This window comes from Primulina eburnea, chromosome 14 (assembly GCF_022965805.1).
Source record: "Primulina eburnea isolate SZY01 chromosome 14, ASM2296580v1, whole genome shotgun sequence".
Classification (NCBI taxonomy): Eukaryota; Viridiplantae; Streptophyta; class Magnoliopsida; order Lamiales; family Gesneriaceae; genus Primulina; species Primulina eburnea.
Genome location: NC_133114.1, coordinates 17,668,263 through 17,740,351, shown reverse-complemented (window position 1 = coordinate 17,740,351; position 72,089 = coordinate 17,668,263). Strand labels below are relative to the sequence as shown.

General features: G+C 36.8%; 4 protein-coding genes and 1 long non-coding RNA gene across 13 annotated transcripts; 2 read left to right on the top strand and 3 right to left on the bottom strand.

The window, feature by feature from the left end:
- Nucleotides 1-20,251: 20,251 nt before the first annotated feature.
- On the top strand, nucleotides 20,252-34,345 carry LOC140811426 (uncharacterized). 8 transcript variants are annotated; one of them, XM_073169287.1, is made up of 14 exons: nucleotides 20,279-20,367; nucleotides 20,451-20,507; nucleotides 21,537-21,657; nucleotides 21,749-21,875; nucleotides 23,403-23,530; nucleotides 23,613-23,682; nucleotides 23,769-23,871; nucleotides 24,915-25,032; nucleotides 25,181-25,262; nucleotides 29,462-29,523; nucleotides 33,189-33,261; nucleotides 33,340-33,420; nucleotides 33,641-33,721; nucleotides 34,034-34,345. In XM_073169287.1, exons 3-14 carry the CDS (start codon nucleotides 21,623-21,625, stop codon nucleotides 34,193-34,195), a joined length of 1,122 nt encoding a protein of 373 aa, XP_073025388.1. In that variant the 5' UTR covers nucleotides 20,279-20,367; nucleotides 20,451-20,507; nucleotides 21,537-21,622; the 3' UTR covers nucleotides 34,196-34,345. The 8 variants fall into 8 exon arrangements, with proteins under 8 accessions (XP_073025387.1, XP_073025383.1, XP_073025388.1 ...); XM_073169284.1 differs by having other exon boundaries at nucleotides 20,292-20,367; nucleotides 21,428-21,657; XM_073169286.1 differs by lacking the exon at nucleotides 20,451-20,507 and having other exon boundaries at nucleotides 20,252-20,367.
- Nucleotides 25,528-27,925, bottom strand: LOC140812292 (uncharacterized). The gene has a single exon (XM_073170523.1). It carries the CDS (start codon nucleotides 27,923-27,925, stop codon nucleotides 25,625-25,627), a length of 2,301 nt encoding a protein of 766 aa, XP_073026624.1. The 3' UTR covers nucleotides 25,528-25,624.
- A 1,444-nt stretch (nucleotides 34,346-35,789) lies between the features above and the next one.
- On the bottom strand, nucleotides 35,790-43,835 carry LOC140811645 (ATP synthase subunit O, mitochondrial-like). The gene is made up of 6 exons (XM_073169669.1): nucleotides 43,626-43,835; nucleotides 43,074-43,124; nucleotides 41,917-42,160; nucleotides 40,479-40,591; nucleotides 36,296-36,382; nucleotides 35,790-36,154 (listed from the first exon to the last, which is right to left on the bottom strand). Exons 1-6 carry the CDS (start codon nucleotides 43,722-43,724, stop codon nucleotides 36,026-36,028), a joined length of 723 nt encoding a protein of 240 aa, XP_073025770.1. The 5' UTR covers nucleotides 43,725-43,835; the 3' UTR covers nucleotides 35,790-36,025.
- Nucleotides 43,836-48,003: 4,168 nt separating this feature from the next.
- LOC140813335 (uncharacterized) lies at nucleotides 48,004-51,407 on the bottom strand. Of its 2 annotated transcripts, none has more exons than XM_073171834.1 (10): nucleotides 50,651-51,407; nucleotides 50,401-50,571; nucleotides 49,655-50,320; nucleotides 49,460-49,558; nucleotides 49,337-49,393; nucleotides 49,186-49,260; nucleotides 49,051-49,107; nucleotides 48,796-48,980; nucleotides 48,255-48,717; nucleotides 48,004-48,172 (listed from the first exon to the last, which is right to left on the bottom strand). In XM_073171834.1, the coding sequence occupies exons 3-9, from the start codon at nucleotides 49,836-49,838 to the stop codon at nucleotides 48,379-48,381; spliced, it is 996 nt and encodes a 331-aa protein (XP_073027935.1). In that variant the 5' UTR covers nucleotides 49,839-50,320; nucleotides 50,401-50,571; nucleotides 50,651-51,407; the 3' UTR covers nucleotides 48,004-48,172; nucleotides 48,255-48,378. The 2 variants fall into 2 exon arrangements, with proteins under 2 accessions (XP_073027935.1, XP_073027936.1); XM_073171835.1 differs by having other exon boundaries at nucleotides 48,796-48,971.
- A 2,228-nt stretch (nucleotides 51,408-53,635) lies between these two features.
- LOC140812682 (uncharacterized) lies at nucleotides 53,636-67,365 on the top strand. The gene is made up of 2 exons (XR_012113733.1): nucleotides 53,636-53,782; nucleotides 67,210-67,365. It is a non-coding gene; the product is annotated as an uncharacterized lncRNA (long non-coding RNA).
- Nucleotides 67,366-72,089: the final 4,724 nt, after the last annotated feature.

Here is a 72,089-nt window from a genome sequence, read left to right as displayed (position 1 = left end):
AATATCTTAAAAAATTGATGTTACCAAATTCATAAATATGTCGATTAAATTCTTAAATAAAAAAACCTTATATCTGTTGAGATTCTTTCTATATTATCACGTTTTAAAATTTATTTTATTAAACTAAGGTTTCAAGTGCTCTTACATATTGTTTAAGAGATCATATTACAGTTAATATTTAAGTAAAAGTTACCAAATCCATAAATCCACCAACATCAATAATGTTGTTAAGTGTGAAAACCTTATAGGCGCTACCATGAATTAAATATGAATACTCTATTTTCAAATCTATAATACTCTATTTATGGAGTAGATATCTTATTAGATTTTAGGATGAACATATATTTTATGTCCAATTTAAGACATGTTGTTAAACTTTTTCCACTTTAACATATACTCAATCTTTTTCCTAACTATTTTATTTTTATAAGTTCTTTCTACATTCGTGTTTTGTATTTTCTCAAGCACAATTCCAACCTGAATTAATAATCAGTATAACTACAAATAAAAAAATATTAAAAATCGATGTAATCATAAGATATGGTTTTAACCCAAAAATAATATTGTTCAAATCATTCTCTTTGGCCAGTTAAATCGGTTTTTAAATAAGAGCAGCAAACCTTTTATACATTATAATATGCACGTATAACTCTAATAAGATTAAACCGTCGAAGTTTACAAACTCGTAAATTTATAAATTTCTACATATAACATATCATTTTATACCCAAACATATAACACATAAATAAACTCATTTACCTCGTTTCTTTTAATAGAATACAATACTCACTTCACTTTTCTCATATTTAACATTGACATAAGTTATTTCTCAATTTTTGTTTCTTTAATTAATTTTGATTAATACCTTAAAAACTTGAAGTATTTATTGTTAGCTATATCAATTAATTATGAAAAAATCAATAATTGTTTTTAGTTCATATTTAATTGTTTATTACACATTATCAAAATTAAATATTAAAGAAGATATATACAAATATGTGAAAGGGATCGATATTAGGTGCACAAAAGCGCAACGGAAGTTTCAAAATTTTATTTTCATCAAGAAAATCGAGCACCCCATCTCTATAATGTGTAGCAAATACAAAAACACCAAAATGTCATACATAGGGTGTTAAGAAAAATATACCTATCAATCTCTTGAGATTGATGTTGGTTCCAACTAAGTTGTAAACAACTTAGCTCTTGAAGGTAGACAATATACAAGCTTCACCTTTCTTTTGGACTCCTTTATTCAAATTAGGTCCACCACTAACAAGGTAGATCCACTCTAATTTTGCACTAAAAAAATTAGAGCATTTTTCTTTGAGAAGTGTGTGCTTTCATCAACAATTGAAGAAGCAAAAATGATGGAAAATGACACTTGAAATTTCGGCCATGGTGAGGGGAGGAGAGAAGGAGGAGTGTTTTCTTGGTTGTGGAAAAAGTTGTGTTGTCCCAAAAGCATGCCATGTCTTGGACATTGAAAAAGTTGTCTCCCAACTCTTCACCTCCCCATGCACATTCTATTTGGGCTTGTAACAATTACAAGGTCCATTGACTTTAATTTAAATATCTCAAATACATTCGAGTCCATTTAAACTTTACTTGATTTTACTCAAGCCCACTAGTTTAATAATTATTTCTAATTGGGCTCTACAAGGCCCATGGGTGTTTAATTAATCCAACACTTTAATTAATCCAAAACTTGAATTAATTTAATTATTTGGACTCTACTAGGTCCACTAGTGTTTAATTAATTTAACATTTGAATTAATTTAATTTAGTCCATAATAATGTATATGAAAATCACAATTTTCAAATACATTACTCGTTTGGCCAACTTTTAATTTAGGAAGTGGACTTTTAATTTAGGAACACTTTCTCAAATTAAAAGTTGCATTCTCCTTATAGAAGTCATAATTCTATTTTTATTTACGCTTATAAACTCCTATATAAGCCGTTCAACACATTGAACTATTTTACTTCTCAACGAGATCTAGAAAGTTAACACTTGTGTGACCCTCAATGGTTCATTGATACAACTAGCCGTGGGTTCACATCTCCATGTGATTCGGACTAAACATGTCCTTATACGAACATACCCTAATTGCTCCATTCTTATTTATCAACTCCTTGATAACAAGAACGTCAGAACTCAAGTCTGATATTACCCAACCAATCATGTTAAACGCCTAGTAGCATCGCTTACATAATTCCCTAGGTATCAAATGATAGTGCCTGCAATAAACCATTCAATTATGGTTAGCGTACAGTACAGTCGCTTCATCTCATATATCCCGATCGATTCGACAACCATTGGTATATCGAGAGTTGTCGATGAATCGATACTATGTGTCATATTGTAGTTGCATCGATGGTGTAATCTATGAAACCCCTTTCGTAATTACCACCATACTCTGATCAGAGATTTCATACTACATACACATAGGATATCCATACCCGAAGGTAAGCGGTGAATCCCCGACTACAATGCATCGACTCCTATGTGTTTCGACAAAACACCCAACCTTGCCATCTGATGACCCCTTGAGAGTCGGTAAACAAGTCAAAGTGCAATGCTAGCACATAGAGTCTCAATGTTGTCCCGGTTATAAGGACTAATGGTGTACAACCATAAACTAGGACGTTTCCACCCGATAAGTGAGAACCACTTGGAAAGTCCTTTATGGAGGGTTGTTCAGTGCACTCTACAAGGAGGACCTATCTGCATGCTCGGACATCACAATATCCCCTACCAATGAAACATGGTACTCACATCGCAGATACTAGTCTCGAACTCGAGCGGCCTATATCCTTCTTAGCGGCGGCTGAATCGACTAGGAACTGTTTAGAATATACAGTATTCCAAATATGAGTTTCATGATACTCATCATATGAGCATCTCATATTCTTTCTACTATTTGTATATTCAAGGTCTTTATCTATGCAACTAGCATGGGTATACAGATAAAGAAGTGCCAAAACAATAATTTCAAATATTATTAAAATAAAGATTGCTTATACATAGAGTTTCATTGTGAACACTCGGCCAACACTTGGCTCGACGGACACCTACTCTAACAATCTCCCACTTGCACTAGAGCCAACTACCCATATGCTTCAATCCCATTGATTCGCGATGCTTCTCGAATAATGGTCCAGGTAAAGGCCTAGCTAGTGGATCAGCAACATTATCTGCGGAGCCGATTTTGTCAATCGACACTTCTCCTCTTTCCACAATCTCTCCGAGGATGTGGTACTTTCTCAATACGTGTTTGGATTTCTGATGAGACCTTGGCTCCTTTGCTTGAGCTATAGCTCCCGTGTTTTCACAAAACACCGGGACGGGAGTAACTCCATTAGGAATGACGCCCAACTCTTGGACGAAATTCCTTATCCAAACACCCTCCCTTGCTGCATCTGATGCAGCAATGTATTCGGCCTCTGTGCTAGAATCCGCATTATTGTCTTGCTTGGAACTCTTCCAGAGGTTGACTTCGAGTCATCGATATCGCTTTGGAAGCTAGAGTCGGTATAGCCTTCCAATTTCAATTCTCCACCCCATAGACCAAGAACAACTTATTGGTCCTTCTCAAATACTTGAGGATGTCTTTCACAGCTTTCCAGTGTGGAAGACCAGGGTTCGATTGATATCTACTCACTACACTTAGTGCGAAAGCCACGTCAGGACATGTAGATATCATCTCATACATGATGCTACCAATCGCAGATGCATAAGGAATGCTTGTCATCGCCGCTATCTCTGCATCAGTCTTGGGAGACATAGACTTGGATAGGGACACGCCATGACATATTGGTAGATGTCCTCTCTTGGACTCATCCATCGAGAACCGCTTCACGATGGTATTAATGTATGTGGACTGGGTGAGACCAAGCAATCTTCTCGATCTATCTCTATAGATCTGTATTTCTAATACAAAAGATGCGTCACCTAAGTCCTGTATCGAGAACTTACTTGCTAACCATATTTTAGTTGATTGCAACATTCCTACATCTTTCCCAGTGAGTAGAATGTCATCAACATAAAGCATCAGGAATGTCACAACACTCCCACTGACCTTCTTATACACACAGGGTTCCTCAGAATTCTTAGTAAAACCAAACTCTTTGATTGTACTGTCGAATCTGAGGTTCCAACTCCTAGATGTCTGCTTTAGACCATAAATAGATCTCTGAAGTTTGCATACCATATGCTCACTTCCGATAGATGTAAACCCTTCAGGTTGAGACATGCAAATCATTTCTTTAATATCCCCATTAAGAAAGGTTGTCTTGACATCTATCTGCCATATCTCATATTCATACCATGCAGCTATGACTAGCAATATCCTTATGGACTTGAACATTGCAACTGGAGAAAAGGTTTCCTCAAAGTCAACTCCTTGTCTTTGAGTATATCCTTTTGCCACCAATCACGCCTTGAAGGTCAATACCTTCCCATCCGCCCCAAGTCTCCTCTTGTAAATCCATTTACACCCTATGGGAACAATTCCCTCAGGTGGATCCACGAGATTCCACACTTGGTTTGAATGCATGGAATTCATCCCAAATTTCATTGCTTCAAGCCACTTGGATGAATCGGCATCAGATAACGCTTCCTTGAAGGTCCTTGGATCATATCCATGGATAGGCTCATCATGGCCCTCTTCAAGAAGCGGACCATACCTCATAGGTGGTCTCGAGACTCTCTCGGATCTTCTAGGAGCTTGTATCTCCTCTCTTGGCTCTTTGGGTGTGGGTTCTTCAATTGTGGGTGTTTCTCGAACCTCTTCGAGTTTTATCATCTCCCCTTTTCTATCCAATAGAAATTCCTTTTCCAAAAAGGTTGCATTCCTAGAAACAAACACCTTTGTTTCTTGGGGATGATAGAAGTAGTATCCAACCGAATTCTTTGGATATCCCACAAAGTAACATAAAATGGATCGACTATCCAATTTATCTCCCACTGCCTGCTTCAGATAAGCAGGGCACCTACATATTCTAAGATAAGAATATTTTGGAGGCTTACTCATCCATATCTCATATGGTGTCTGCCTTTGAATGGATATTTAGTGGAATATATTTCAATTTTAAGTTACAGAGATCGTTTTCAAGTTCACCAGTACCAATTAAACATTCATTCTTGTAAATGTTGCAAACACCTTTGCTAAATAAACAAGAACATCCATCTTTATCAGCATAGAAATGGAAATAATGTTTTTTTTTCATCAAATTAGGTACAAACAAAACATCTCTTAAAAATAACTTAAAATTATTGTTCAAAGACAAGTAAACATCTCCTACGGCCTTCGCAGCAACTCTTGCTCCATTGCCCATTCTCAAGAAGGTCACACCTTCCCTGAGCCTCCTACTTCTTCCCATCACCTGTAACTCATTACAGAGATGTGAGTCACAACCGGTATCCAATACCCAAGAAGTAGAGTTAATTGAAATGTCTACTTCAATAAAGAACATACCATTTCCAGAACCTTTCTGGGCAAGATATTCCCTGCAGTTACGCCTCTAATGTTCAGGCTTCTTGCAGTGATGACATTCACCAGCAGCCTTGTCAGCCTTAACTGGTGTGGCTGCCACAACGGGATTCAGAGATTGCCTCATCAAGGGCACGTTCTTCTTGGGACGTTGGAAATAACGCTTCTTTCCCTTCCCATGTGGATCAATCTTCGTACCAGATGAAGAACCCACATAAAGAACCAGCTTTTCTTTCTTGATGGTTGATTCAAACGTAACAAGCATATTCACCAACTCCTCAAGGGTCGGCTCTAGCTTGTTCATGTTGAAATTCACCACAAAAGGATCAAATGAGCTAGGCAGTGACAAAAGCAACACGTCGGTGGTCAACTCCAAAGGCAACATCAAATCCATGCCAATGAGCTTGTCCACGAGCCCAATCACCTTTAGGCCATGTCATGAACCGAAGCCCCATCTCGCATGCGCAAAGTGATCAGCTCCTTGATGGTAGCATGCCTAAGAGGACGTGTTTGCTCACCAAAGATCTCCTTGAGATGCAAATGAATGTCAGCAACACTCTTTGCATCCTCAAAATGCCTCTGCAGCTCATCATTCATAGAAGCCTGCATATAACACTTGGCTTTCAAGTCATGGTCACACCATTTCTTGTAAGTCTGCAATTCCTCAGGAGTGCAGTCAGTCGGAGCCTCAACAGGGGGCGACTTAGTAATTGTATATGCTATCCTTTCCGAATTCAAGACGATTTTCAGGTTTCTTAGCCAAGTGAGGTAATTAGGTCCAGTTAATATGTGTTTTTCGAGTATTGCAGATATCGGATTGCGAATCGAAGACATTGTCAATTTGTACTGAAAAGTAAGAACAGATAAATGTTGATGACTATTTTAAAATATTTAGTAAGATATGAAGTTTGGACTTTTTCTTCATAAATGTTTACTCCCACTGTTTTGACATATTTCACTACCCTCTAGTGAAAACGGGAAACTCCTTTCCTCAGTAGGTATGCAAGGTCCAATTAGCGAATTATGATCTCGAATAATATCAGCCAATCACAATTCCTAAAAGGTAGTTTCCAATTTCATCACAATGCAACCCTCTACGTAAACTTTTGTCTCATGTTTGATTAGGACCCAATAATATGACGTCGTTCATCTTTACGTGTCAAGCCTTACCCATCGATGTTGAACCTTAATAGACGGTCGCCATGAGTTCCCCCAATAATATGAGTCGAAATCATGGGAGTTCCTCGTAGTTCACGTCACCATGTCAATGGATGTCACAGCTTTCCGGCACCCAGTGCCCCCCCCCCCCCCACCCAATAATATGAGCCGAGCCCCGAGCACGGGTAGCGTTCATCATGCTCCCATTGTCGATGGAAGACATGGAAATTATAAACAAATTTATAATTCTCTTTTTCGGGCTTGATATTAATTTTGAATCTTTTTCAAAATGAGGGTTTTTAATTTTGAAAGGTCTCATCATTAATTTTATTTTAAAAGCTCGTCATATTTGATCGTATGTTTGCCGGATTCATGCAACTTTGTTATTATCATAATAATAACGCACATACTCATTATTTATAACATATCATGCATATATTATAAACGGTAAACAAACAAGGATAATCAATCGCCCAAATACTAATGGCCCGTGTGAGCTAAGCACGGGCCTAGGTCCAATCCTAGGAAAATGCATGGGATGCAAATGCAACTATTACATAAGCTTCCAATATTTACATGTCTTCGATCTTCATAATCATCGTGGCCACCATCTTCCAATCTTGATCTTCCACTATACTAATATTTACAAATAAATATCCATGGCAAATAGGGATACATCTCATGGGGTGGGAACGGGCCATAAACCAAGCCCACTTTAAATTTGATAATTATTACAATCATTCAACACAAAATATCCTAGCATACACCTAGCAAATTGGGCTTGGGCTTTTGATCATCCTTCATGCATAATATCACATATCATACACCATCAATTAATTATCACAATAATTAATTGATCCAATATTATATATCTTGATCCAATTACTAACCGCCACGATTATAAACTAAATTAACAAAGTATACAAACACCTTTGTGTACTTTCAAATTAATTTATTTATAACCGAATTTCTTGTAAATCACCATTTACTATAAATAATTAAAGTCCAACTTAAATTATTTATTTCATGAGAAAATATTTGCAACTTTTGTAAATTTAAACTTAAGGGCCAAAAAACACATTTTTCACCAAAAACATTTTGGCTCATTTAAAATTCACAAATATGTTAGCCATCTAATGACCCAACAACATCAAGGCCTATGACACTTTGATAATCCAAAACACTTTTGGAAATCCTAGTCGTCATCGCCGTCGCCGGATTCTGGCAACAAAATTTTTTTTTTAATTAAAAATAGGGGATTTATAGTGACGTTGTTAGTTCCTAGCATCTAGTTCATTTGTTATCTCTTTCTTCTGAATCTTTATTGCCTCCGATGCAAAAAAAAAAAAAAAAAAAATAATGATTCTTTCTTTGCGTGCAAATGTTTTTGCATTCTCACGTTTGCATTATGAATAAGTTGCTCTTGATGATAGTTAGAGAGGACAAGTGTGTTGGATTTAACACAATTGCTATATTTTTTTCTTTGGTGAGTTTTGAGCCTATGAGCAATCATGATATCATGCTCCATTTTCTTTGATTGTGTGTTGTCATTGCATTATTAATTTTTCTAGAACTTGCATTGTTATACATGTCTTTGTCAACACTTTGTGGTGGATTAGGTGCATAGACAAAACGATAAGGGCATTAGGTTCAAACCATTTTCTTTCGCATTATCTGAGCCGTTCTTTGAGCCTACCCTGATTCATAGACCCTAGTGAACCAAGTTTGAGCCTCATCCTTTTTCTTTGAATAAAAAATAACCACATTACAAGCCGTGATAAATCCTTTTTGTTGGTTATCCCCTTTTTTGAACCTTGAATTGGAGATTCATGTAAACTTTTCACAAATAGCATCACTCACTCCAAAATAGTGTGAATTGTTGGGATTTAGTCAATCTCAAATCCTTATAGTCACTGTGTACAAAAAAAAATCGAAAAAAAAGAAAGAGAAAGAAGAGAAGTAGACGAAGTGAGAAACAAAAGAAGTGCAAAAAATAAAAAATATAAAAAAATGTTCTTGATTGTTATAATGAGATATAAGAGTTTTTGGATACATTTTTATTTTTGTGAAAAAAGTTGCATATGGTTTCTCCAATTCCATAGCTCATTGTTTCCTTTTATCCTACCTTACCCCTAGTCACGTTACAACCTATTTATAGGCCTTTTTGTTTGTGTATTTTAATTCATTCATTTAGTGGAATGAAGTGATATATTTGCAAGCTTATGGTAAAAACTTTCAATGCATTTGACATGAGAGTTTGTTGATATATATCCTAGACACTAATGAGCGGAATGAGCAAATCTTGTGAGGAGTTGTTAAATCCCATGCATTTAATTTCTACACATTCTGATTGCAGTGATTGTTCATGATGTTATTTTGTGGGATGCTCTGAAATTAAAATGTCTTGTTGCATGAAAAATGTTTTGGATAAGTAGAGGAAGCGGAAGGAGGACGAAAAATTGAGATAATGAGTTGACCTATTTTATGCTTGAGGACAAGCATCGTTTAGGTGTGGGAGTCATGTTGTAGTTGGATCGATGGTGTAATCTATGAAACCCCTTTCGTAATTACCACCATACTCTGATAAGAGATTTCATACTACATACACATAGGATATCCATACCCGAAGGTAAGCGGTGAATCTCCGACTACAATGCATCGATTCCTATGTGTTTCGACAAAACACCCAACCTTGCCACCTGATGACCCCTTGAGAGTCGGTAAACAAGTCAAAGTACAATGCTAGCACATGAAGTCTCAATGTTGTCCCGGGTCATAAGGACTAATGGTGTACAACCATAAACAAGGACGTTTCCACTCGATAAGTGAGAACCACTTGAAAAATCCTTTATGGAGGGTTGTTGATAAGTGCATTTTGTGCACTTAAATTATTCTTATATTTCATACAGATTGTTAGTCCTTTTCGGGCAGAATTACGTGTTTTTGTTATTATTGGTGTGATTGCAGGAATCTAGGTGAGACCACTGAAAGGGCGTGAAAAGGAGCGAAGACGGTGCCTAGTAGAAGAAATGTGAGCCAAGCGAGCAATGGAATGCAGAAGCATCCGCGCACATGCGCCTCACAAAGGCGCGCATATGCGCGAGAGAGAACAGGCGAGTCCAGACAGCATCGCGCACATGCGCCACCCAGGGTCGCGCACATGCTCGACACATCCAGAGAGCAGCGCGCATATGCGCCGCTCATGGCGCGCATATGTGCGCAAGAAGGAAGCACACTCCAGGAGGCCCGCACATATGCGCGAGTCTGTGTCGCGCATATGCGCGCGGCGCGAACATTCAGAAATAAATAGGTTTCGGCGTGTTTTTTTTGAGGGATTCCGAAATATTATTGAGCAGCCGTCACACCACTCGAGAGAAAGGAGAAAAAGTGAGAGCGCACAGAGCACGGGACGCGAAGAACGGAGATAGAAGACGTTGAATCCGAACACGGAGAAGCACTTTCATCTCTCGCCAACACGTTCTTAATTCGGTTTCTTACTTTTAAGCTTTTAATGATTACAAACAGGTTTTGCAGTGACTTAAATTCGAGCATGAACTAATTTCATTATCTAGAGATATGATTTCGTCGAGTCTCCCCTATGCTAAATTAACATTGACTAACATTTAATTAAATTGCACCATGTGTATTAACCAAGAACTCACAATATTTTCTATTCCCTCTGTCGAGTGATAAATAGAAATGTACTACTTATTACTGATCTTAATATGGGATTCCGAAATATTATTGAGCAGCCGTCACACCACTCGAGAGAAAGGAGAAAAAGTGAGAGCGCACGGAGCACGGGACGCGAAGAACGGAGATAGAAGACGTTGAATCCGGACACGGAGAAGCACTTTCATCTCTCGCCAACACGTTCTTAATTCGGTTTCTTACTTTTAAGCTTTTAATGATTACAAACAGGTTTCGCAGTGACTTAAATTCGAGCATGAACTAATTTCATTTTCTAGAGATTGATGTAATCGTGGTTGAACCTATGTTAATGACGATTTGAATTTTCATCGAATTATTTCATCATGTTTATTTGTGATTTCTTGTTTTTAATGCTTTTGAATTACTGGCCATAATTCGAATGATTACGTAATTGAAATCCAACACTCGACAGAGGGGATTGAAATTAGGACAGAAGAAATCACATCGTTAGAAATTTATAACGTTCAAAAGACGTATAACTCTGACGAATCCATAAGAGAACCTTGTTTACATTTATTACGTGTTACGTGATTTTGAATAGACATATTAAGATCAGTAATAGGTAGTACATTTCTATTAATCACTCGACAGAGGGAATAGAAAATATTGTGAGTTCTTTGTTAATACACATGGTGCAATTTAATTAAATGTTAGTCAATGTTAATTTAGCATAGGGGAGACTCGACGAAATCATATCTCTAGATTTATTTTCTCAGTGAATTTTCTGCTGTGTGCTAGAATTACAGGAATTATTATTTTATTTGAATTGAATTTTAAACCAACTATTTGAATTGTTTAAATAAAGTTGAGCTATGTCAATTATGGTAATTAATATGCAGTTTTAAATATTTACTCTTCGTGGGATCGATATCTGTACTCTAACCAGTACTAAAACTTGACACCGTATACTTGCGGTAGTGAAAACACGCAACAAGTTTTTGGTGCCGTTGCCGGGGAGTAAACTATTTAATTGCATATTGAATTCATTACTAAGTAGTATTTACTTTAATTTAAACTTAATTTTATTTTATTTATCTATTTTGTTACGTTATAATCTTTTCTGTTTTGCAGTGCATGCTAAGATCGCACAACCCTGATTTGCTTATCTTTGATCCGGAGATCGAAAGAACTGCGAGGAGACTAAGAAAAGCGAGAAGGGAAGAAATCCAAACAATGGCTGAAAACAGAGAGGATGCAAGATTTAACCCGCCAGACGACATACCTATTAGAGACCACTTCAGACCAGTAATCAACGCACATTATTCTGGCATTGCTCGAGGGACCATAAACGCCAACAATTTCGAGTTGAAGCCTGTACTGATAAATATGGTTCAACAGAACCAATTTGCAGGAACTGCCACTGCTGATCCTCACGTTCATTTAAGGACCTTCCTGGAGATCACGAACACAGTAAAAATTAATAATGTTTCTGATGATATTATTAGACTGCGTTTGTTTCCATTTTCTCTCATGGACCAAGCAAGAGGATGGCTCCAATCATTGCCGCTGGGGAGTATCACTACGTGGCAAGAGCTGGCGACGAAATTTCTTTCTAAATACTTTCCCCCAGCGAAATCTGCGCAATTGAAGATTGAGATCAGTACCTTCAGGCAAAATGAATTTGAGCAGCTTTAAGAAGCATGGGAGAGGTACAAGGAGTTGTTGCGGAAGTGCCCTAATCATGGTTTTGAAGACTGGGTGCAGATTGAGTTGTTTTATAATGGGTTGAATGGTCAGACACGGACTACAGTGGATGCAGCGGCAGGTGGCACGATCTTTGCCAAATCTCCTGCTCAAGCCTACGATTTGCTTGAGCAAATGACTATTAACAGCTACCAATGGCCGTCTGAGAGGTCAGGAGTACAGAGGACTGTCGGAGTTTATGCTGTGGATCCTATCACGTCACTCACTGCACAAGTATCAGCATTGACTACACAGTTAGCAACCATGAATAAAGTGAGCACATCAAATGCTGAGGGACCACCGGTTGTTGTTGAAGAATCACATTTTCCTGAAGAAATCCAATACATCAACAACAAGAACTTTGGAGGGTTTGGCGGATATCGAGGTAACCCTCCCCCTAATACTTATCATCCTGGGTTGAGAAACCATGAAATTTTTTCTTACGCAAACAATAAGAATGTGTTGAATCCTCCACCGGGGTTCAATACATCAAATGGGGAAGGAAAGCCATCATTTGAGGATTTAGTGGGGACATTTGTTGTTGAATCTGGTAAGAGGATGTCTAGAACTGAGTCTAGACTTGACAACCTTGAGACACATATGGCGAGTATTGGTGCTACTTTGAAAATCCTTGAATCGCAAGTGGGGCAGATAACGAAGCAACTCACGTCTCAACCATCAGGCGCAGTTCAAAAGACTGCCGACCCAAATCTGAGAGAGGTGAATGCCATTTTTATACATCATAAAGAGACTTACGTGGTAGGCAGAGAAGAGAAGAGAGTTGGACTCACACCTGTTCAGGATGAAAAGCTAAGTCCAACCAAAGGAGCCCGAGCTAAGAAATCTGAGAGGTATGATTTAAATAAATGCATTGATATTTCTGTACTTCCCTACCCCCAGCGATTTTACAATTACAAGCTGAATTTCGAAAGAAAAAAGGTCTTGAAGATCTCAAGAACCTACACACTAATAATGAGTTTGTAGATCAGGTGGAAGGTGAAGTTACTAAAGGAACACGAAGAAATCTGTCTCAGAAGTTGCTAGATCCCGGTTAAGTTATTATACCATGTGAAATAGGAGGTCTTTTAGTAGAAAAAGCTATCTGTGACTCAGGAGCAAGTGTAAATATAATGCCAAGTTCTCTCTACGAGAAACTTGGATTGAGCAAGATGAGATCCACCGAGTTAAGCGTGCAGCTGGCAGATAAATCGGTGAAAGTACCATTGGGTATTGTGGAAGATGTCGAACTGAAGATTGACAAATTGAAAGTTCTAGCAGAATTCTTGGTACTCGATATGAAGAATAGTCAGGACGTTCACGTCATTCTAGGACGACCTTTATTGGCTGCTGTTGGAGCCATCATCGACGTGAAACGAGGAAAGATGACCATGGAAGTTGAAGGTCAAATGGTAGCAGTAAGGGCATCCGAGAAATCATATGACCCGCCATGAACAGGATTGGTGACAGTCGGGCTGATGACGTTAAACCAAGCGCTGTGTGGGAGGCAACCCACGTTTATTTATTTTTGCATTTATTTTAGTTATTTTATTTTATTTCGATTCCTTAGTTTATTAATTTTAATTTTCTCGATTCAAGTTTTAATTTGCATTTTGTTATTTTTTTTTGTAGGTTTAAAAAAAAGAGAGAGAATTTTTGGACAGGATGCTCCGCGCACATGCGCCACCTCAGGCGCGCAAATGCGCGACAATTACAGAAGGTTCTGCGCACATGCGCCTCCTCAGGCGCGCAAATGCGCGACAATTACAGAAGGTTCCGCGCACATGCGCCTCCTCAGGCGCGCACATGCGCGAAAATTACAGAAGGTTTGGCGCATATGCGCCAATTAGGGCGCGCATATGCGCCACATTCCAGCATGCAGGCCCGAAGCATCCGCGCATATGCGCCGATTCAAGGCACGCATATGCGCGAGGCTCAGTATAAGAAAAAAAATGGGTATCGCGATTTCAGAAATCAGATCACAACAAACCCTCGCTGCAGCTCCTTGCACACCGCCTCACGCCGTCGCTCCCCAGCAACTACGCCGCCGTCGCGCCTCCTTCGAAACGCCACGCCGCCGCCTCCTTTCCTCTGAAAGCCAATCACACTTCAATTTTTTATAACCTTCTTGTGAACTCAAGAGTTTATCCGGATTGTTTGACTCATATCTTGAAATCGGTGTTAATCTAGTGAGGAATTTGTGATATTGTGAAGTGGGTACTTCGAATTGTTCTATAATAGTTTGTACTTGGGGCTTTTATTGTGTGCTAACCGGATTAATTGGTTTGGTGAATTATAATTGCTACGTATATTGAGGTGTCATTACGGGAATTGTGGAGCTTCAATTGTTGACATTAGTTGGTGTTGATTGTGATTGTGGGTTATTGAATTGATATGGCGCCGAAAAGGAAGTCGAAAAAGGGTGCTTCTTCCTCTTCAAGCTTCGATTCTCACAGGTTTTGGAGTGAAGAAGCCCAACAGGTGTATGAGAACTCAATGACTCGGTCGATCATCCCGGAGAGGGGATTTAATTTATCAACATTGCGTGGTTTTCTTAAGCGTGAACTTGAAAGAAGGCAATGGCTTGAATTTGCTCAACCCCCTTTTGATGCTGTGATTTCTGTCGTCAGAGAGTTCTATGTCAATCTGCGGATACGGCATGATGACTCAAAGGTACTTGTGCGAGGAAAATTGGTATCGTTTGATTCTCAGACGATAAATACGATATATCAGATGCTGAGCCTCGAAGAGGACGAGTACAGTGCATTCTTAGATGATGGGGTCGATTATTCAGAGGTAATCCGGACTGTGTGTCAGGCAGGCGCCGTATGGAAGATGAGCGCGAGTGGTCCAATCTCACTGAAGAAATCCGAGATGAATCCCAATGCAAGTGCGTGGACGTCATTCGTGTTGGCTCGGGTACTCCCATCCTCACATTACCACGACGTAACCAAAGACAAAGTTGCGCTTGTCTTTGCGATTTTGATGGGCAAATCTATGAACTTGGGAAGACTAATATATGGCTCGATCATGAGAGCCGGTATTGGATTAACCCCGGTCGCCCTGCCATGCCCCCACATTGTTACCGAACTCTGCAGACAGGCCGGCGTCTCTTGGTCGCCTGATGAGCAAGTACTTAAGCCGAGGCTCCCATCGTTGCGCCCTACATGCCTCCCATTGATTCAGATGACGAGGACACGCCACAGGCACCGCTTCAACCACTACCACCACCACCAGCAGCCAGAGAGCGCAGGGGAGACAGATTGAGGCGACTCGAGATTGAGATGCAGGATCAGAGGAGATTACTAGTTGAGCAGCGCCAGGTGCTGGATTCGCTTCAGTACCGCACGGACTATGCCATGGGGTATATGATGGACTTCACGTCCGTTCTTGCTCAGCGGTTCTCACCTTTAGGTCCAGATGATCCCATGTTTCCCCAGCCACCTGCTTGGCCACCACAGTATCCACCACCACCACCACAGTATCCAGGACCTCCTCCACAGTACCCACCCCAGCACATGGATGAGGATGTTGATGATGATGACGGCGAGCACTGACGCTCGCCGTGTGAGGTATGCATGTCCCATTTCTTTCTTGTTTATACATTGAGGACAATGCATATTTTAAGTTCGGGGGGGTGATTTGATTATTTGATCTGAGAGTTGAGAGTTGATTTGTTGCTTTGATGTTATTTGCTTTGTTATTTTTTATGTTTATTTAATTTGAAAAAAAAAATTAATTCAGTCGTTATTTTTATTTTCGTAGTCGTGAATTGTTTTTTTTAGAGTTGTGGAATTTAGGTGATAACCAAACAATGATGAGAGTTGACCCGAAATTCATGTTATTCCTTGATTACGAATCCGAACGCATGCAATCTTTACTCAACTGTTTACACATTGACTCACGATTGCTATGATTGTTGTTACACCCGATGTAGAGAGAGTGTTCATGTGGTTGTGATTTGAAATAAATGAATGGACTCCAAAACCTGCATGTTGATTACTTGTTGTTGAGTTGCATGTTCACTAACACAAAAATGATTCAGGCAGTCTTTGATTTATGTTGGGCCTGTTTTTCCTTGAATAATTTGTCGATTGTTAGCCCTTTGAGCCTAGATGAGAATGAGATGTGATTTGTTCTGTTTGATTACCCGAAAACATGATCTGTCTGTGTTTGTTGATTGGTAAATTGAAAGTAGTCTAGAACTCGGCTTGGCACTCTTCGAGGCGAGATACGGGTATCGTGTGACTTAGGGATGATTTAGGCGATTTTTGGAACGTTTGAGCCTTTCAAGCCTACCCATAACATCATATACACCCTAGTGTCCCATGTTTGAGCTTAATGAAAATCGAATGGAGTGTGCCAAGGCACACAAAAGCCCCCATTCGTATCAATTCTAAACTCCTACGTCAACTACCAACTTTTGAACATATACACTAGTACCTACCGAAAACTGAGAGAAAATGAACATGTGTATCACCACAAAAGTTCTTCTCCCTTGTTTGCGTATAAGAAGATCATCGAAAAAAAAAAGAAAAAAAGAGATGAAAAGAAAGAAAACAAATAAGGAGAAAGACAAGTTGAATAAAGAGTATGACATGTGATATGGAAAAAGAGGACAAAATGGTGAAAGTGTTGTGGCAATGCAAGTAGAGGTGAAACTAAAGGAAAAAGGAGGCGAATATTGAAAAATAAATTGGTTTGTTTTCTCTCACTTTTGCTTCCCTATCTTCTTTTGTAGCCATTAGTCATAGCCTAACGTTATAAGCTTAAAAGACCTATTAACCGAGTCACACGTACCCAATATACTAGTGGAGAAGAGTTGTCAAGGTTAAGCCTATGGACACTGGAAAAATACCGTCGATAGACACATGATTTGATTGTTTACATGTGCGCATCTCATGATATTGGATTTTATTTGGTCAATTGTTGTCTTCATAATACCAATTTGTTTAGCAAAATGTTACCCTATAAGTCCTGTTGATTTGTGAAGGTAAATGTGTGCTTCAATGATTTTACTAATTACTTGTGTGTCGAGGAGTCCAGAATTTTATGAAATAAATAGCTATGAGCTTATCTTGGCATTTGGAGTGGGTAAACGAGAATAGCAAAACACACACGCACGTGAACTGTGAGTAGTGTTGGCATGTGTTCGATTCAACATCATGGAAATTGTAATCTCTGAGGCTAGAGGTTATCCTTTTATTCCACAATTATTGTTCGTTTAGGTTATTTTAGTTTAGTTAATGTTTTATTTATTTTTAGTTTTATTTTGCTCGGGACTAGCAAAAGTTTAAGTTTGAGAGGATTTGATAAGTGCATTTTGTGCACTTAAATTATTCTTATATTTCATACAGATTGTTAGTCCTTTTCGGGCAGAATTACGTGTTTTTGTTATTATTGGTGTGATTGCAGGAATCTAGGTGAGACCAATGAAAGGGCGTGAAAAGGAGCGAAGATGGTGCCTACTAGAAGAAATGTGAGCCAAGCGAGCAATGGAATGCAGAAGCATCCGCGCACATGCGCCTCCCAAAGGCACGCATTTGCGCGAGAGAGAACAGGCGAGTCCAGACAGCATCGCGCACATGCGCCACCCAAGGTCGCGCACATGCGCGACCCATCTAGAGAGCAGCGCGCATATGCGCCGCTCATGGCGCGCATATGCGCGCAAGAAGGAAGAAAAATCCAGGAGGCCCGCGCATATGCACGAGTCTGTGTCGCGCATATGCGTGCGGCGCGAACATTCAGAAATAAATAGGTTTCGGCGTGTTTTTTTTGAGGGATTCCGAAATATTATTGAGCAGCCGTCACACCACTCGAGAGAAAGGAGAAAAAGTGAGAGCGCACGGAGCACGGGACGCGAAGAACGGAGATAGAAGACGTTGAATCCGGACACGGAGAAGCACTTTCATCTCTTGCCAACACGTTCTTAATTCGGTTTCTTACTTTTAAGCTTTTAATGATTACAAACAAGTTTTGCAGTGACTTAAATTCGAGCATGAACTAATTTCATTTTCTAGAGATTGATGTAGTCGTGGTTGAACCTATGTTAATGACGATTTGAATTTTCATCGAATTATTTCATCGTGTTTATTTGTGATTTCTTGTTTTTAATGCTTTTGAATTACTGGCCATAATTCGATTGATTACGTAATTGAAATCCAACACTCGACAGAGGGGATTGAAATTAGGACAGAAGAAATCACATCGTTAGAAATTTATAACGTGCAAAAGACGTATAACTCTGACGAATCCATAAGAGAACCTTGTTTACATTTATTACGTGTTACATGATTTTGAATAGACATATTTAAGATCAGTAATATGTAGTACAATTCTATTTATCACTCGACAGAGGGAATAGAAAATATTGTGAGTTCTTGGTTAATACACATGGTGCAATTTAATTAAATGTTAGTCAATGTTAATTTAGCATAGGGGAGACTCGACGAAATCATATCTCTAGATTTATTTTCTCAGTGAATTTTCTGCTGTGTGCTAGAATTACAGGAATTATTATTTTATTTGAATTGAATTTTAAACCAACTATTTGAATTGTTTAAATAAAGTTGAGCTATGTCAATTATGGTAATTAATATACAGTTTTAAATATTTACTCTTCGTGGGATCGATATCTGTACTCTAACCAGTACTAAAACTTGACACCGTATACTTGCGGTAGTGAAAACACGCAACAGTTGTTCAGTGCACTCTACAAGGAGCACCTATCTGCATGCTCGGACATCACAATGGCCCCTACCAATGAAACATGGTACTCACATCGCAGATACTAGTCTCGAACTCGAACGGCCTATATCCTTCTTAGCGGCGGCTGAATCGACTAGGAACTGTTTAGAATATACAGTATTCCAAATATGAGTTTCATGATACTCACATCGCAGATACTAGTATCGAACTCGAGCGGCCTATATCCTTATTAGCGGCGGCTGAATCGACTAGGAACTGTTTAGAATATACAGTATTCCAAATATGAGTTTCATGATACTCATCATATGAGCATCTCATATTCTTTCTACTATTTGTATATTCAAGGTCTTTATCTATGCAACTAGCATGAGTATACAGATAAAGAAGTGTCAAAACAATAATTTCAAATATTATTAAAATAAAGATTGCTTATACATAGAGTTTCATTGTGAACACTCGGCCAACACTTGACTCGACGGACACATACTCTAACAATATGAACATATATTTAGTTCCCCTTGAAAAAAATATAAATGATCATATGTTAGAATACAAACCTGAGTAAGACATCTATCTCCGCCTAATATAAATAAAATATAGACAATATAAAATATATAATTGTCTATAGTAAAGTAATGAATCAACAAATATTTAATTAGAAGGTAAAATTACACAATAACTTTGGTATTATTTTTAGATCTTGGAAGGGCTGTTAAGTTAGTTATCCACCACTTACAAATATTTACATGATTATATATATAGATCATGTTTTTGTTTTAAAAATCAGACATAAATCAATTACAAATCGAAAACACGTTCCTTATTCTTACAAATACATGATTTTTAAATGTTTATTTTTTAATTTTACTTAAAGTTCTAAATTATCCATGTAAAATCATTAAAAACACTATTTCATGTAAGGATTTTTTAAGCGGAAATTTGTATTGAAATGAAATAGCGCAAAGTAATTTACTTTTTCAAAAATAAAGGCAAGAAACTGAATATAATATATAATTTTTAATTTTTTTTGCTCTCATTTTCGTTTTCTTTTTCATTACTTGTCTTAATTTCAGTTCCAACGAGCCCCTCAAACTGTTATAAATTCCCTCTTATGCCATAAAATTATTAATTATATTAATTTACAATTGACCCCTGAAAATTATTTACATTTTTACCCCTGAAAATTAATATTGATTACACTATTTAGTCGATTTTTTCAAAATATTGGAAAAATCAACAAGATCTTTTTAATAATATATATAAAATTATAGTTATTTATTTAATAAGAAATATTTCAATTTAAATTATCGAATAACACAATTTATAAACAATTTAAATGTGATTGCAAAATAGTTTTTTATTACAATGAAACGATTTTGTCATTAGATAGTACCATTACAAATAAGTTAAAATTTTGATTCGATATTATAATGGGATTAATTTGATATATCAATAAATATATGGGGTTAAATTGGCATTAACCTAGAGTTAAGGGTTAATTAGAAATTCACCATACGTACATATTCATCGGGGGAGGCGCAGCAAAGATTGAAACTTGGCGGTCGCTCTGTTGTCTCCGACCCAAACTGTGGCCAACAAAGCACACTAAATTTCCCACGTAAGTCTCTGTTGACGTATTCATATTCTTTGAATTTTTAACCAACCAAGAAAAAGGATCCTTCATCGAAGTTTTGTGGGCAGTTTGAATTTGGTCGAATGAGGTTCAAACAGCCTCCAATTTTTTGGCTTGCGTCCATGGTACGTAGCTGGGGTTTAAGTTCAAGATTCTTTCCTTCACTTCTTACCCTGTTTTGGGATCTTGGTGAATTGCACTTTTGTGGATGAATTTGAAGAGGTTGAAAGTGGGTGACGTTGCTTGAGATAAAGAAAACTAGGGATGTGAGGTAGAAAGACTGGCGGAGTAAATTTAGAGGTGTGAGATCCATGGTAGGGACTCAAGTTCGTGTATAACGAATTCTAACATCGCTCCAGATGATTTGAGAAGTTGTGGAGTGGGAGAACTAGAGAAGAGATTATGGAAATAATGTGGTGATTTCATTTAATGCTCTCTAATTGATACAAGAACAGAGTTTTTATAACACCTTTCTTCGTTTCTAATAACTAGCAAACTAACTATTGATGTTAATTTCTTATTTAGCAACTAACTAAAAAATGTTTTTGATGATATTCATGCATTGTTGTCTATGATAATGGTGCATTGGTCAAAGCAAATTTAAAAGAGAGTGGCATTTCTCCACCACTGCCAGACATATATTTGTTGAAGAGTTGATAAGTAGCTAAAGTAAAATGGGTTTGATGGGTTGAAGCATCTATGTGGCAGTGATAGCTAGAATGTTTCAATTTCGTGAAGTCATGTGATCATTAGTCAGTTCATACATAATGTCCGCTCTTTTCATTTTCATTGATATTGCGGAAACAAGGTATTAAATCTTTTAACACTGTATGCCACTTATCATCCTGTCTGTAAGGTAGCCTTTATTTGTTGGATTCAATCAGGCAAGACTTACGTTTTGGTTCTATACCGATTCGTCTATCTCAACAGTTTGTTGTTATCAACTAGATCAGCAGTCATATGTACCATGTTCTTTCTTAGTATATCTTACACTGTCAAGTTTGGCATCCTCTCGTGTCATTTGAGCTTTGACTAAAATATGTAGGTATATTAAACAGCAAGCAGTAGCAAGTAAAGGGTGGCTTTGTCTGCTCGACATACTTGTTTGGTTCTTTAACTCCTGTTCATTCTGCTTTCCTGAAATGCATTGCCAGATTGCCGTCAAACTTAATTTACTGAATCCGTTGAAATCAAAGAAATACATTTCTATCATAAGCACCTGAGTCATAGAGAATCTATAATGGTTGCTGCTCGGTACCCTCCCCCATGGTTCAGGTGGTCTTCTTTTGAGCTTTGAACTATGTTATGTTTAGTAGGTCTGTGATTGGTTGTGTGTAGTATATTGACTGTTTTATCTGATATCCAGTGTCGCTCCAATGATGGACTGCACAAACAACTACTACAGAACTTTGGCCCGCTTCTTAACGAAACATGCATGGCTGTACACTGAAATGATTGCGGCAGAAACCATAGTATTTCAGAAGGGAGATTTGGTAATTATTTCTGTAAATTGTTTCTCTTTCGTTTTTTTCCATTAGAAGGAAACTGCATTGTTTCTGCAAATGCAGAGGCACTTGGATCGGTTTTCTATTGATTCAAAAATTTCAAAACATTTTCGAAATTGTGTTAGGTAAGAAATTATGACAAGTTGGTATGATGCTCGTCATTTTTTTCTTTTTTGTCATGAGCGAGAGTTTTTAGATTCTTTTGGTGATGCGTAGTTTCGAGGAACATTGAGATGAGATTGTTAGAGAAAGTTGAACTAGAAAATAGTGAAAGTTGATCATAAAAGTTGACAAACACCACGAGCTGCTACTCTTTTGAGTAACTAAATATCCACTAGCAAAGCCAAGCGTACAGGTCCATTAGTTTCGCCATCAAGAAAAGTTTTGGGAACTAGGAATGTTTTGAGAAGCTGTTTTACATAATTGATAATTGTTATGATGCTCTGGGTCTCGGTTTCTATTACTGTACTGGGATTTTTGTGGATGAATATGCATAAATTGCGAAACAAGATTGATTCCGATGTTTTCAAAAAGTGTCGAATGCAAAATTGCATAGGAAGCTTATTAAACTGGTTTTATTCCTTTTCTTTTCTTCTTTTAAAAAAAATGTTTTATCCTTTTGTTTTCACACTCTACGGTTTTGAACTTCCCATAGTTCCCTAAGTATGTATGTACGGACCTTGCTTTCCAATGTGTCTCTGTAGTTGACAAAATTTAAATGAGCACTAACTTTTTTCTTGTCATTTGAAAGGTTTGAATTCGAGATGTGTATAAAAGTTTAAATACAATCCTCATTAACTATTATGACACTGCGCACGATGTTAAAATTCTTGTTTATCAAAATCTAATGGATATAAAATATCTATTTATGGTCCAGTTTATAATATTCTAGTTATTTTCTTGAGATCTATAATTGCTGGCAATTGAGGATCATTTTGGGTTCTAGGCCTTGTGTTAGGAGTTATGAATTGTCAGAAAGAGAAAAGAAATACGGTTTGTTGTTAACTTCTAAAATAATAGCAGGAAAAAGAAAGGGACACTAACAGCGTAGTTTTTACGGTAACTTCTCAAAAGAAATTAGTGATTTCTTAAATTGGTATTGTTTTTGTATGTCTTAATATCATGCTATTATGTGATGGGATGATTTATCATGTCAATGTGCTAGAAAATTGATTTAAGATTACAAATCATGTCTAAACTGTTAGTGGAAGGGAAAAATTTATTCTTGCATCTGATAAAGAAGCTAGATGAGAGACTTATATATGTTTTCAGATACTGTATATTGTCTACTTTTGCATTATTGAATGACTTATTTTTCCTTTTATACTTGTTTAATTTTTTCGCATTACATGCATGCTATTAGCTATGTGCATGCTTATGAAGAATATTTCTTATGAATGCGGCTGGATGCTTTTTAATTTGAAGTGGTGTATCTTGTGTACTCAGTATGACATGTGTCTGATATGTTCATGTTAGTGTGTCATCTGATATCCTTGATTTCTGCATAACTGCCAGGACAAGTTCTTGGCATTTGGTCCTGAGCAACATCCTATAGCGCTCCAAATTGGCGGAAATGATTTGGATAACCTTGCTAAGGCAACTCAACTTGCAAATTCTTATGGATATGATGAGATTAATCTCAAGTAAGTGCCTTAGATCTGGGCTTCCTTTCTATGTTTACTATTTTTTATATTCCTTTTATCTAGTGAGACATTTGCTTCACAGCTGCGGATGCCCTAGCTCAAGGGTTGCTGGAAAAGGGTGTTTCGGGGTGCGTCTTATGCTTGATCCAAAGGTGTGTATAGTGGTGCTCGACTTGAATAAGATAGTACAGTATCAGAATGAGTTCTGATTTTCTCATACTGTCGTTTACGAGGGAAGTTTGTTGCCAATGCTATGTCAGTCATTGCTGCTAACACAGATGTTCCCGTAAGTGTGAAATGCCGAATCGGTGTTGATGACCATGATTCATATAATGAACTGTGTAAGTTCTTACGATGCTTTCTTACAGACATTCAAATTTTGAATTGTTCTTGTCTTTTAATTTTTGCCTGGCTAATAGGGTTATGGACTTACTGGATTGCTGTTCATACATTTACAGTTACTGATGTACACATAACTCTACTCTCTTTTGTCTATCTAAGAATACTCGGAATATGTTTTCTTGGACTGATCGGTTTCGACAATTTAACCACGTTTTAAATTGTGAAAAGCACATTAATTAACATTTTAAATCAAATTATCAGAACGCAAGTACTGCAGAATCTTACCCTTTTTTTAAAATTATTCATTGATCAATTGTTGTTATATTTCACACTTCTCATATAATTACTTTACAATATCTAATTGTTATGGACCTTCAATTTCTACAATTTATATACAAACACAATTTGAAATTTTTTGTAGCAAATACTGCGAAATCTTGAATGTGGACGACAGATTGTGGCAATATTGCTTACCCGTTACTTCTGAATAGCCGTACTTGTATAGATTGTGGCAATATGTACAGATTTACGGGTTCCTGGATGTGCCTGCTAATCACTCTTTACTGCAATTCTTTTTCTTATCGTAATTTGTCGTCTTCCCATTTATTTAATCGATCATTCTAGTTTTAAGCACGCAGGCTTGTGATGCCTTCAGTAAATGCCCCCCCTTGTCATTTTTGAAGCATCCTTATTTGACATATGTATAGCCTTTTTTAAGTTTTCATTTTTATTGTTCTTTCATAATCTTGTAGTAATGATTGGACAATCTAACCATGTTCTTGTGTTGTTAAATCTATAACCCATGTCTTCACTGTTCTGATCGCGCATTCTTCACTTTCATTTTATCTGGAAAAGGCTATTTTGCTTGTGAAAGTTATTTTCTTAGGTTTCAAAGAATGCCACATTTTAATTTATTTTTATGTCCTAGACTGACTTGATTCTTGTGATACTCATTCAGTCATTCTGCATCATATCTAGGATCCCATGCTCAAAACTGGATCAGGTTTGTCCCATACAACTGACCATTTTCCTTCTTCTGCAGGTGATTTCATTTATAAGGTCTCATCTCAGTCACCAACAAAGCATTTCATAATACACTCCAGGAAGGCATTACTAAATGGAATCACCCCCAAAGAAAATAGATCTATCCCACCCTTGAAGTATGAATTTAGTGTATTGCATATTTGTTATCATCTCTTTGATCTGTCTATTTAAATGACATTTCTATCTGCGATTGTTTTAGTTTTTTTCCTTTCTAAATGAGTTTTTTTTTTTTTTGTCATTTTACACTTGGCTCAATATATGCAGATATGAATACTACTATGCTCTTCTGCGGGACTTTCCAGACTTGCAGTTTACTATCAATGGTGGCATAAATACCATTAGTGAGGTAATCACCTAACATAATAAAGGTGTTATGAAATGGAATTTTAATAACCTTGGTAGTTTTTGATAACCTAACAGAACCATGTCTTTACTTTTTCCTGAAAGAATTTGTAAAATTCTCCACTGAATGCCATTTAGTCGTGGTTTCAGTGGGCTGGGTAATGAGTTTTAGACAAGTTTCTTTTGAATTAGATATCTGGGGTTAACTACTACACCTATCAGTGTGCGCTTAAGTGCAAAGTGCAGCGAAGCACACTGCGTGTACCAGGGGCGGAGCTAGAATTTTGATTCAGTGTAGGCTATGATATGCTATAAGTAATAAAACAAAAAAATCTTTTAATCATAAAACATCACAAAATAACTACCTTACAATTGTTCTTTTCGAGTCTTCATATTTTGAAACCTTTGTACAATAGATTCATTATCAACGGTGAGAAATATATCTTTCTCTACATAGACAATGAGACTATCATTCATCCAATCATCACTCATTCGATTGCGCAACCTGTCTTTCACAATTCTCATGGCAGAAAACACCCTCTCTACTGTCGCCGTTGCAACCGGTAGAATTAATGCCAATGTCAAAAGCTTATAAACCAATGGGTACACCATATTTTTCTTTGACATAACTAACTTCTCTGAAAGATCACCAAGTCCTTTCAATCCTTGAAATGCTTTGTTAGAACGCATATCACATATATAAGTTTCAAGTTGATCATCAAGTGTGAGGAGATCAAATCTTGAAAAATCTTGTGGATAAAATTCAGCTAGTTGCATCAATTTTTTCTTGTCAAAAGCATAAAACAAGTTTTGTGGACACAAACAAGCTACACAAAGGAGTAACTTTGTACCTGCCTCTGAGAAACGATCATTTAACTCTTGAAGTTGCATGTCGATAACACCATAGAATAAATCCACACGATAATGATGCAAATTTGTCACTTCTGGTGGATTACGATGGGGACGACCACGTGGTGTCCAACGTGTGAACATATCATCCATTTTGAGAACATCAATGTAATGTTGCTCACAAAACCAGTGAACCTTTTCTAAAAATGAATCCCAACCATCATCTCTCATTTTTTGGAGTCGATGTTTGCATATTTGTACCAAATCCATTGCATTCACAATATCCTGATCTTTTTTTTGCAATGCTGTCGACAATTCACTCGAAATTCCTAAGACATGTTTCATCAAGTGTAGATTGAATGCAAAATCAAATGAAAGTACTGACTCCAATAAATTATATGCTTCAGTTTTTTGATCAGGAGAACTGGAATCATCTTCTGAAATTATTTCAAGCACATCAACGACAGCAGAGAACATGGAAATCAAGCTTATCAAAGAATTGTAATGTGACCCCCAACGTGTATCCCCAGCACGTTGAAGGGTAGTTTCTTGATTAAGTCCCCGGCCACTTGAAATCTCACCCCTCTCCAATGACTCGACAATAAAATCTGAATGTTTCTCTCGAAGAAGATCAGAACGTTTGCAAGATGCTCCAACAACATTTAACACATCACCAACAACACGAAAGAAATTAGAAATCGGAAGATTTTTCTTGGCCACAGCTATAAGAGCTAGTTGAAGCTGATGGGCAAAACAATGTATGTAAAATGCACATGGGTTCTCCTTTAAAATGAGTGCTTTTAAACCATTAAATTTAAACTGCATATTACTTGCTCCATCAAAACCTTGTCCTCTCAACTTAGACATGCTCAAATTATATCTAGAAAACATCTTATCAGTAGCAGCTTTAAGTGAGAGTGATGTAGTACTGGTAACATGTTCAATCCCGATAAAGCGTTCATTTACATGTCCACTACTATCCACATAACGGATAACAACTGACATTTGCTCTTTTGTTGAAACATCACGAGATTCATCAACTAAAATAGAGAACAATGAATCACCAACATCTCTGATAATAACATTAATCGTTTCAGTGGCACAAGCACTCACTATGTCCTTCTGAATATCAGGTGATGTCAACTTGCAATTTTTAGGAGCATTTTTCAATATCACATCATTAATCTCTTTATTATGAGCACCTAAAAATTCTAATTGGATAAGAAAGTTACCTGGATTAAGAGAACTTTCAGTTTCATCGTGACCTCGAAATGAATGTCCTTGTCGCAACAAAACTCTAATACAATCAATTGAAGCATTGAGACGGATACGATAATCATTCCTCATTTGCTTTGACTGTTTGTGCAAAACTGATTGAATGTGCTCATCTTGATTCATCAAAGTTTCACAATTCATTCGAGCTTTATGATGTTCGCTGTCATGCTGGCCAACATGAATATTTAACCTATCTTTACACTTCCAATTTGTGAATCCTTCATTAACAAAAGCCTCCCCTCCCGCTTGTTTTCCCTTAGCTGTCTTGAAGAGATAACAATACAAACAATATGCGGCATCTTTTTCTACACTATACTCCAACCAATCACCAAATTCATTAAACCATGAAGGATTGAACCGTCTACATTGGCTTACTCCAAATTTTCTTTTTGGAAATTCATAGCCTGAAGGTTGACATGGACCTTTTTGCAAATATGCCCTTCGAACTTGATCTCTAATATTAACATTATATTCACAAATTGGAGTCCTAAGTCCAGGATCTGCCAGGTAGTTGTGAGAAATCAAATTCTTCAACCCTAACATCTCCAATGCTTTGTACTTCTGGTTCTGGATCTTTTCTTTTAAAAAATCTATGCATTGTAAATATTGATTTCCTGATAAAATAAAAAAAAATGTTTACACAGCTTTATATATTTACACAGCTTTTCCACAGAATAAATGTTTACACAGCTTTTCCACATAATAAAATTTGTGCATTAGTTTTGTTATTTGGAAATTGTCAAATTGGGTTGGACTTTGCCTTCAACTATAAAAAAGGCCAACACTAGATTCTCCCAAAATTAAATGTATAAGTGAAATCCTAATTTATATCACCACAAAACAATAATCATGTAAGAAAATCAATCTGTCGATAAACAAACAATGATATTCTAAAAAAACACTTACCGAAACTCACAGATCTGCGTCGATTAGAACGTTACTCTGAAATTTAAAATCGGGTCTAGTAAAATCACACGACAAATGCAAAAACAGAGATGGGGTTTGCCGTTTGTTGTCTGCCACTTTGGAGATGGGAGAGCCGAGAATGAGAGCCTGGCCATATTTGATTCAATAATCGTGATAATTGATGGGTAACGAGCCTGGCCACATTTGATTCAGCAAGTTCTTTTTAGAAGGCTTTTAAAAAAATGGCCCACCTATATTTATAAATACTATTAATTTTTTGGCCCACATTATAAATACTAGTAAATTTTTTTGGCCCAGTGTGGGCAGCAGCCCACACTGGGCCTTAATAAGCTTCGCCCCTGGCGTGTACCCAAGACTCAAGTTCACAGCTTCCATGAAGCACGCGCTTTTGTGTTCTTTTGCACTTCGAAGAAAAGCTGCCTTATTTTAGAATAAATTTCTGATAGAGGAGAAATCACCCTGTAAAAGTATGATTTCTTATTTGTTTATTTAAAAAAAGGAGTAGAGGAAACCCTAACATCGCATCATATTTGCCCCGCGTCGCCTCGGCCCTTGCATTGAAATATTGATATTTGGAAGATAATGATTTCAATATCTGTCCGGACCGGTGCAAGGGCCCACCAGAGAAAATGCAACACATGCTCTTGAGCCCTTTCTGTACACTCCTCCCCTGGGGGGAAGAATCTGGGGACAAAACGTATTTGATATCTCATGTTTCAGATTTTAAAAGAAAAATGATTTATTTTTATTTTTTAAAATATTTTATCTTTTGCACTTTATTTCCATAAAGCGTGCGCTTCGCACTTAAAGGCCCAGGACGCTTGAGTGCTTTAATGCGCCTTGCGCTTTTAATTACATTGCACCTAACCAAGTAATAAATTGAAACATGTAGTTTTTTTTAACATACAAGGGATTAATTGTATGTAATAAAAGAAAACTAGAGTTATTACAATAATAAGAAATATTGTTGAGACAGCCTATATCATGCATTTTTTTAAAAAGGTATCAAACGGCATAAAATAATCGATGGTGTTGTTGATCAATTAAGTTGGAAAGATGAGACTCATTAAGCTTATATATATTAAACTTATTATGAGAGGATGTACACTTGTACCCCTTGTCTTCCATATTTGTTGACAGTTAAAGTTTTAGGTAATTGCAGCACGAAAGGAAGGAGCCCAAGGAGTCATGATTGGACGTGCAGCCTACAATAAGTATATCATATATGTGCTTTATACGAGTTCCTTTGTTTTTGCACTGCTTTTATAATGTACATTTTGTTGATCTGCCAGTTCAAGTTTTTCTTTACCTGTTTGGGGTGGGGTGCCGACTCATCGTTCAGCTTTTAATTCTTATGAATGATAACCACCGTAGAAAGTTTGATTAGATAGTGTCTCCAGTCAGTCGACGATGCAGCATTTGTTAGTGGAGAAGTTAAACTTTTTATAGAAGAACATTTGGTTGACTGATTAGAATCAACTGTATCTGTTAGACACAAAATTTACTTCAGTAAATAAGTTTATTGTTTAGGAATCAAAATCTGGTTACGGGCAATGCAGCGTTCTATTTCTTTTCTTTTAAGTCGATGAGACAAATGAGATATTTGGAAAACAAGAATGTTTTTGCTCCTGGTTCTTAGATTATAATGGTAATCAAACATTGGCATTGGTGTTAGCATTAAGATATCAATAAAAATTATTTAAAAGTAGGTGAGAGAAATTACATCTCAATAAAAATAAAATTTTGTTGTTAAAGATACCTTTTGGAATGCTCATTGTGCATCATCATCATCATAATCATCATAAGACATTTCTGTTTGTTGTGGGGTTGACTACATGAATATTACTTTTCCAAAGTAAACGATTTTCCCATATGTTATCTCTTAAACTAAGATCTAAGATATTCTCCTTATCCACTTTCATCCAAGTTTTCAATGGTCTACCCGTCCTATTCCTTCCATTAACCTGCCAATCTAAGATATGTCGGATTGAGGTCGTGTTTGGTCTCCTCTTCACATGAACAAACTGTGTTAGACATTTCTCACTAATTTTATCCTCAATGAGGACTACACCTAAATAGCTCATAATCATTTCGTTCTTAGTTCTACCATTGCTCGTTTTGCCACACATCCATCTTAGCATACACATCTCTGCTACCGCTATCTTATGCATATGTAATGGCCTAACACTCCGAGCCATAAAGCATAGCTAGTCAAACAATAGTCTTATAACGTTTACTTTTTGTTGTAGATTGCACCGAAGCAATCTCGATCATGGCAATAATATAGTAAAAATACAGAATAAAACAATCAATAAAAACACAGATTTACATGGTTTGCCCAATATGGATTACGTCCACGGAGGTACTGCAAATCTTTAATATTGGGATAAATATTACAAGTGTATACAGAACACCCAATCTCTCACAATCACAACCCAGAGTATAACCGATAAAATATTTTTTCTAACTCACACGAGAGAACCTCTCAACACTCAAAGAAAAAACCTTTTGCTATCTTTATTTAAGGATGCTTTGAAAAATTCCGATGGGATGATTAAATTGAGAAAGAGGGAGCTCTATTATAGAGCTTCTCCTGCATGTGAAAGCTTCTACCACAACTTTATTTTTCTTCAGTCAATTGAAACGTGCCAATCATTTCACAATTTGCAGCTTGCCATATTTAGAATTCAAGCTGCCACCACCAACCATCACAAATTCTTGTGACAAATTGTCAATATCTCCAACATTTCTCCCATTTGGAGAGTTGATTTAAATCATGCTCAACACCATCAATGCAACAACTCATATCTCCTCATTCAGTCATTTGTAGATGAAGTCCAACTGAAGTAAAACACAACTTTAGTTTGTCAATGATCACAGACAGCCTTTGTGAGTATATCGCCTGGATTCTTACTTCCAAGAATCTTTTCAAGCATCAAAACTCCATCTTCTAGTATTGATCTAATGAAATGGCACCGAACCTGCATATGTTTTGTCCTAGCATGATAAACATGATTTTTTGATAAATGAATAGCACTCTGACTGTCACAGTGTAACGTGTTATTTTCAAGCTTCTAACCCAATTCCTCCAGAAAAGATCTCAACCGTATCATCTTCTTGCTAGCTTCTGTAACTGCAATGTGCTCAGCCTCAGTAGTCGAAAATGCGACTATCTTCTGTAACTTAGACACATAGTATCAAGTGTACTTTTTCTGCCATCCACGTCACCACCCATGTCGGCATCGACAAACCTTGTAAGGCCATATTTGACCTCCTGGAGCATAAAGATAAACTTGCAATACCTTTCAAGTACCTGAGAATTCATTTAATTACTTCCCAGTGTTGTTTTCCCAGATTGCTCATAAACCTACTCACAACTCCCACTGCATGTGCTTTGTCTTGTCTCGTGCACACCATTGCATCCATGAGACTTTCGACAGTTGAAATGTAAGGAACCTTGTTTACATAAGTTTGCTCCTACTTCTTTGATGGTGATTTTGCTATGGTTACTTTAAAATGACTAGCCAAATGAGTACTCACATGTTTAACTTCATCCATATTAAATCTGCTAACCATATTTTTCACGTACTCTTTTTGAGATATAACTATTCCATTCATCCGATCCCTTAGGATCCTCCCTGCAAGGATTTGCTTTGCAGCATCCAAATCCTTCATAACAAATTTTTTTGATTACTCTTTCTTGAGTTTATCAATCTCTTCCAGACAAACTCCTACTATCAACATATCAACTACATATAGTAGTAGAACGATATAATAACAATCAAACTTGTTCACTAACAAAAGTGTTCAGCCAGACACCTCAAGAAACTATTTTACTTATAAACTATCAAACTTCTTGTACCTTGTTTGAGACCGTATAAGCTCTTCTGAAGTTTGCACAATGTTCTCTCTTTTCCTTGTACTTCAAATCCCTGTGGCTATTTCATTTAAATTTCTTCATCTAAGTCACCATGAAACAACACTATCTTTACATCTAACTGCTCCAGATGTTAATCTTCTTTTTCACTAATCTGAGTATACTAATACACCAACTTGTTATGTATTGTCTTTTGTCTTGCGGAAGTTCTGTTAATTCTCACGTCTGATTGAATGACAGTGGATCCATCTCATTTTCCATGGCTAATTCCCACTTGGTAGAATCATCATTTTGCACACCTTTCCCTGTCGGCAAACTATAGTGAAGTGCAGGGGAGTATCTCTCAGGTGGTCTAATTGTTTTCGAAGATCTCCTGAGTTCAATCACTGAAGTTTGTAAAGTCATCATTTTGTGTAGTTGCTTCTTCATCTTTCTGGTTACTGCTTTTCGATTCATTCACAGAAATATCTGTCAATGACACTTAATCAGTCTTCAGCTCCAATGCTTGACTTGTCCTTGTAAAATACTTGTTAATTGAAGATTCATATCTGCTCCGAATGATCTTCCGTTTTTGGTCATCCCAGAAACGATAACCAAACTCATTATTTTTGTAATTGGCAAAAAACACTTCTTTTATCTCGGATCAAGTTTTTTTTGCTAGCTGAATCATTATGAACATATGATTAACATTCAAACATTTTCAAGTGTAATTACACTTGAAGTGTTGAAATTGGAGGCAGTAAACATAATTTATCAAACTATCATTTTTACCTATTTGCTTATATGTTATTACTTGAGTTGTAGAGATTGAGGGTAGTCTTGGTATCGTAGTGTTGTACATTTTGTTTACCGAACTAATTTTTATCAGTACCACCCTCTAGTAGAATGTAAAAGATGAATTCAAGAAGGTGGTATCCTAAATGGTTCCCATAAAATTATTCGCTTTTGTTTACCCCTCCCACTCCCTTCGACATTTTGACTGAAAGATGAACTTTCTTACAGTCCATGGAATGTTTTGGCCCATGTTGACAGTGCAATTTATGGTGCACCTCCAAGCAATATAACTCGGCGACAGGTTGGCCTTTTATTTCTTTTGCTATAGTTCTTTGCATAAACACATATTCCTTACCCATATCTGCTCGGTTTTCTGTAGGTTCTTGAAAAATACCAGATTTATGGTGATTCGGTCTTGCGATATTATGATCCTAAACCTAATCCTCGGGAAGTTATGAAAGTACGTGAACTTTTCTTCCTGTCTTGTCCCTTCATTCTTCTTGCCTCCGTCCTTTCAGAAGACGTATTGAAAAAGGGGGAAAAATATTCATCTTGTCCGCAGTCTTTACTCGTATTGCTTTCTTGATTACATTATTAATTAATATTCTATAAAGGATGATTTATATATGTTAGTTTGGCATGCTCGTTGTTCGTTTAACAATACCTGAAAATACATGCAGCCTTTCCTTGGTTTTTTCCATTCTGCGCCTGGAAATGTTCTATGGAAGCGCAAAGCTGATGCTGCTTTTCTGAAATTCACTGTAAGTCATACAGCATCAAAAATAAGATGCTTATAATTTTCAGTACTTTTCTTATCTTAAAATTTTATAACATGGCTTTTATTTGCACTCAGGATAGGGGAAGTCGTTCTTGGTTATTTAAGTTAAAGTGCATTTTATGTACTAATTTCCTTGCACGATTTATGAATCTGTTGAACCGATAGGCTCGATTACCTGTTAATTGTTATTATCCTTTGATTCCTGCGTCTGCCTCGATATCTTTTTCGTAATTCTACTACATGGTTCGGGATGACTAATGAATCAATATTTCTCATAGTCTTCTGAATCTTGCAGACAATGAAATCATTTTTCGAGGAGACGCTAGTTGCTATTCCTGATTATGTATTAGATTCACCTCTTACAGAGACACCGCTGTGCTATTCGGATACTTTTGCTAATTCCAAGTCACGGTTACCTCCTCCATATTCAATTAGAGAAGAGATGTTGTATCCCTAGTTTTACCTGTTTCATATTTTACTTCCCTTTTTTGAGTTTCCAGTTATCTCCTTCAAAGTTTCAGATAAAAAAAGGTCCATCCCATGTAGCAGAATATTCATATATTTTGATCTTGATGATTAAATTATATACTCGACATTAAATGCTCCATTTTTGTGCAAGGCGCAGAAAAATGCATTGAGACGCATGTCCTGATTGCAAAGTCATTTTTATTTGCTTGTATATTTTTTGAATATTCATCGGTTTTCAATGTTTTTTCCATTTTCCCCAAATCTCTGGACCCATCAGAGTGTGAGAAAAAATCCAGATAAATCCTAATCTATTCTGCCGTGATTTCTTCAACTACATCCCAATTTCTCCTATTTTTATACTTTCATTTACCGCCATTGAAATGCACTCTTCCTTTTGTTTTTTGTTTTGTGGGACAGATGAGCCAAGGTTCGATCTCTTTCTTCTTTTCCTTTCCTTTTGCTGGGTCCTTGCTGTTCAATTGTTTTTACCTTTTTTGGCTTGAATGTCTTGTGGGATTTTGATGATTTCCATTTTAGGAAATGTTATATTAACCAAATCAAATAAAGGAATTAGAACATATCAATAACTAACTGCACAAAAGGGTTGGTTTTCTGCTGTTTTCTTGAAATTTGAATTGTTTTTCAATTCCTTCTTGAAGTCGTAGGAGTGTCAGGATTCCTACCGAACACTGATAAGTAACAAAATTTAACAAATCAAAATTCCACAAGAGCAGTTAACCTTCTCCCAAAATTTCCAACTAAACCCATCAAAATATTTGCACCTTCAAACGAACAAAAGTTAAAACGAAAGAACAAGGACTTAGGAAAAGAAGAAAGATCGAACCTTTGCTCTTCTGTCTCACATAAGCCAAAAAACAGAGAGAAAAGTGCACTTTGGTATCGGTATGGTTGTATAAAAATAGGAGAAATTGGGATGAAATGGAAGAAGTCACCGGAGATAGATTAGGATTTCTCTATATTTTTCCTCAAACATCCTCTTATCATATACTCTTGCACTCGGTCATCCAGTGGTCATGATTTGTTTCAACATATAAGACCTGCGTTTGATCTCATATGGAAAAAAGACGAGTCAATTACAGTGTTCGGAGGATCACTCAGGACAGCAAGGACTCGACCATAGTCATAGTATCATTAAATTACTAGCGTTTTAAGGTCAAAATTTACGAAAAGACACATGAAAATTTTAAAATAAAGATTAAATAGGGTCGAATTCATGACACTAATTACTAGGATTGAGAAAATTTATTTGAAAAAGCTCATCATTTCGAAGTGTTTGACAAACCAAAATCAAAATCTCTTTCAAAACTAACCCGATGTCATATAAACAAAACCAAATAAATACAAAATAGTTTGGGTTGAACCGATGGATTGATGACAAAATGCTCTTCAATACAAGTGCATGGCACAAATTATGTCATTACAAATTCATACCCTTTGACCTCTTTGCGGTGCCAAAGTCGTCGATATAGAAAGCAATATCAATATCGAAGTGTTGAGAATCCCCGATGATAAATATAAGATGATAAGTTGGAAAACGTAAAAAAAAAAAAAAAAAAAAAATAGAAGCTTAAAAATCCTTATTAAATCGAGGATGGAACTGAAACAAGTTGTACATGAATCAAACAGATAAAAACAGGGGTAGCTTTTATTTGCAAGCGCCGGACAACACTTTGTGAGCATCAAAAGAGTTCATGATCACCACATCTCCAAAAATAAAAGTTGCTCCCCAATCTCCGAATATTTAGGCCAAATGATTGGGAACATAACAATCAAAATGTGTTCTCCATATTCTAACCATTTATTGGGCATCCAAGTTGATAGGCTGGCGTAGGAATCGCTCCATCTGAAGTGCCCTAGTCTTTATGGACATGTCGAAAACTTTTTGCTGGAATTCAACCACGAGTCCACCAAGAATGCTGGGATCAACCTGCAGATCGACCGGTAAAATTGTGGATTCATATTATCGATGGAGACGAAACCACCAACAGTTAAAATGTGGGTGTGGGTGTTGGTGTGTGTGTGTGCGTTTTTTTTGGGGTGAAAATCAGAAATGAGTGAAAGGACACACCTTCTTTTCAAGCTTAACTGTCTTCCCTTGCCCAATTATATCCTGCAATGTCTCCTTCAATTCTTTCTCCTCCTCCGGAGGTAGATCCTGGCCATTCAAGAACAGGAATCGTGAGAAAGAAAAGATAAAGAATAAAAGACTTGACAAAAAATTCAGAAAAAATTAGTCGAAACAATATTTTTCTTATGGCATGCTCGGGATTGATAATTGCCAAGCTAACATTGCTGAACATTAATAAAAATTTGGCCTGCGTTGATGCAAAATACAAATAACTTAGAAGGCAAAGCAGAAGCACTGCAAGTACAGAATGGATTGTTATAAAATTATCAATAACTTGTTATAATATCGACTTATAAATCAACAAAATATAATTAACGTAACATATGTTTTTATAAAGAAAACTCTGCCCGTTTTGATGGCCGATCACAAGCCCGGATATAGGAGGAGTGTTGGTGCTATGTTGCTGATAGCCTAGCACCGAAAAAAATATATCACCGTTGATGTTAGGCCTGTGACAGCCCATCAGCTATTGCATCACCCCTCTTCACATGAATATTAGTTCAAACAGATTAACGCGAAATGCTAGGTCGTCGCCCACTTTAAGCGACGCGCGTCGCCTACGCTCGAGTGTAGTTCAAATGAGCTAAGCGCGTTGCAGCGCCTGGTTACAGTGATAAATAGGCAAGGGTTATCCCGCCTTACTCAATGTTCTAAATATCGTCCTAGTCTCTAGACGGCCGCCTAAGGGCTAGACATCGGCCGACCCCACCAAAAAGGTGCGGTGCGGTGCGGTGCGGGTCGGCCAGCCTAAGCAGCCTTAGGGTGGAAGATCGGGGAAGTAATCTGGGTAGGAGCAACTTTATATTCTTGTGAGGAAACAAGACCTAGGCGATTGTAAACTTGTAGTGTTATACCAGGAAAATGTTTGACGACCCAACATAGGCTATTAATCTTAGATGTTTGCCATAAGGGTAGATGCAGAGTAAACAAATGTCATATTATGCCAAAAATCAAATGGTGGACTATGAAGAGAGATGTATGCCAAACTCTTAAGAATAAGATTTTCGATAGTCAGTCCTAGAAGAATGTGAGAATGTAAGGCGTAAGTATAGACCAATACATCTGAGTTATTTGAACTCATGGCTAGCCATATAAGGAGTGGGGTGAGGGAAATACTTGGAGAGGTTAAAGGGAATGGACGACACGACCAGGAGACACGTTGGTGAGACAATGAGGTGCAACAAACATTAGGAAAAATAAAATAAGGTTCAAGAATTGGCGAGAAGTTAGAGACCAAAGATCATATGAGCTTTATAAACAAAGCCACAAGACTCAGTAGTAGAGCAGTAGGAGATGTTAAGAAAAAACGTATAATGATTTGTATGATAAGTTAGGTACAAAAGAAAGAGAGATATTTTTAAGATAGTGAAAGTCAGAGATCGAAACACTAAAGACTTGAACTATGCCAGGTGTATCAAGCATGAAGATGGTAGAGTTTAAACGCAAGATAAATTTAACCTAGATAGGTGGAGGGATTACTTTAAGCACTTCATCTATGAGACAAGTACGGAGGAATTAAGCGTGGGTAGACATGAGATGCAGGTAGTAACGCATTTGTGTTTCATCGTAGAGCTAGTGCTAAGGAAATAATAGAGGCACTGAAGAGAATGAAACTGGGGAAGGCAGTTGGACCGGATGAGATACCAATTGAGGTATGGAAGTGTCTAGGGGAAGTTGGGATCCAATGGCTAATTAGGCTCTTTAATAAGAATCAAGATATTAGGAAAATGCCAGAATCTGAGATACATAGTATTGTAGTACCAATTTTTTTTTTTATAGGAAACAAAACTTTATTAATGAAATAGTAGTAAGTGTTACAACAGTGGACTAGGAGTTCACTGTCCTAAAAAAGTAGGACAATATGTAACGCAAAAAACTAGTGATACACATAATCCCAATGTCTAAACAAATCAAAAACTGAAACGTTCTTGAATTCTTTGTGAATTCCACACCACACGGCAACATTAATCTTTATCTTCTCCCAGCATTTGTCCATACTTGACTCTTTTTCCTTAAATATTCTTTGATTTCTCTCCAACCATACCGTCCAACATATGCACTGAACCACTACTTGCCAAAGTATTCCACCTCTTCTACCCGTAGTCCTTCCCAAATCCATTCTGATTAGTTCTTTTATTGATTTAGGAATCACCCACAACAACCGCATCTCTTGCAAAGCTTTAACCCACAGTGAGAACGTGAATGAACAGTGGATGAGAAGGTGGTCCTGAGTCTCTGCTTCTTTTTTGCATAAAACGCACCAACTTGGACACAAAGCCATCCCGGGCCATCTTTTTTGAATCGTCTCCGAGGTAGGTAATTTACCCAAGACAGCTGTCCAAGAGAACAGCTGAATCTTGCTCGGTACAGGGACTTTCCATATAGCTTCGAAAAGATTGAATTTAGGATAAAGAATGTCAGAGAAGAAACACTCGTAGAAAGACCTCACTGAAAATACACCTGACGAATCCCCACTCCACTGGACAAAGTCTTCCACCCCCTCCACTAAACTCACTGGTTGTAAGACTTCTAAAAGCCCCGTTATCTCGTCACCCTCTTCTGAAATGTAAATCCCAAGAAAAGTTGCTTGATGCAATATCAAAGTAAGCAAAATATGAAATGGGCAGATTTTGAGAAGAAGACAACCGAAATAAAGATGGAAAACAGTATCAGTAATAGATTGGAGACTTAACAGTATCAGTACTGTATCAGAGAACCAATTTGGTTTTATGTCGGGTAGGTTTACAATGGAAGCTATTTTATTATTAGGCAAATGATAGAGAAATAAAGAGAACAGAAGAGAATGCATATGGTTTTTATCGACTTAGAAAAAGCCTATGATAGAGTGCCTAGAGATTAATCTGGTGGGTACTTAAAAGGAAGCATGCGCCTCAATTCTACATCGAGATTAAAGTTATGCATGAAGGTACCGTAACTAGTGTTTGGTCTGTTGGAGGGATGTCGTGAATTTCCTGTGGCAAGGCTTCATCAACGATATTTCCTCTTTGCATTGGTTAAGAATGAGCTGACGGGACATATTCCAGATGAGGGCTATCTATCTAATTTTTTATTTATTTCTTTAGTTTCGTCTATCAGGACAATATTATATGTAAACAACATACACCAAGGCACTGAAGCTCTTGAGAATAAGGTTTTGGAATTAATCGTTCAAAAACTGAATATTTATCTTGCAGCTTTGGTCCTGAATCTAGATGAAAGGGTAGACCAAGTCCCAGAGTGTGAAGTTTTTCATTATTAAGGTACTATTATCCAAACATTGTGGACATTAGAAAGGATATAGACCATAGAATTAAAGCAGGGTGGATGAAATGGAGGATGACATCAGAAGTCTTATGTGATACAAAGATGCCTGCGAGATTGAAATAAAAATGTTATAAGATTATTGTTCGACTAGCTATGCTTTATGGTTCAGAGTGTTGGGCCACTACAAGACTACACGTGCATAAGATGACGTAAACAAAGATGCGTGTGTTGAGATGAATGTGTGGCAAAACGCGCAAGGATAGAATTAGGAATGAAATGATTATGAGTTATTTAGGAGCAGTTCCCATCGAGAATAAAATTAAGGAGAGACGTCTAACATGATTTGGTCACGTGAAAGCTCCAATCCGACATTGACCGCTTAATGGAAAAAGTAGAAATAGGGGTAAGCCATTGAAAAGTTGGATAAATATGGTTGAGGATATCTTAGATCTTGGTTTAAGAAATGACATATGAGAAAATCGTTTAGTTTGAAGAACTAATATTTTCGTATCTGGCCACTAGCGGGAATGTGTTATGATGATTATATGTTTTAAAGAAAATTACACATAAATTCTATGGATTCTTAATGCTTAGTATATGATAATAATAGATAATTTGCTCGTGAAAATGTTTTTCTAATCCTATATTTTATATAGAAATAAATAGCATATAATACATAATATAAGTACGGATATTTTTTCTAACCCCTTCACACACTTAGATCATGAAGACATGTCCCATTGTATGATAGTTATACATGCTGCACAGGCACAAATCCGGTACCAAGATAGCGAGGATATGATTTGCAAAAGTCGAAAAGATTATTCTATCTAAAATAACATTCCAAAAGATAACTTACAATAACAGAGGTTACAATAGCTTTAACTTCCCCTCTATGTGCCATGGTCAGCTCTGAGAATCTCTGGGCTATCCGTTCTATATGTCCCAACCTCCCTTTTTCAGCAACAAGAGCTGGTCCGACCAAATGCCATGAGACATGTTATATATGCACATAGATGATACAATCAGACAATGTGATAAGAAAGACAATCGGCTGGATGGTCGACCAAAACATAAAATAAGAGATGGCAAGCTCCAAGGTGGCATTGACTATCAATATTTTGATCATGTCAAAGGAGTAGGGATTAGATGAATGACAAAGCAGATAGTTGCAGATTGAGTCTTAGTTTCTTCTGAAGTTCTAGAGTACAAGTTTGTAAAAGATGTGCATCTGTTTGTTTCCATTACCGGTCCTTGTGATTAAGCAAAATGTTTACACGTGAAAAAAACAACGAAAAAAGGGATGGTCAACTTGCATTCTAAGAATGTCTTGAATTCAAAAATCTTAAGCCCCTGAGATTTCCAGCTTACAATGAAATTTTAAATAAATTTTTGCCCAACTAACGCAAATCCAAGAAGGGATAAAACTGCAGATAAGCAACCCAATAAAAAATGTTGCTGCATAACTAACACGTGATGAAAAGAAACCCAATTGGTAAAAAAGAGTATAATAATTGTACATAGTTCCAGCCAGTTTCAAATGCCTCAAATCTCTGAGTAAGAGAATCACATGGAAAAATAGTGTCATATAATCGGTACAAAGGAGTATAATAATTGTATAAGGTTCCAGCAAGTTTCACACCTCAAATCTCTGAGTAAGAGAACCACATGGAAATTTAGTAACTTTTTTAAAAGACTTACTAATTCATGATACTGGTTACTGCGTAGTACAAACTACAAGACCCACCTCAAGTATTTAGTTTCCACTTAGACAAATGAAACCATAAAGAAGAAAATAGCCTTTCAAAGCAAAGTAACAAGGATGGAGCCAACAAACTGGTTAAGAGTGCATAAACATGGAAGATCTATACCGTCGAAAGAGAGGGGAAAATAATAAATAAAAACATCAAGGTACTAGAGTCAGAAGAGGCATAATGAAAAAGAACTAGCACATAGGAATGACTCTCATATCTCAAAGCTAATAAACAAAGTCATGAGAGATACTCTTACCGTGGTGAATTCAAATAGTCCTCAACATTAGCATGACCTACTAAAGTGATATAACCCCCATCTCTAGATGTAAGTGGTAAGATTTACTGTATTGCAACAACAAATCCATACTCATTTGATTGTTCACTTCCGTGCTTATATAATATATTAGAGAGCCAATAAACCACTTCCAGATCAAGGGCAAGGCAAAAGAAGTCTCCCATACTGAATAGCATTTACAGACACATACTAACATAACGACAAAAATCATTCTGAAATACCATGCAATCATTTGCAAAAGCACATACCCAAAAAGTTCTTTGTTATGTCATCAAACTTAGCCTGAGAACCAATATCATGCATGGCCTTCACTCTGATATCCGCAGACACAGATATATCTTTCATGAATTGAGAAAATTTGGGGCTTTTCTTTGAAGCCTCGATAAGAACAAGAAGCTCAGATTCAACCTTGTCCAGAACATTTGCTTTAACAGCTGCAAGGTACAATGCCGAAGCATAGTTTCCTGAGACACCATACATTGCAAAGGGTACCTAAATCCAATACAAAAAGAGGGGGAGGGGGGGTGTCAAAAGATTATCAGGGAAGCAAGAAACATCTCAGAACAATTTGTTGTGGACTTCTCCAAAATTCTTACATTAGCAAAAAAGGTGTTGAAAAGGGGTAAGGGAAAATCAATAATTCAACACCCTAGCAAATCATCAATCATGGTCACATATACGCATCCATAAATCACACATCTATGTATAAAAACAAATCAAGATAAGAATAAGTTTTTCAAGGAGTAAGCTTCTGATGTTAGACAATCAAATAACCCAAATGGTATCGTATGGATCTGATTATCTGAAGGAGTTCAGAAACGAACTTTAGGCCTCAGCAAAATTTGAGTTAAATGTCAGTTCTGTGGAAGAACTACATTATTTAAAAAAAAATGTAACACTGTTCATAAAACAAGCACCGAAGTTAGATACATACAGAGCCTACTGATAATCTATGTATTGTAGATAAAATAAATAAGAATAGTTATATCATAAGTATATTTATAATGACAACATTACTTAAAAGATGCAGTTGGACAAACATAAGCCTTACAGTCTGCTTCGAAACATATATATATAAAAAAAGGCAGAAACACAAAGGCCTGATAAACGAATATCTTTTGCAGCATTCACAAGGATAAAAGAACTGTCTGGGTGATAACAATGAATATCCATAGAACGTATACTGGTGGCAAACAACAATGATTCAGACTTGGAAAATCAATACAAATAAAATATTTATTCAGGGTAACCTTCAGCTCAGATAACTCAAATCATCTACTCAGTGAAATTTTCGTTATTGTTTCCTGTGAAAAGAAGTGTACTTTCTAGTTACAATGACATGAATGCATGCGAAATATGCATCACTGTAGTCAAATGACGTACAACCGCAAAAAAAAAACATTACCTTGACTTTCTGCTCCTTCACAGGAGAGATCGTTGCATAGTTCCTCGAAAACTGCAATAAATAACAACCAACTGAATAGAAGCCCACTTATCTATGGACTCTCCATAAGAGTATTTCAAGACAACATAACAATCACAATCGTCTTAAACATCACGTAACACTGAACGCCAATATTTATTCTACTTTCCGGTGCTTTCCTTCTAGTTGTTTACGACAGAAATGATGACTCCCCAGTTATAAATGACGATACTTTCTGGAAATAGGCGGAACTTAACGTCAACATTTAGAAGAACAATGTACTCGCTTATCGGGAAACGTACATGAAATGGCAGAAAACCCCCCAAAAAAAAGAGATTTTAAAAAAAATTGAAATTACGTTGACCAAATTCAGTTACAGCAAGGGATAAAACACGCCAGAGTCCGAAAAATATGACGTGAAACACAAAATCTAAAGGTCTAAATAATTTTTCCGAGCAGATCAAGATCGGAAAGAAAGAAAATAAAACAAATCGCACCATTTCTTCATGTAACAAGACCAATTCTCGGTAATACCTCAGCGTTAGCGAAGGTAGGGTAGACGAACGCTTTCTGGGCATCGGCGGTTAGGGTTCTTCGGAGGAGAGGAAGCGCCGATCGCAATCGCCTCGCCATTTTCAGCCTTGATTTCTTGTTTCTTGCTTTGTTAATCGCACCGTAAACTCACAGCGGCTGCTGTTTAAAGAAGGGGAATGGGAACAAGTAAATCGGGGAAAATTAGGGAAAAGGGACTCTAACGTGATTTTTTTTTTTTTTTAAAAGATCCACATATATATTTACATTTATGTCCCTAGCTTTTAAGTTTAAATTCTTTAAACAATCGATTAAACAGTCTGTTGCGTTAAAATTTCGGGACAATTAAAGATTAATATATGAAGAATTTAAAAAACAAGGAGTCTGACTTTTTTAAATTTAAAAAAAAGAGTTGACTCTTGATTAGTACATTTAACTTTAATTAACATTATAACTTCCTAAATTAATTGTTATCTTCTCTTTTTTCTCGTTCCACGCACATTTTCCCAACATTTTCCCCCATTATCGGCTTCCCAAATTTAAATAACTCATCTACCGCATCTGTTGCTTCCACGTTACATTAAATCGAAATTGACCACATTTCCCTGTTGTTGTGCTTAGGTGTTGTGCTCATTCTTCATATCCAGATCTTGCCTCATTCTTCTGTATTTGAAGACCAATTCGTCTGTAGTTTGTATTTGAAGAGAAATCACAATAAGTTTTCTCCATTTTCTTTGAACCCATCGACCAAAATTAAGATAATACTTGTTGTTTATTGTTTTCTTCATCAATCATAATAAAAATCAAGAATTTTGTTCTACCAAAATTAAGATGGTCGATCAAGAAGAATTTTTCGTGGTCGACCAAAATCTTATTGGTCGACCATGTTTAGTGAATATCTTGGTCGACCACACTCTTATTAAGTCGGTGGACCGTGATGTATTCATCTTGGTCGACCGACATAATAGCGGTTGACCTAGAAATTTTCTTGGTCGAACATGTGCTGCCTTTTTTTTGTTATTAAAAAATTTTGCCCATTATTATATTTGTTGGTGCATTTTGTAGATATGCCAACAGTTATTGTTGTTCATTTCGACGGGAAATGGGAAGTGACGGAGGGGTTGGTATATAAATGGACTCCATGGCCTAATGCAACATTCAACCAATTTATATAGAGAATGACCATGATTTGAAAGCATATTGTATCTTGGTTGTCTGTGAAGTAGGCCAGTGCTTCAAGTTGAAATTGAAAGTGTTGCTTCTTTTGATTCTTTTGATAATGTGCACAGATATGGTATTGATGAAAACAATTGCAATGTCAATGAACAGAGGCATTTTGATGAATATTTCACTTGAATATTGTTTCTGTGGATCGTAATAGTAGCAGTGACTTTTTTGACGAAGCACATAATGTGGATGCCGTGCATGTGGATCATAGTAACACAGTCGAGTTATGTGATGAAGCACGTAATGACGCAAATGAGGTCGAGGCAAATGTGGTTGCAATTAATGACGCAAATTTGGTTGCAGATGTGGATATTGATAATGACACATTTCATTCACGGATGGTTCAAACTTGTTTGTTGGTCAAGAGTTTTTAAACCGAGAAGCGGTGAAAAAAGAGCTAATTAGAATAAGTTTGGAAGCTTGCTTTGAATTTGAGACGGTTAAAAGTAGCCAAAAAGTGTACGCCGTAAAATGTGTAGTGTCTGATTGTAAGTGAAGAATTTGGACCCCAAAGATTAAGAATGATTCACATGCATTCTCTGTTCGGACATATTGCAACACACACACATGTGGTTTGACTAGGAGACGAAAGAGAATCCGTGGAGCGAGTTCTGCTGTTGTTCATGATATGTTGGTGGATAATTTCCAAGGTCAGCCAGTGCCAATTGTACCGAAAGCAGTGATGTCGATGATGCGCAATAGTATGAATGCTGATATACCATACTACAAGGCTTGAAAAGTGAAAGAACTAGCAGACAATATGTTGAAAGGTAATCCTACGCGGAGTTTTACTAAATTGACTTGTTATTTGCACATGGTTGAGCAGATGAATCGAGGAAGCATACCAGACATATTTGTCGACGAGGAAAATCGATTCAAGTATATGTTTCTTGCTTTTGGTGCATGCGTCAGAAGATATCGAAGTATGCAAAAAGTTGTATCAATTGATGGTACGTGGTTGAAGGGCAATTATAATGGTGTTTTACTAGTGGATCGGCACAAGATGGAAATTATCACCAATATTCTTTGGCGTGGGGAATCGTATATGTCGAGTGTACTTCTTCGTGGAGTTGGTTTTTAATGAAGTTGTTAGAATTAGTACCAGACGAGGATGAATTGGTGATAATTTTAGACAGGCATCAAGAAATCATTAATACGGTTTCTACTGTATATAGGAATGCGCATCATGGTTATTGTACGTGGCATTTATCTCAAAACATGAAAACTAGATGCAAAAGAAAGGGTGCAACCGAAATGTTTTTGCGCATTGCAAAAATTTATAAGGGTATCGAGTTTGATATTGCATACAATGAATTTAGGAATAGATATCCTGAGGCAGCGCAATATTTGGACGAGAGAGACTCACTTGATAGATGGACTCGAGCATATTGTCCAAAGACCCCATCTTGGTTTGCCTGATATCGCCACACATCAATTGCAAGTAACAGTAATATGACCCCTACGATCGAGGGAATTCCTCGTAGCAGGTTCACAGATGCCCAGGGAATGCAAGTTTTTGAATTAGGACGTTTAGAGTTTGATGTTAGGAGTCGTGGACATTCGGCCATAGTGGACCTGGAATCAAAAAGATGCACATGTCGAGTTTTTAATATTGATAGAATCTCATGTACTCATGCCATCGCAGCCAGTGGGTTAGCCAAGATTGATATATATGATATGTGTTCAGAGTACTATTCTACAATGTCATGGTCATGGCTTACTCAGAGACTGTGTACCCCGTTCCGGAAGAAAATGAATGGCAACGCAACATTAATTTTCCATTGGTGTTGCCTCCTTTGTTAGAGAAGAGAGTTGGCAGAAGAAAACAAAACATAATTCCTTCAATCGGTGAATTCAGCAAGAGATAGCCTGAGGGTGGACCAAAATTGTACTAATGGTCGACCAAAAAAAAACTAATGGTCGACCATCAAGCTAATGGTCGAACATTAGTTTTTTTGGTCGACCACGAAGCTAGAGTGGTCGACCAAAAGGCTAATGGTCGGCCATGAGCTTGATGGTCGACCATTACTTTTTTTTCTATATATATTAATAATTGTCGAATTAGGAAAGTTGTAAGATTATGATTCCGTGATTCATATGTAATTAAGATTCATATTCATATTTTTGTTGTGATTTTGTTATTACCATGTAATTTAAAACATATAACATAATCCTCAAATTACGGTTCATTTGGTTTTTTAAATATAACATGTTGTGAGATCGTGACACATTTCAATTATTACATATAACATAATCGTGAAATTGCGATTCATATTTTTTAAAATATAACAAAATAGTTCGATTGTGATTCCACAGTTCATATAACATAATCATATTTTTTAAAATGTAACAAAATACTGAGATTGTGATTCTGTGATTCATATGTAATTTAAAACATATAACATAATCCTGAAATTACGATTCATTTGGTTTTTTAAATGTAACATGTTTGTGAGATCGTGACACATTTCAATTATTACATATAATATAATCGTGAAATTGAAATTCATATTTTTTAAAATATAACAAAATAGTTCGATTGTGATTCCACGGTTCATATAACATAATCATATTTTTAAAATGTAACAAAATACTGAGATTGTGATTCTATGATTCATATGTAATTTAAAACATATAACATAATCCTGAAATTACGACTCATTTGGTTTTTTAAATGTAACATGTTTGTGAAATTGTGACACATTTCAATTGTTACATATAACATAATCGTGAAATTGCGATTCATATTTTTTAAAATATAACAAAATAGTTTGATTGTGATTACACGGTTCATATAACATATTCATATTTTTAAAATGTAACAAAATACTGAGATTGTAATTTAAAACACACAATTTAAATCGTGAATTAACAGGTCTAAACCCTAAACCGTAAACCCTAAACCCTTAAAACCCTAAATCCTAAAACCTAAAGCACATTGGTCGAACAAAAAAGCTAATGGTCGACCAAAAAGCTAGAGTGGTCGACCAAAAAAACTAGTGGTCGACCAAAAAGCTATTGAACGACCAAAAAGCTAGAGTGGTCGACCAAAAAGTTATTGGTCGACCAAAAAAGGAGAATGGTCGACCACAAAGGAGAGTGGTCGACCAAAAAACTACCAGTGAACTAAACAAGAATCAATGTTCCAATAATTACTGAAAATTGTCCGATACATAACATCACCAATCATTTAGGAACATATTACAAGCTAAAAAATATCTAAACTCATATACTAATCTATCATCTAAAGTTAGTACTACTTGCGCACTCTTCCTAGACAAAGAGTATCAGCAACAACTAACAAAAATGCTCTGGAATCTTCACTGTGAAAAAGAAAAGAAAATGAGAAGTAAATATTTATTCTAATGAAGTTATTATATTTTAAATAGAAAGTTGACAACGTACTGTAAAATTTTAGCATGGATTTCTTCATGTAGTTTTATATTCCATGGCCTCTCGGGGTGTGGGTTGTTCCCAACAATGGACAGGAGACGAGCAGCGTTTATAAGTATGGGCTCTATTTCCTCATTCAGATCTTTAATTTGGGATCGTGTCTTCGCTGCAAGTCATATATAATGCACTTATTCACCCCTGTAACGAGTTTTAACAAAAACCAGCGCCCATCTCTGTCGACAGGGATGAGAATTCTTCGTGTCTTTTCCCACAACAGACGCGGCCATTCTGGATCACTACCCTTCACTTTGCTCACATTTCCTGCCACAGTTATTTTGAAAGTTTTATCTTTATCTTCAGCCAAAATTGAGATCGCACTGTAGAAATGTCTGTCCATCAATGACACCTCTGGCGACATCACTTCAGGATGTCGGATCTGCATCTCAAGCAATCCACGGAGAGCTTCGTCGATTTGCTAAATTCAACATAACAAAAGGTTTTCAATGTTTTAAAATAATTTCTCTTCAAATTTAAACGCTTTGTAAATGCTTACAGAGGCTGTAACACGTGAGTTTGCGATCGCCATGGACCCGTAAAACGACTTCTCATATTCGGCATAAAAACCTCGAATCCTACTTGGAGAACGTTCGAGCATCGATGCCCTAACTTGCGCCAGCGACTTGTTTACCTTCAGTGTCACGGTCTCCACAAGTGGCCTCACACCGTCATCTATAATCGCTGCGTAAAATGATCGATTGTAACAACTTTAATTCAAATATGAACAATAAACAAGGTATAGTGTAATAACCTCTCGGCGTGGTCGCATCGCCTCCTGACATACGCGCATCTGGAGTCACTTGAATATCTAAAAACAAAAAGTATATTGTTTAATATACTATACATAAATATTAAAAATAAATATAAAAAAAGTGCATTACCTCACCTTCTGAGGACTCCTCTGTAATGCATGGAAGGATAGGCTCAAATATCAGTTCGGTAGCCAGATTTTCATCCACACCTACAGCGTACATTAAACAATTAAAATAATAACAACTTTAATGCAAATATGAATAGACAAGGTGTCGTGTAATAACCTCTCGACGTGGTCGCCTCGCCACCTGACTTACGCGCATCCGGAGTCACCTGCATATCTAAAAAAAAATTAATGTTAAATATACTATACATAAATATAAAATCAAAAAAGTACATTAACTCACCTTCTGAGGACTCCTTTGTAATGACTGGAAGGTTAGGCTCAAATAATTGTTGTGTTTGGCTACTACTGCCAATTTCCTTAGCCAGATTATCATCAATACCTAACAACGTACATTAAACAAATTAAAATAATAATGACAATTCTACTACATCATTCAATTACATAAACATAAATATAAGTGATAAAATTAACTCACCAAAATCTGCCTCCGTTGATTTCCTCTTCCGCCCTCTGCTATAGGCTACGCTAAAATCTTTGTCCAGAATCACTGGCATGTTAGACCTCATCTCAGCAAAATCAGCTCTAATCTGTTCAGTAAAACTGGATCTCAACTCATCGAGACGAAGATTAAAACTCGCTTTCATGTCATCTAAAGCCATATCCTGATACACGCCCTGGTCTCAATAAATTCCGCTGACAACTTAATATGCATAGACGTAACGGAATCCTCCAAGGCAGTCAACCGCCGCTCGAAACGATGCTCCAAGGACGATGGGTTGCGGGAAGGATTGAGTCCAAAGTGTACTCTAGGACCCGTAGGCATAGGAGAATTGGTGCTAGAGCTGGATCTATTGAGATCACCAGAACGGGTGCCGGAAACATCCGGAGATTCATGTGCAAGAGGAGTGTGCTGGACTGATATAAAGGGGCCAGAAACATCCGGAGTTGAATGTGCAGAAAGCGTGTGCTGGACTGAGGGAGACTCCAGAGGGTGCTCACTACAGATGACTGTTTGACCTTGCCTCCAGAGCTCGAGCACCTGAGTGATGAACGCATCAGGTGCAGAATCAACAAAAAGCCCAGTCGTATAATAAGGTGACACTAGCTCCTCGGGAGTAGGAGTCAAAAAACCAAGACAATCCTGCATATAATTAATAACATATCATATTAATTAAAACAAATGTCCACAATTATAATATCAAATCAATTCATATTACTTACATCTATAGGACAATCACCAAAGGCTGCAGTTATATCAACACCAGTTGGGGCACGGTTTGACGGCCACGTGTTAGTCACCCAGTGAAACATCCTGGGCAACATCAAACCTTCCACATCTCTTCTCCTTGCAAACCTTTGTGCCACGCTCGGATAACATTCGTAAGCGTGGATCTGTAACATAAATTTCAAACAATGTTATTAATAGAAATAAAGATAACAAATCCACTTTAAAATACAAAAAATAATAAACCTGCAGAGGGAGAACAAAACCACCCACAAGGAAGCTGCCTTCAACTTCTTTTCGACCCTGTGCCTCGATGAGGTAATTATATCGCCCTAAATGGTCCTTCTTCAAACATCGGACCGCATCCCGATAGGCTACTCTACACCAGGGATAATGGTTGAACCTATCCAAATTATCTACAAGCCTCAAGTATTTAGGGTCGATTTTCATCGTCTTTTTCATCGTCGCCTCACCGAACATGGCACAACAGAAGTATAGACTAGCCATCTTTATCTTCTCCACGTCTATACCCGTCTCATTCTGCTCTTGGACAATAATCTTTCCCTCCAAATCACTCAAAACAATATCAGACTTTCCGAGAAAGTGTGTGGTGCCAAATACACCTCTATCTGGTAAATCTTCAGGCTCTAGAGCGCAATCTAGACCAGTTATTAAACAATACTCTAACAAAGAAAATCTAACTGGCCTTTTGCGCACCACCATCCATAAATCATCACTACTACTATCAACTATCTGATTACTCATTAAATACCATATAATTTGACTGGAAATGTTAAAATCTCTATAATACCTAACCAAATTACCAAAAGGGGACTGCTCGAAAAAATGGGTTCTCTCTTCATTGTTCAAATAGCGATGAATTTTCTCAGCAATCTCTTTGTATCTCGATTGAATTGTTAATTTGCATCGAAAAATTGCATCTCTACCTAGTTTCCTCGGCAAATAGACTTGTGACAAAAAATAAATACGTTAGTAAAGTTACGGAAAAAAAACCTTACTATAAATATTGTGGTCGACCTATTATTTCGGTCGACCACAAATGGTCGACCGAAAAAGGTGGTCGACCATTAAATTTGGGCAACCATCTTTTTTTCATGGTCGACCACCTTCGCACAAAATCAGTACGCACACACAGCAGCAAAAAACACAAAAATTCGACATAAACACTGAAGAAACAAATCGAAATAAACGCGAACATTACCACATTTTCGTTTGCCATTTAATCGATTGAGTTTGCGTGTCGCCTTTGAGAGAAAGGTTTTTCTTCTGGGAACGGAGGGTTTACGGTTAGGGAGAGGGAAATTTTAGGGAAAATTAGGGAAAAGGGACTCTAATTTTTTAAAAAAGGATCCATAGGTATATTTACATTTCTGTCCCTAGGTTTTAAGTTTAAATTCTTTAAACAATCGATTAAACAGTCTGTTGCGTTAAAATTTCCCTCTCCCTCAACGTAAACCCTCCGTTCCCAGAAGAAAAACCTTTCTCTCAAAGGCGACACGCAAACTCAATCGATTAAATGGCAAACGAAAATGTGGTAATGTTCGCGTTTATTTCGATTTGTTTATTCAGTGTTTATGTCGAATTTTTGTGTTTTTTTGTCGCTGTGTGTGCGTAATGATTTTGTGCGAAGGCGGTCGACCAACTTTTATGGTCGACCATCAAAAAAATATGGTCGCCCAAATTTTATGGTCGACCAAACCTAATTTATTATGTGACACGTGTCCCCTTATTTAGTGTATAATTTAAAACTGTTGTGAAAAAGTAAAAATTTATGGTAAAAAGTAAAAATCTCAAACTCTCAAAATTTACCAAACTATATACTTTATAAAAATTTTCTCTCTACTCAATTGTGAATTTCTTCACAAATGGTGAGGCTATTTATAGAATTTCTTTACAAATAATCCAAAAATAAATTTATCATTACCTATATTATCAGACACTAATTTTCAATATTTACAATTCTTATTTTCAACATTCAAATATTCAATATACATTTTTTAAATATTAATTTTCAACACTCCCCCTTGTGATGATGATCATAATGATTGTCTTCATTATGTGTTTTTATACTGCCTCGTTAAAAACCTTACTAAGAAAAACCCATTGGGATAAAAACCATAGTAAGGGAAAAAGAGTGCAGTCACGTAAACTCCCCCTCATGTTGACACGAACAATTCTTCATAAATTTCGTAGATTGCGCATCCCAATATTATATATGTGCTTTCTGAATATTGCCGTAGGAAGTGCCTTTTTGAAGAGATCTGATGAGTTTTCACTTGAATGAATATGACGAACATCAATGTATTTATTCTTCTCAAGCTTCTTGGTAAATGCGAAGAACTTAGGAGGAATATGTTTAGTTCTGTCACTTTTTATGTATCATTCTTTCATTTGAGCAACACATGCAGCATTATCTTCATATAGTATCACAGGCTTCTCGTCAAATGATAATCCGTATGAGATTTGGATATGTTGGCTCATTGATTTTAACTACACACATTCACGGCTTGCTTCATGTAGTGCAATAATCACGGCATGATTTGATGAAGTTGCTACGAGTGTTTGTGTAACGTCCCGAAAATCGTAAAGTTCACGTAAACCACATACATGCAATTTATTAAATTTCTTTGGTATTTTATTAATTTATTTTAAAGCATTAAATACATGTTTATTTTATAAATTATGGGTTTAGTTATTTTTGTGCATTTTATGCATTATTATTTCATAATAGAATTTATTTCATGAAAGTTTAAAGGTTCATGCATTAAAGATTTTTAAGTTGCATTTCGCGCTCAAACGAGGATCGGAGACCGGAGAATTTTCAAGAAAATTATTTTATTAGATGATTAATTTTTATTAATTAATATAAAATTTTTTAAAGGTATTTTTCAAGAATTGGGAATTATTAGGTATTTTTACCCGCAAGATTTTAATTTTTAGCGGTACGCAAATTTTATCGAATCATGGGACTTTTTGATGGTTTGGCTAATATTTTCAAAAACTTTCCAACACAAAATATTTTTCGAGAGTGTGTATGAATTTAATGGGCCTAATGTTAATCTTATTGGGCTTAAAACCCTTTTTATTTTAATTTAGGCCCATTAGTTTACAATTTAATTAACCTAAACTATAATTAAAATAAACCTAAACCTACCCTACACCTAATAAATGGAAGCAACCGACACTCACCTCCAATTATCGCTCTTCTCTCCATTTTCAGCATACCCCAGCTGTTGAGCATCTCGGTTTTCAGAGCTTTCATCAAGAAAGCTTCGGTTTTCTCTTTTCTTGCAAGGAGAAATTCATCCGACGTCTCCTCTTCTCGTTCTTGTTCATCAAATCATCCAGGCACGCCATGTACTTTTATTGCTGTATCATACACGTTTATATTCTGTTGATTGGGTTCATGCATGAAAGATTTTCGATCTAAGCCTTTACATGAAAGATTTTCGGTTTCCATGTGTTTTCATGCATCATAAGATTGTTGTTCACGTTTTCTGAAATTTTGAGTGCAAGGGGTTGCGGTCTTGAATGTATAGGATCTGCTGGTGGTGTCAAGATGATAGCTTGGGGATCCGGTTTGTTGCTGGACGCAGCAAAGTGAGGTCCGAGTGAAGGGTTTTTTAGAGGGTGGCTCGGATTCTTTGGTTTTAGTGTACAGCGCCTGAACCACGGCCCAGACCAGACCAGGTGGGGTCTGAGCCATGTATTAGAGTGGATCTCACGCTGCTGGTATGGCTTGTAGAACCGTAGTAGCATTGTTGTGGTTGTGGCCGCGGGTGTGCTATCTTAGGTGTATAGCGGTTGTTGGTGAGTTGCGACTTGCTCAAGGGCGTGACCATGAGTTCAGCAGACCTAGAAGGACCTGAGGGCGGTCCAGGTGTGGTGGGTTAGGGGCTGGTCCCATTGGCTAAGGACTAGGAGCGTTGGTATGGGAAGGATGGTGGTTAGGGCCTCGGGTTAGCACATGCTGTAAATTACAGCAGCTTGCTGGCCTGTTTGAAAGGATCGGTTAATCGGATGGAAATTGTTTAGAAGGGGGGGTTGAATAAACACTTCACGAATTTTATATTCTCTTCGAAGATTTGGATTCAGTTCTATTACAAATTTACTCTAGATATCACGTCAGTCAATGACAATCAATTAAACTGAAGAAAACAGCTGCGGAATAAGAACTGACTGAAAAATAAAATATCTAACGGAAATATAATAACTGAAGTAAAAAGGAACATGATTGTTTCTGGATGTTCGGAGACTTGAATAACTCCTACGTCACCCATTCTATCACGAAGATAGGATATCCACTAAAAGACTTTGATCAAATACAAGACTTGTACTGACCCACTTCAGTTTGGACTTAACACTGCCAAAACTGAAACTCTTAGTTACAAACGCTTTTTCCGTCCTTGACTGATCTTAGCACGATTTAAAGAATGTAGCAGAAATTACAAAGTGCTATTAAGCTCAAATATATAGCCTGAATACTACTGATAGAACAAGTAAGCGAGAGCTTTTGATATTTGAATGCGAGTAGAGAATTTTGCAGCGTAACAGCAAGCTCAATGCGTTGTGCGTTTTTCGTCGTGTGTCGTCTGTTTTCAGCTGCTCTCTTCAACTATTTATAAGCTTCCATTTTAACGGTAACATTAACTTCTGTTTGAATATTATATCCGTTGATATGCCACGTTATTATTCTTCTGACAGTCGTACTTTGTGACCTCTGAGATGCGACGTCCCACTAATAGTTGCAGACTGTAGTGGTACTATCTGTCGGTTGTTAAATGACGTGTTCAGCTGAATTAATCAGCTGCTGGTCAATTAGCTGGAGAGAAGAATAACTGAGTTGCGTTTCAGTTGCGTAGATCAGTTTACTAGATTCAGTTGGTTCGTATGATCAGTTGGTAATTTTTCAAACGCCGTAATTATGTTTCCAACAATTTCCCCCTTTAAGGTGTTTGACAAAACTAAGCACAAAATAACTGAACAACTGAGCTCATCGTAGATAACATAAAATTCTTGATATTGAAAAGAATAACAGACAGTGACAATGACTCAGCTCTTCTTTTGTTGATCTAGCCGCTCTTTGATTTCTTCCCCCTTTTTGTCAAATAACCCCATTTGAAGGGATAACTTCCGCACATCGGTTAATAAGATATTGACAGTAGCAGATATGTTAGAGACATCAGAGAGCATTGTGGTTTGCAACGAGTCTATTCTTCTTGTCACCAGCGTCTCCAGATTTTCAACTCGCTTGCTGATAACGTCTTGAGTAATGGATAGACTCTGAGCCAAACATTTATTCTTTTGAATTGCGTCTACTGACTGGGAAAGAGAGGTTAAAGCTTCTTGAATTGATTTCAGTTTCTCTGAGTTGAAAGCTTTAGAATGTTCTAGTTTCAGAGAGTGCTCTAATTGAGTATGTTGAGTCTTGTACAAATCATTAATCACTCTGTGTAGATTATGCTGAATATCCTGAATTTCTTCAAGAACAAAATCAAGATCTTTGGCTGATTGAGGATTCGGCTGATCCGATGCGCCAGTCTACTGTGAGATTTGATCAAAAACCACCATGGTCCTTTCAGAAATCACTGTTTCAGCAATAGTCGATGTTGGAACAACTGTTTCAGTTTCGTACTTGGACCAGATGAGTTGAAGATTGGTGTTGATCATTGATTGCGCTTTCCTGCTGAATGTGAGAGATGGCAGGATCTTCAACTAGGGTGTCATGAACTGAAGTTTCTGCTGGATGATCCTCTGAGATTCTGACTGACTCATCAGTTGGAGGATTTTCAGAAGTAGTTAACAGAGTCTCTGGATTCTCAGCTGGATCAATTTGTTCAGAGATGGCAGCCTTAACTGGCTCTTCAATTGAGCTGGGATTCTTATCAGCTGCTTGATCAGCGGAGTGATCAACTGACAATGGTTCATCGATTGAAGCTTCTTGAACCACTGATTGAATGATTTCATCAATATGCGCCAGTGTCAAATCAGCTTCTGAATACATCTTTGGATCATTAATGGGAGGTGCTGACAAGGATGTAGATGGAGAAATTGAAGATGAGGAGACATCTGCTTTTTGAGAGAAGGTAGCAGCAGTGTCCTTATCAGGCTCTCCAGCTGAATGTTCAGTTGGTTTTTCAGTCGCGATTTCTTGAGATGCTGCTGCGATGATCAGTTCTTGATCCATTTCCCAGTGTTTAATTTCTGCTTGCAGTCTGATCAAATCTGTTTTCAGTCGAGCATATACTGCTTTGTCATTGAATGCAGTTGGACTTGTGGGATTGAAATTTTGCCGGAGCTCAGTAACAATCTGCTGCAGCTTCTTTTCTCGTGAAAGATCAAAAAAGTATTTCTTCCTCTGCAACGGTTGATAAGTGGAAGAAGCTTTGACCATCTTCAGCAATACTCTTTCCAGAGCAATGAATCTTTTCAGCTTAGATTTGTTGCGGAGGTCGTTGGCAAAAACATGGACTTTGAAATTTAACCATTCTTCAAAAACTTGAAGCTTCTCTTCTGCAAATTGATTGACCTCTTGCCAAATAAGATCAATATGAGTTTGAATGGCATTTGAGGTCTGGGTTCTTCTTAAATTTTGCCCTTGCCCTTGGGGTCACTCAAGATGTGAGGAATGGTTAATCCCGACGTAGTTGCATCAATTCCTTCTCTGAGCACAACTCCGGTAGGTCTGGCAAATGGTAACGGAGAGTAAGGAGAGATATTAATAAGTGGAGCTTTGACCCCTGCAAGTCTTGTTTTATCACTAGATTCAGTGATTTTACTCTTTGGCAGAATTTTGAACAGGGGTAACTGATCCTCAGTTGAGGACTCAGTTGGGACTGCCTTCAATGGAACAACCTGGATTGGCTGTTGAGCTCCTGATTCCATCACTCTATCAGTTGGTATGACTTCAACTGTAGCAGCAGGTTTGGTTTTCAGTGTTCACGGTTTCTTGACAATTGGAGGAGATGGAGTCTTCTGATAATCAGAATCACTGACAATCAGTTTGCGCTTTGACGTCTTCTTCAGTGCTAGAGTCTTGGCAATCTTTACTGATTTGGGAGCAGCCTGCTGCGTCCCAATCTCCTTTTTGATCTTAATGAATTTATGAGGAGAGATGTCCAACTTAGTTCTTGGCGGCAGAATATTCTTGGCATTGAACACTTTGAATTTGGATAATCTTTCCGAGTCATCAGCTATTAACCCTTGGAATTTCATCAAATAGCTCAGCTGAATAGCAAAACCCTTAGACTGCTTGGTGGAAGAGAACATATTCTTCAAGATGGTGAAAAGAAGATGTTTCCAGTTGAGTCTTCGTCCAGCCATGATGACGGTAATGGCATGAAATTTCTCCATAGTTAACGCAGCAAAGGATCCTGCCTTTGCCAATAGCCATTTGGCTACAATGTCAGCCAGTAACTGTACCTCGTGCTTCAGCTCCTTCTTTGGATCGGAAACTTTGCTTTTCCATCCATCAACAGAAAGTAATGTTTGCATCTCTTCGACATCAGATGCTTTAACATCAGTAAGTTGTGTTAACCCATCAGAAGGCAGCAAAAACATTTCTCCAAGAGAGTCTTCAGAGATGGTTAATAATTGATTGTTGATAGTAGCGATGATGCTTCCATCAGAGTCGATAAATCCAGTTGAATAGAAATCTTGAAGTTCCTTCGGATAGATTTCTTGAGAGAATAGCCCTAAGAAAGTTTTCAACCCTGCTGATTCAAGTTTCAGAAAGACTTTCTTCACATCAGCTTCTTCGATTGTTAGGGCTGATTCAAAGTTGATAGCCATAGCGTTCAATAAGTGTCTTGAATTTGATTTGCCATTTCTGAGATTGAGAAAATCTGAAATTTTGCAAGATACAAGCTCAGAGTGATGAGTTTTCTCTTGAGAATTGATGTACACGTAAGAAGAAACTGAAATGAAGCGGGGAAAGGTACTTATGTAAGTGACTATTCAAATTCTGGACACGTGTTAGTCCATAAAATTTTTGAATGACAACGTGTGTACGTGTGCTGTAAGCGTGTGTATAATTTAAACGGTTAATATGCATCCACGTTTTAAAATGAGATTCATCATGAGATAGCAGTCAGTGACGTCAATTGATTTGGAATATAATATGATTAATTAGTTAACTTATATGAGAAGATTAGTGAAATACCCAACTGAACGATCAGTTTGTAAAATTGTGTCCTTTCAGTTGAGAATTTACTAACATTTGTCTTCTCAGTGAACCTCTTAAAATCAATATCCCCCCTTAATAAATGCATATAAAAATTATGAGAACTTAAGCGAGACGAATCAAATAAAAGCTTATGCTAGGAGATTTTAATCGTCTGCTGTAATGATGTCGTCCTTTCAGCTTCATTGTCCTGGTCTATAAATAAGAGTAGAATAATTAGTTGCAAATACATCAGCAAACAGAAATTCAACAGTGAGAATGGCAGATGCAAGCAGTTCAAAGGCTCCGGATATGGCTGAGGATTTCATGAAGACGACCATGGAGAGTAGGAAGACTTCCATAGAAGAGGCGGTCTTCCAGAGGACTCTGGGAGGATCTACAAGAACCCCAATTGTTGTACGAGTGTGGAGAAGTGAACACTCCTAAACTGATGGCCAAGGTGGATAAATATCGGGAACGTTTGCACGTTGCTGAGACTGCTGATTTCTTTGATGATGGCCATGTCTATCAGCTACTGCTCTACAAGCAGAGAGAGACTTTGAAAAGTATTGTCGACTCTGATAGTTTTTCCAAGACATCCACTGGAGAATTAAAAGGATGGTTAACCCTGTGGATGAATTATGTAGAGGAGGAGTACTTTGATGTAATCCGCACCAATTTCTTTGATGCATGTTAAGAGTTATTTTTTTTCATATTTTCCTGAAAGTTAATCTTATCAGTTGAACAATAAATGACAAACTGAATTAAGAATCAATAAATGACATAAATGGATTAACCCCAGATATGGGAACAGTAAAACTGATTAAGATAACTCAATTAAACCAAGTATATTGCGAAAATGATAAAACTTAGTCTCTGCCAATGGTTTGGTAAATATATCAGCTGCTTGTTGTTCGGTTGAGACATATTCCAATCTGATGTCCTTCTTTAAAGCACGATCTCTGATAAAGTGATGCCTGACATCTATGTGCTTGGTCCTCGAGTGAAGAACTGGATTGTAGGTGATAGCAATCATGCTTGTATTATCACAAAATATGGGCGATTCTTTAGCATCAATTCCATAATCTCTCAGTTGTTGCTGAACCCAGAGCAGTTGGGCACAGCAGCTTCCAGCAGCAAGGTATTCTGCTTCAGTTGTGGAAGTTGCTATGGATGTTTGCTTCTTGCTGAACCAAGAGATCAGTCTGTCTCCTAGAAACTGACATGATCCACTTGTACTTTTACGATCAAGCTTACATCCTGCATCTGCATCTGAATATCCAACTAAATTGAAAGATGAATCTTTAGAATACCATAACCCAACATTTTGTGTGCCTTTAAGATATTTTAGAATACACTTGGCAGCTATAAAATGTGATTGCTTAGGATTTGCTTGAAATCTAGCACACATGCAAACAACAAATACAATATCAGGACGACTAGCAATTAGGTACAATAATGAACCTATTAAACATCTGTAAAGCGTCGTCTCAACTGATATTCCCCCTTGATCAATGTCCTGTTTTACTGATGAGCTCATGGGAGTACTTGCAGCTGAACACGATTCCATGCCAAACTTCTTCAGCAATTCCTTTGTGTATTTAGTTTGACTAATGAAAGTACCCGACTCCAAGTACCCGACTCCAGTTGCTTCACTTGTAATCCAAGAAAGAATGTCAGTTCACCCATCATGCTCATTTCAAATTTCTCCTGCATTAACTTAGCAAATTTCTCACATAATTTGGGGTTTGTTGACTCAAAAATAAAGTCATCAACATAAATTTGAACGAGTAGAATATGATCATTCTTGGAGAATTTGAACAATGTCTTATCAACTGATCCAACAGAAAAATCGTGATCAGTTAGAAATTTTGAAAGGGTTTCATACCAAGCTCTTGGAGCTTGCTTAAGACCATATAATGCTTTGTTCAAATGATAGATATGATCAGGAAGGTGATGATTGATAAAACCTGGAGGTTGTTCAACGTAGACTTCTTCCTGCAACTGGCCATTCAGAAATGCACTCTTTACATCCATTTGATAGAATTTGAAGTTTTTGAATGAAGCATAGGCAAGGAATATTCTGATTGCTTCTAGTCTTGCAACTGGTGCATATATCTCATCGTAATCAATTCCTTCTTCTTGTCTATATCCTTGTGCTACTAGCCTTGCTTTGTTGCGCACAACTGAACCACCTTCGTTCAGTTTGTTCCTGAAAACCCATTTTGTACCTATGACAGTTTTTGAAATTGGTCTTGGAACTAAGTTCCAGACATTGTTATGGATAAACTGATTTAGCTCCTCTTGCATTGCATTTATCCAGTTTGGATCAGCAAGAGCTTCATCAGCCTTCTTTGGTTCTAGTTGTGATACAAAGGCTGAATGAATAAATAGATTGAGCATCTGATTTCTTGTTCTTACCGGATCAGATGGATTACCTATCACCAACTCTGGAGGATGTGATTTCTTCCATCTGAGTTCAGCGTTTGTTGCTTCTAAGTCAGCAACTGCTTCTGTGGGAAACTGAATGTTTTCAGTTTCAGTTTCAGTTTCAGTTTCAGTTGGAGCAGTTTCAGTTGGTAACTGAATAACATTTGGTTGCTCTATCAACTGATTGTTAGAAACAGCTTCTGGTTCAACTGGTTGATCTAACACTTCTGGTTCAGGTGTTTGGAGGTTGTTTTGATTCATACGATTGTCTTCTTCATCATCATCCTCTAACCTGATATCTGTAAATCTATCCACTAGCTCAACTTGATCAGTTGGCTTATCAGTTAGTACAGTTTCTTCAAAAACGACATGGATAGATTCTTCAACATTCAAAGAGTTTTTGTTAAAAACTCTATATGCTTTGCTCACCGAAGAATATCCAAGAAATATTCCCTCTGCAGATTTTGCATCAAAAGTTTTTAAATAGTTTTTGCCATTGTCAAGAATAAAACATCTGCAGCCGAATATTTTGAAGTAGGAAACCACACTTTTTCTTCCATGCCAGATCTCATAAGGTGTTTTCATATGATTCTTATTAATCATTGATCTGTTCTGAGTATAGCACGCAGTGTTTACTGCCTCTGCCCAAAATCTTTGAGAAATACCGGAATCAGCAAGCATTGTTCTCACAACTTCTTTAAGGGTCCGATTTCTCCTTTCAGCTACACCATTTTGCTGAGGAGTTCTAGCTGCTGAGAGCTCATGCTTAATTCCAGCATTTTCTAAAAAATTTGAAAGAGTTTGATTGATGAATTCAGTTCCTCGATCGGATCTGATTCTATCAATACCAACTGATTTTTCATTTAATAATCTTTTGAAAATCTTGATCAGTTGTGCAGCAATTTGGTCTTTTGTTTTGAGAAAAATAACCCAAGTAAATATTGAAAAATCGTCTACAACCACCAAGGTGTATTTCATTCCGCCTAAGCTCATGACCGGTATTGGACCAAATAGATCCATGTGCAACAGTTCTAAGCATCGGGAAGAAGATTTATGGCCCTTGTTTGTAAAAGAAGATCTTACTTGTTTACCAAACCGACATGCTGAACAAATTTTTTCTTTGATAAAATCCATTTTGGCAAACCAGTGACAAGATAGCGGTTACTTAGATAAGCAATAGATTTGAAGTTCAGGTGGTTTAATCTCTTATGCCACAACCAGTTTTCTGAAGATTTGGAAGTTATAAAACATACTGTGGATAAGGTTGATCATTCTAGCTGAGTTTGTAAGTGTTTCCACACCGTTTGCCAGTTAGGATCACCTCATTAGTTGAGCATTTGACTAAACAAGAATGTTTGTCAAACTGAACTGAGAATCCATTATCGCATAATTGACTGATGCTAATCAGATTATACTTGAGATTCTCAACTAATAAAACGTCATTAATGATGAAGTTACCATGGATAAGTTTACCCTTACCCACAGTTTTACCTTTAGAATTATCTCCAAAACTGATGTTTGGTCCAGTGTACTTAACCAGTTGAGATAATAAGTTTGAATCTCCTGTCATGTGGCGTGAGCATCCACTATCCAAGTACCATATTGATTCAATGCTTGTACCTGTTACCTGCAATCACACACAAGATAAGATTTTGGTACCTTTTTTTATTTGGGTCCAAAGTTCATTAATCCTTTAGGAATCCAGACTTGGATCAGTCTAACTGACCGTCCAGTTGCCGTATTCCAGATGGTTTTTCCCGATCTGTGTGTGCTTGGTGTATAGTGTGCAGAAGATACAACATGTGATTTGGCCTTGTTCAACTGATTGTTCAGCCAGTATCTTTTCTGAACTGGCTTCCTGTTATAGTAATTGGAGTAGCCATTTGAATAATTTTTGCTAAAACTTTTTGGTGGCTGACTACGTGAATCAGTCACAACCTTTGGGCTATAACCAATACCATGTTTTCTAGCTTTGTTCATACTTTCAGTTGGCTGTTCAACCACTTTACTTGGCTCCGGTTGTTCTTTTACCATAATTGATTTGACAAAATGAATGTATTTTCCTTTATCCATATTCAGTTTTGGTCGAGTATCTTTGGGAGACATTTCATCTTGGTTACTGAACCCTAAACTAGTTTTATCAGTAACTGATTTCTGTGAGTTCTGTATATCAGTCAATGCAACAGATGATTTGTTCCAAGCCTGAATAAGCTCAGTTTGCTTTGAATTTTCAAGCATTAACTTTTGAATCATTAATTGATCCTTGATTCTTTCAGTATTGAGTTCAGCAATCTCCTTTTCAGACTCAACATATCAACTGATTCTTCAGTTTTAGTTTTATTGTCTATTGGATCAGTTTGCTTTGCTCTAGCCTTTTCAAATGATAAGGCAAGCTTCTGATACTCACTAACCATATCATACAATGTTGAAATAAGTTCTTCTCTGGTTAAATCAGTTGAGCTAATGTCAAATACATGTTGACTGCTAGACTCCAGTTCTGTGTCACCAGCCATCAGACATTTCACTTCCTCTTCACTGTCACTAGAACTGCATGAAGTTTCTGGTTCTGACCTCTCGTTGTCAGTTTCTGCCCATTTTGATTTGCTCTCTTCAGCCAAGAGCATTTCATGCTTCTTCCAGGAGAACTTCTTATCATCTTTGGATCTCTTTTTGTGCTCATATGTTTTCTTCCTTCTTTCAGTTGATCTTTGACTATTTTTCTTGGGTTTGGTACACTCAGCCATGAAGTGACCAGGTTTGCCACAGTTGTAGCAAGCATTTGATTCCTCCTTGGAATTGCTTCTTTGATATTTATTCTAAAAATTTCCCTGACCTTTCCTCATAAATCTTCCGAACTTTTTGATGAACAATGACATGGCATCATTGCTTAGTTGATCAGCAACTTTTTCAACTGAACCAGTTGGTTCTGTTCTAACAGTAGCTAAAGCAGTCGTGGCTGCTGAAGTAGAAGATTCTCCTTCTCGAGTTTGCAGCTCAAACTCGTAAGCTTTCAAATCAGCAAATAGATCATGAATCTTAACTTTGTTGAGATCCTTGGATTCCCTCATTGCCATGGTCTTCACGTTCCACTCTTTGGGAAGACCTCTGATTATCTTCAATGCAACTTCTTTGTTTGTGTACACTTTTCCAAGTGCATTTAATTCATTGATGATGCAGCTGGTTCTTTCATCATAATCATGCATCGTTTCACCAGCTCTCATTTTGATATTGTCCAACTTCTGAACAGCAACAGAAAGTTTGTTCTCTTTGGTCTGTTCGTTCCCTTCGCAAAGCTGGATCAGCTTCTCCTAAATCTCTTTGGCTGTCTTGCACATTTTGATTTTACTGAAAGTTACTTTATCCAGCGTCTTGTATAGTATGTCCTTTGCCACATTATCCAAATTGACTTTTATCCTCTGTTGTCAATTCTTCTCTGGGCTTTTCTATACGATGAGGTGCCCCATCAGTAATGGTAACAGCTGTGTTAGCTTTCAAAATCTTCATGGGTCCGTCAGTTATAACGTACCACATATCATCATCTTGTGCAGCTAGGTGAGCCTGCATTCTTATTTTCCAGTCATAAAAATCCTCTCTGGAAAACATGGGGATCTTGTCAAAAGAAGACATACTGAACAATTTTGAGTAAGATATTCTGAGACGAGATATAACCGCTCTGATACCACTTGAAAGGATCGGTTAATCGGATGGAAAGTGTTTAGAAGGGGGGTTGAATAAACATTTCACGAATTTTATTTTCTCTTCGAAGATTTGGATTCAGTTATGTTACAAACTGACTCTAGATATCACGTCAGTCAATGACAATCAGTTAAACTGACGAAAGCAGTTGCGGAATAAGAACTGACTGAAAGATAGAATATCTAACTGAAATATAATAACTGAAGTAAAAAGAACACGATTGTTTCTGGATGTTCGGAGACTTGAATAACTCCTACGTCACCCCTTCTATCACAAAGATAGGATATACACTAAAAGACTTTGATCAAATACAAGACTTGTACTGACCCACTTCACTTTGGACTTAACACTGCCAAAACTGAAACTCTTAGTTACAAATGCTTTTTCAGTCCTTGACTGATCTTAGCACGATTTAAAGAATGTAGCAGAAATTACAAAGTGCTAGTAAGCTCAAATATATAGCCTGAATTCTACTGATAGAACAAGTAAGCGAGAGATTTTGATATTTGAATGCGAGTAGAGAATTTTGCAGCGTAACAGCAAGCTCAATGCGTTGTGCGTTTTTCGTCGTGTGTCGTCTGTTTTCAGCTGCTCTCTTTAACTATTTATAAGCTTCCCTTTCAACTGTAACATTAACTTCTGTTTGAATATTATATCCGTTGATATGTCACGTCATTATTCTTCTGACAGTCGTACTCTGTGACCTCTGAAATGCGGCGTCCCACTAATAGTTGCAGACTGTAGTGGTACTATCTGTCGGTTGTTAAATGACGTGTTCAGCTGAATTAATCAGCTGCTTGTCATTTAGCTGGAGAGAAGAATAACTAAGTTGTGTTTCAGTTGCGTAGATCAGTTTACTAGATTCAGTTGGTTCGTATGATCAGTTGGTAATTTGTCAAACGCCGTAATTATGTTTCAAACACTGTTATTCATGTGTCTAAAGGTATGGTTTTGAGGTTTTTAGGACCTTTTAGATGTTTTTATAGTATGGTAAAAATTTGGGAAAGTTTTGGTTAAGTTTCGGTTCGATTCGGGTTAAAATCGAGACCCCGGTCTAAGTTTTTAAACAATTCGATTAAGTTGTGAATTTGGCTCAAGTTTACGTTTAGGAATGCTTTTAAAAATGTTTTGAAACATTTTAAGGAGTTTGGTAACCTTCGGATCAAAATAATGAGTTTTGGAATTATCCGAGATTTAGTCGCCTCACGAAAGGTTAATTAAAGAATTAATTGAAACGTCTAGATTTAGGCTTGATAAAATTATGGAAAATTATATTTAAGCTCAAATAATTATTAGAAAGTGTAAGTTTTTAAATTGAGAATTTTATGCTAAGGTTTGGTTTAATTCGGGATTAAAACACAATAATATGTTATAGTTAAAGATTAATTTAAAGGTCATCGATTTAAGCCAAATAAAAATATGAGAAAGTTCATGTAGGATTAAATAATTATTTTGGACATGTTAGAGTCAATGGAATTAAGAAAATGTCAAAAAGGTGAAATTTTACTTCTAGGGGCAAAACGTAATTTTTGGATTTCCAAGGGCAAAATGCTCATTTTGCACCCGGGATGAAATTTTGGTCCTGACAGCGCCCTGAGCACATTTTATCATGTTTTAAATGTTTATGCATCATGTTTACGATTTTTACGCAATTATGATAAATACGGTGCATGCTTGGTTTAAAGGAAAAATTACGTATATGCATGATTTTATTAAGTGATGAATATGATGACACGTTTTGAAGGAAGTGATTTAGTTGTGACTAACACGATGACACGATGACACGACGATATGATTGGAGATATCGTGAGGGAAAAGACCCCAGAGGGAGCCCGACGATCGTATTTCCATTGACATGATATGATGATATGACAGGCCAAGGCCCAATTGACGGGTGAGAGTGTCGCTAGTGTCCTCGCCGCCCAGTACTGTGGTTACACGTAGATGGATCCATCGACTGACATGGTGACATGATGATACGAAAGTCACATATAATGAATTGAGTTCAATAAAAAAGAAAATGTTTACTTATACGATGATATGAGATGACATGTTTTGAGACGACATGATTTTACACGAGACGTTGATGTTCATGCTTTTAAAGTTCATGAAAGATATGTTTACGTATATGATGATATGAGATGACATGTTTTGACACGACATGATTTTACACGAGACGTTGATGTTCATGCTTTTAAAGTTCATGAAAGATATGTTTACGTATATGATGATATGACACGACATGATTTTACACGAGACGTTGATGTTCATGCTTTTAAAGTTCATGAAAGATATGTTTACGTATATGATGATATGAGATGACATGCTTTGACATGACATGATTTTACACAACACGTTTACATTATGCTTTTAAGTTCATGAAAGATATGTTGAGTATGATATTTTTCACTGTTGTGTGCTAGGTATATGTGCTTGTTATTAACAGTGCAGGTGTGCTGAGTCTTTAGACTCACTAGGCGTGTGTGATGCAGGTGAGCTTAGTGATGAAGACTGGATGTGCCGAACTCTGAATAGGCAGACCTGGTAAGGTGACACGACCCGAGGACCACATGTTTTCCGCATTACGATTTATGAGATTGAGAGGAGATGAATATTTTCATACGTTGATGATTTTAAGAATTTTATACGTTTATTTTTACGTATGATTGTAGACGAGTTGGGTTATTTTAAACTGCGCTATTTTTACTGACAAATTTTTAAGATCATTTTTAAATGTTATATTTTTCTATTACGATTTTTACTCCTTTACGTTTACATTTGATGTTGCTCATTTTAAACTGTGATATTTTTATTGTAAAATAAAGACAATTATTTTAAATGATATTTCGAAAATGCGAGCTTTTATTTAAGGGAAAAAATGTCCAGTAGACTTTTAAAAATGAGTGAGACGTTAAAGTTTGTTTCTGTAAACGCCAAGAAATTGCAGTGCCTCCACGAGTAAATACATATCCAGTTTGAGAATGTGCCTTGTGTGGATCAGATAAGTATCCAGCATCGGCATAACCAATTATACTTGGATTAGCATCTTTTGAATACAAAAGTCCCAAGTCTGTCGTTCCTCGTCGATAACGGAATATATGTTTAATTCTGTTACAGTGTCTCTTTGTTGGATATGTGCTAAATCTTGCCAATAAATTTACGGCAAAAGATATATCAGGCCTTGTACAATTTGTAAGATACATAAGGGCACCGATAGCACTTAGATATGGTACTTCTGGACCAAGAATATCTTCATCATCTTCACATGGACGGAATGGATCCTTTTCTATGTTTAATGATCTAACAACCATTGGAGTACTTAAAGGATTTGATTATCCATATTAAAACGTTTAAAGATCTTTTCTGTATAATTTTTCCGGTGAACAAATATTCCACATTCTTTTTGTTTAATTTGTAAACCCAGACAATACTTTGTTTTTCCAAAATCCTTCATTTCAAATTCTTCCTTCAAGTATGACACAACTTCTTGAATTTCCTTATTCGTTCCAATGATGTTTAAATCATCAACATATACAGTAATAATTACGCATCAGGATGTTGTTTTCTTAATGAAAACACAAGGGCATATTGAGTTATTTACATATCTCTTTTTCATCAAGTGATCACTTAGCCGATTATACCACATTCGGCCTGATTGCTTTAACCCATATAATGATCTTTGTAATTTCACAGAATAACATTCTCTGGGTTTTGAACTTTGTGCTTCAGGCATCTTAAATCTTTCAAGGATTTTCATATATATATATTACTATCTAGTGATCCATATAAGTAAGCTGTAACAACATCCATAAGACGCATTTCTAAATTTTCAGATACTGTCAAGCTAATCAAATACCGAAACGTAATTGCATCAATCACGGGGGAATACTTTTCTTCATAATCAATTCCTGGCCTTTGAGAAAAACCTTGTGCAACAAGTCGAGCTTTATATCTTACTATTTCATTTTTTTCATTTCGCTTTCGAATAAACACCCATTTGTATCCAACAGGTTTTACACCTTCAGGAGTAAGGACTATTGGTCCAAAAACATTACGTTTATTTAGCGAATCCAATTCAACCTGGATGGCATCTTTCCATTTTATCTAATCCTGCCGATTTTTACATTCACCAAAAGATTTTGGTTCATGATCTCCATTATCATTTATGATGTCGATTGCCACATTATAAGAAAATATATCATCAATTTCTTTTCTATCTTTTCGGTTCCATATTTTTCTAGTATTAATATAATTGATATAGATTTCACAATTCTCGTCAGTTTGTGGTTCTGACATAACATTTTCATCATCATATGTTTCTTCAGAAACATTATTCTCTATTTTGTGATCATCATGTGTTTCTTCAGGAGAATCATTCTTTATTTTGTGATCATCGTGTTTCTCTATAAATTTTCTTTTCGAGTATTTTTATCCTTGGAACCGATTGGCCTTCCACGCTTCAGGAGTTTAATGATATCATGAGTATCTTCAATTTGTTTATTCGGAATTTCAATTCGAGCAGGGGCATTTGCAGCATGTATATATGATTTAGTAACCCCTTTTGTGTCTGCAAATGCATCTGGTATTTGATTTGCTATTCTTTGCAAGTGCACAATTTGATGTATATCTTTTTCACATTGTTTTGTTCTTGGATCCAGATGTAACAATGATGATACATATCATGTAATTTCTTTTTCGGTATGTTTCTGTTCTCCCCCTAACATTGGGAAGATTTTCTCATTAAAATGACAATCAGCAAAACGTGCTGTGAACACGTCGCCTGTCTGAGGTTTAAAATATCGAATGATTGATGGACTATCATAACAGGTATAAATTTCAATCTTTCTTTGAGGTCCCATTTTCTTTCGTTGTGGTGGTGCAATATGCAGATACACCATACATCCAAAAATTCTCAGATGAGAAATGTCTGGTTCTTTACCAAATGCAAGCTGCAATGGGGAGTATTTATGATATGCACTTGGTCTAATGCGAATTAACGAAGCAGCATGTAAAATTGCATGTCCCCATATAGAAATAGGGAGTTTTGTTTTCATAATCATTGGTCTACCAATCATTTGCAGACGTTTAATCAATGATTCAGCCAATCTATTCTGTGTATGTACATGAGCAACATGATGCTCAACAATGATTCCCATAGACATACAATAATCATTGAAAGTTTGGGAAGTAAATTCACTAGCATTATCAAGTCTAATTTTCTTGATTGTATAATCGAGAAATTGATTCTTTAATTTTATTATTTGAGCAAGTAATCTTGCAAATGCAACAATTCGAGTTGACAATAAACATACATGTGATCATCTGCTGGAGGCATCAATCAATACCATAAAGTATCTGAGTGGTCCACATGATGGATGGATTGTTCCACAAATATCACCCTGAATACGTTCAAGAAACATTGGTGATTCAGTTTGGATTTTGACTGGTTATGGTCTTAAAATAAGTTTTCCAAGAGAACATGATTTACATTGAAACTTATTATTCTGAAAGATCTTTTGGTCTTTCAGCGGATGACCATGTGTATTTTCTATTATTCTTCGGATCATTGTTGAACCAGGATGTCCTAATCGATCATGCCAATTGGTTAATATTGAAGAATTATCAACTACCATGTTTGATTCAATGAGACTTATATGTGTATAATGCAATCCAGTAGGGAGCATTAGTAGTTTTTCAATCACACATTTCTTTCCTGATCTATATGTGATAAGACACATATATTTCTCATTACCTTCATTGATTGTTTGAGTATCATACCCATAGGAATATATATCATTAAAACTCAACAAATTTCTTTTCGATTGTGGTGAATATAAAGCATCATTGATAAAAAATTTTGTACCATTAGGTAACAAAAAGTGTGCTTTACCACATCCTTTAATCAAGTCTACAAGACCTGATATTGTATTCACCATTGTTTTTGTTGGTTTTAATTCCAAGAAATATCTTTTATCTCGGAGGATAGTGTGTGTTGTACCACTATCATGTATGCAAACTTCAGCTTTGTTCATAGCATTTTCCATATTTGAACTTAGAAAAAAATGCAATGAGATAAAATTACTGGCAATACATTTATAAAAATAAAATTCAATACAATACATATGTAAAAAATATAGCACACGATAAAACATTATCATACGAGTACATGGAAAAATAAAATATTTTACATATTTATTCCACCAGCAAATTGATCATTGTCTGAGAAATCAATCAGAAAATCTCCGGCATCAAAATTAGTTGAATCACTCAAAGGTTCACTTTGTTCAGTGAAGTTGCTCTCCTTTTCTTTCCCCTTTATTGATTCTTTATAAAGTTTACAAAGGTGCTCAGAGGCTCGACAAATACGGGACCAATGTCCTGGAGTACCACATCTAAAACAAGAACTTTCAAATCTTTTGGAGTGATTATCATTAACACTCGTATTCTCATGATGCCTTTTCAGTGGACGATTTGGGATGCTCTTTTGAGATGGGTTATAGAAGTAAATATCTTGATTATTTTCATAACCACGGCCGCGTCCACGACCACGACCACTTCCACTTCCACGTCCACGACCTCGATTTCTCCTCGACCAAAATCTTTTCTATAACTTTGATTTTGGTTCCATATTTAAATTCATTTTTGTTTACGACATTTACTTCAGGAAATGCCGTTGAACCAGTGGGTCGTGCCTAATGATTTCTCATTAACAACTCATTATTCTTTTCCGCCACAAGAAGACAGGCGATAAGTTCAGAATATCTTGAAAATCCACGCACTCTATATTGTTGTTGTAGAGTTATATTTGATGCGTGAAAAGTAGAAAATGTTTTTTCAAGCATTTCCAATTCAGTAATCTCGTGCCCACAGAATTTCAATTGCGAGATTAGTCTATACATCGCCGAGTTGTAATCACCGAGTTTTTTAAAATCTTGGAATCTCAACGTATTCCATTCATCCCGGGCGGTCGGAAGTATAACTTCCCTTATACGTTCGAATCTTTCTTTTAATCCCTTCCACAAAGCCATGAGATCTTTTTCAATTAGATATTCACATTTCAATCTCTCGTCGAGATGTCGACGCAAAAATATCATGGCTTTTGCCTATTCTTGTGATTTCGATACGACATTTTCTTTTATGGTCTCACTTAGACCCAATGACTCAAGATGTATTTTTATATCGAGAGTCTATGGCATATAATTTTTCCCTGTAATATCAAGAGCAAGTTTAACATGGTGATACTAAAAAAATTACGATGCATTTTATTAGTTAATGAATATTGCAGTAATGGATAAACAACAAGTACAAGCATTCGTAAAAATAAAGAAAACACACGAGGAGTATATTCTCCGATAATTTTATGGTAAATAATAATAG

Coding starts and splice junctions, on each gene's coding strand:
- LOC140812292 (XM_073170523.1), bottom strand. CDS start 27,925: ATGTTAGGGTTGAAGAATTTGATTTCTCACAACTACCTGGCAGATCCT.
- LOC140811426 (XM_073169286.1), top strand. CDS start 21,623: ATGGTTGCTGCTCGGTACCCTCCCCCATGGTTCAG. Junction 23,872..24,914: donor TGATTCATATAATGAACTGT/GTAAGTTCTTAC, acceptor CTTCTTCTGCAG/GTGATTTCATTTATAAGGTC. Junction 33,722..34,033: donor CTGCTTTTCTGAAATTCACT/GTAAGTCATACA, acceptor TGAATCTTGCAG/ACAATGAAATCATTTTTCGA.
- LOC140813335 (XM_073171834.1), bottom strand. CDS start 49,838: ATGGCTTTAGATGACATGAAAGCGAGTTTTAATCTTCGTCTCGATGAG. Junction 49,394..49,459: donor TACAAAGGAGTCCTCAGAAG/GTGAGTTAATGT, acceptor ATTTTTTTTTAG/ATATGCAGGTGACTCCGGAT. Junction 49,261..49,336: donor CGAGGCGACCACGTCGAGAG/GTTATTACACGA, acceptor TGTACGCTGTAG/GTGTGGATGAAAATCTGGCT.
- LOC140811645 (XM_073169669.1), bottom strand. CDS start 43,724: ATGGCGAGGCGATTGCGATCGGCGCTTCCTCTCCTCCGAAGAACCCTA. Junction 40,592..41,916: donor CATAACAAAGAACTTTTTGG/GTATGTGCTTTT, acceptor TGGTCGGACCAG/CTCTTGTTGCTGAAAAAGGG. Junction 36,383..40,478: donor CTATTGTAACCTCTGTTATT/GTAAGTTATCTT, acceptor TTGAATGGCCAG/GATCTACCTCCGGAGGAGGA.